This window comes from Oryctolagus cuniculus, chromosome 16 (assembly GCF_051225735.1).
Source record: "Oryctolagus cuniculus isolate XC-2025 breed Fujian yellow rabbit chromosome 16, ASM5122573v1, whole genome shotgun sequence".
Classification (NCBI taxonomy): Eukaryota; Metazoa; Chordata; class Mammalia; order Lagomorpha; family Leporidae; genus Oryctolagus; species Oryctolagus cuniculus.
The window spans coordinates 5,223,394-5,291,928 of record NC_142882.1 but is presented as its reverse complement, the minus strand read 5'-3'; the positions used below and the strand labels follow the sequence as shown (position 1 = coordinate 5,291,928).

Genomic DNA, 68,535 nt, shown 5'->3' with positions numbered 1-68,535 from the left:
TAGTATAAAAAAAAAAAAAAAACTCACAGTGAGGGAAGAGGAATTAACAATGTCAAGCAACAAACACAAAAATCGAGGGAACAAGATCAACGATGACACTATGACACCTCCAAATAAACAAAACACCCAAAGCCAAGATTATGAAGATGATGAGATAGAACAAATGCAAGATACGGATTTCAAAAAATTTATGATAAGAACATTTAGAAGTTTTCAAAAGCAAATCCTTGAACTACAGAAATCCTTATTGGACAGGATTGAAAATCTCTCTCGTGAAAATGAAATTTTAAGGAAGAATCAAAATGAAATGCAGAAACTAGTAGAACAGGGAAGTGTGATAGTGAAGAGAAATCAAAATGAAATGAAGAGCTCAATAGATCAAATGACAAACACATTAGAAAGTCTAAAAAACGGAGTCAGCGAAACAGAGGAGAGAATATCGGACTTAGAAGACAGAGCACAGGAAAACATACAGTCAAACCAAAGAAAAGAAGAGGAAAATAGAACTATAAAATATATTGTTGGGAATCTAAAGGATACTATTAAAAAAAAACAACATTTGGGTTCTAGGAGTTCCTGAAGGCATGGAGAGAGAGAAAGGATTAGAAGGCCTTTTTAGTGAGATACTAGCAGAGAGCTTTCCAGGTTTCGAGAAGGACAGAGACATCTTAGTACAGGAAACTCATAGAATCCCTAGTAAACATGACCAAAAGAGATCCTCAATATGACACGTTGTAATTAAACTCACCACAGTGAAACATAAAGAAAAGATCCTAAAATGTGCAAGAGAGAAACATCAGATTACTCTCAGAGGATCTCCAATCAGACTCACAGCAGACTTCTCATCAGAAACACTACAAGCCAGAAGAGAATGGCAAGACATGGCCCAGGTACTAAGAGAGAAAAACTGCCAGCCCAGAATATTATATGCTCCTGAGCTCTCATTTGTGAATGAAGGTGAAATAAAGACCTTTCATAGCAAACAGAAATTAAAAGAGTTTGCCGCCATTTGTCCAGCCCTGCAAAAGATATTTAAAGATGTGCTACACTCAGAAACACAGAAACACAGCCATCAATATGAAAGAAGGTAAAGGAAGAACACCTACCAGTAAAAGAGCATGGGAAGCTCAAAGCATATACTAGAAAATATCTCCAGGAAAATGGCAGGGCAAAGTCAATATGTATCAATAGTCACATTAAACATTAATGGTCTGAATTGTTCACTTAAAAGACACCGATTGGCTGATTGGCTCAAAGAACACAACCCAACTATTTGTTGCCTGCAAGAAATACATCTCTCTAACAAAGATGCATGCAGACTGAAAGTGAAAGGTTGGAAAACGATAATCCATGCCAACAGAAACCAAAAAAAATCAGGTGTAGCCATATTAATATCAGACAAAATAAACTTTAATACAAAAACTGTTAAGAGAGACAAAGAGGGGCACTATATAATGATTAAGGGTTCAATTCAACAGGAAAATGTAACTATTATAAATGTATATGCACCTAATTACAGGGCACCGGTCTATTTAAAAGATATGTTACGTAACTTAAAGAGAGATTTAGATTGCAATACAATAGTACTGGGAGACTTCAATACTCGACTCTCAGAAATAGACAGATCAACAGCACAGAAGATCAACAAGGAAAGAGCAGATTTAATTGACATTATTGCCCAAATGGATCCAACAGATATCTACAGAACTTTCAATCCTACATCTAAAGACTTTACATTCTTCTCAGCAGTACATGGAACCTTCTCTAGGATTGATCACATACTAGGCCATAAAGCAAGTCTCAGCAAATTTAAAGGAATTAGAATCATACCATGCAGCTTCTCAGACCACAGTGGAATGAAGCTGGAAATAGGCAACTCAGGAAACCCCAGAAAGTATGCAAAAACATGGAGACTGAACAACATGCTCCTGAATGAACAATGGGTCATCAAGAAACCAAAAGAGAAATCAAAAACTTTCTGGAAGTAAATGAAGATAACAACACAACATATCAAAACGTATGGGATACATCAAAAGCAGTATTGAGAGGCAAATTTATAGCAATAGGTGCCTATATCAAGAAATTGGAAAGGTACCAAATAAATGAGCTTTCAGAGCATCTCAAGGACCTAGAAAAACTGCAGCAAAACAAACCCAAATCTAGTAGGAGAAGAGAAATAATTAAAACCAGAGAAGAAATTAACAGGATTGAATCCAAAAAAAACTACAAAAAATCAGCCAAGCGAGAAGCTGTTTTTTTTGAAAAAAATAAACAAAATTGACACCCCATTGGCCCAACTAACTAAAAAAAAGAAGAGAAAAGAACCAAATCAATAAAATCAGATATGAAAAAGGAAATGTAACAACAGACACCACAAAAATAAAAAGAATCATCAGAATTTACTACAAGGACTTGTACGCCAGCAAACAGGGAAACCTATCAGAAATGGATAGATTCCTGGACACATGCAATCTACCTAAATTGAACCATGAAGACATAGAAAACCTAAATAGACCCATAACTGAAATAGAAATTTAAACAGTAATAAAGGCCCTCCCAACAAAGAAAAGCCCAGGACCAGATGGATTCACTGCTGAATTCTACCAGACATTTAAAGAAGAACTAATCCCATTTCTTCTCAAACTATTCAGAACAATCGAAAAAGAGAGAATCCTCCCAAATTCTTTCTATGAAGCCAGCATCACCTTAATCCCTAAGCCAGAGAAAGATGCAGCACTGAAAGAAAATTACAGACCAATATCCCTGATGAACATAGACGCAAAAATCCTCAATAAAATTCTGGCCAATAGAATACAACAACACATCAGGAAAATCATCCACCCAGACCAAGTGGGATTCATCCCTGGTATGCAGGGATGGTTCAACATTCACAAATCAATCAATGTGATTCACCACATTAACAGACTGCAAAAGAAAAAACATATGATTATCTCAATTGATGCAGAGAAAGCATTCAATAAAATTCAACATCCTTTCATGATGAAAACGCTAAGCAAATTGGGTATAGAAGGAACATTCCTCAATATAATCAAAGCAATTTATGAAAAACCCACGGCCAGCATCCTACTGAATGGGGAAAAGTTGGAAGCATTTCCACTGAGATCTGGCACCAGGCAGGGATGCCCACTCTCACCACTGCTATTTAACATAGTTCTGGAAGTTTTAGCCAGAGCCATCAGACAAGAAAAAGAAATCAAAGGAATACAAATCGAGAAGGAAGAAGTCAAACTATCCCTCTTTGCAGAAGATATGATTCTTTACTTAGAGGATCCAAAGAACTCTACTAAGAGACTATTGGAACTCATAGAGGAGTTTGGCAAAGTGGCAGGATATAAAATCAATGCACAAAAATCAACAGCCTTTGTATACACAAGCAATGCCATGACTGAGAAAGAACTGCTAAGATCAATCCCATTCACAATAGCTACAAAAACAATCAAATACCTTGGAATAAACTTAACCAAGGACGTTAAAGATCTCTACGATGAAAATTACAAAACCTTAAAGAAAGAAATAGAAGAGGATACCAAGAAATGGAAAAATCTTCCATGCTCATGGATTGGAAGAATCAACATCATCAAAATGTCCATTCTCCCAAAAGCAATTTATAGATTCAATGCAATCCCAATCAAGATACCAAAGACATTCTTCTGAGATCTAGAAAAAATGATGCTGAAATTCATATGGAGGCACAGGAGACCTCGAATAGCTAAAGCAATCTTGTACAACAAAAACAAAGCTGGAGGCATCACAATACCAGATTTCAGGACATACTACAGGGCAGTTGTAATCAAAACAGCATGGTACTGGTACGGAAACAGATGGATAGACCAATGGAACAGAATTGAAACACCAGAAATCAACCCAAACATCTACAGCCAACTTATATTTGACCAAGGATCTAAAACCAATTCCTGGAGCAAGGACAGTCTATTCAATAAATGGTGCTGGGAAAACTGGATTTCCACGTGCAGAAGCATAAAGCAAGACCCCTACCTTACACCTTACACAAAAATCCACTCAACGTGGATTAAAGTCCTAAATCTATGACCTGACACCATTAAGTTATTAGAGAACATTGGAGAAACCCTTCAAGATATTGGCACAGGCAAAGAATTTCTGTAAAAGACCCGGGAGGCACAGGCAGTCAAAGCCAAAATCAACTATTGGGATTGCATCAAATTGAGAAGTTTCTGTACTGCAAAAGAAACAGTCAGGAGAGTGAAGAGACAACCGACAGAATGGGAAAAAATATTTGCAAACTATGCAACAGATAAAGGGTCAATAACCAGAATCTACAAAGAGATCAAGAAACTCCACAAAAACAAAACCAACAACCCACTTAAGAGATGGGCCAAGGACCTCAATAGACATTTTTCAAAAGAGGAAATCCAAATGGCCAAAGGCACATGAAAAAATGTTCAAGGTCACTAGCAATCAGGGAAATGCAAATCAAAACCACAATAAGGTTTCACCTCAACCCGGTTAGAATGGCTCACATACAGAAATCTACCAACAACAGATGCTGGCGAGGATGTGGGGAAAAAGGGACACTAACCCACTGTTGGTGGGAATGCAACTGCTCAAGCCACTATGGAAGTCAGTCTGGAGTTTCCTCAGAAACCTGAAGATAACCCTACCGTTCGACCCAGCCATCCCACTCCTTGGAATTTACCCAAAGGAGTTTAAATTGACAAACAAAAAAGCGGTCTGTACCCTAATGTTTATTGCAGCACAATTCACAATAGCCAAGACCTGGAACCAACCTAAATGCCCATCAACGGTAGACTGGATAAAGAAATTATGGTATATGTATTCTTTAGAATACTATACCGCAGTAAGAAACAATGGAATCCAGTCATTTGCAACAAAATGGAGGAATCTGGAACACATCATGCTGAGTGAAGTAAGCCAGTCCCCAAGGGACAAATACCATATTTTCTCCCTGATCAGTGACAACTGACTGAACACCAAAAAGGAAACCTGTTGAAGTGAAATGGACACTATGAGAAATGGTGACTTGATCAGCATAGCCCTGACTGTTAATGAACAACTTAATACATTATCCCTCTTAGTAATTTTTGTCTTTTCTACTTAATATGACTGGTTTAATTCTGTAATTAATACACAGTTATTCTTAAGTGTTGAAAATTAACCAAAATGTGATCCCTGTTAAACATAAGAGTGGGAATAAGAGAGGGAAGAGATGTATAATTTGGAAAATGCTCAAGCAGACTTGCCCCAAATGGTAGAGTTAGAAACATACCAGGGGATTCCAATTCAATCCCATCAAGGTGGCATGTACCAATGCCATCTCACTATTCCAAGTGATCAATTTCAGTTCACAATTGATCATAATGAAAGGACTAAGAGGCAAAGGGAGCACATAAACAAGTCCAGTACCTGTCAATACTAACCGATGGAATAAATAAAGGGGAGAGTGATCCAACATGGGAAGTGAGATACTCAGCAGACTCATAGAATGGCAGATGTCCTAAATAGCACTCTGGCCTCAGAATCAGCCCTAAAGGCATTCGGATCTGGCTGAAAAGCCCATGAGAGTATTTCAGGCATGGGAAGCCAAGACACTCTGGCAAAAAAGATCTCTGTGAGTGAGATCCCAGTGGAAAGAACAGGTTTTCAAAGAAGGAGGTACCTTTCTCTGAAGGGAGGAGAGAACCTCCACTTTGACTATGACCTTGTCTAAACAAGATAAGAGTCGGAGAACTCAAGGGGCTTCCAAAGCCTTGGAAACTCATGACCGGTGCATAGGGATATTACTGATGCCATAAACAGGAGTGTCAATTTGTAAAGTCAACAACAGGAGTCACTGTTCACTTACTCCTCATGGAGGATCTCTGTCCTTAATGTGCTGTACATTGAGGCTTAATGCTATAACGAGTACTCAAACAGTATATTTCACTTTGTGTTTCTATGGGAGTGCAAACTGTTGAAATCTTTAGTTCATGTATACTAAACTGATCTTCTGTAAAAAAAGAAAGAAATTATCAATTCCCAACTTGACTCTCCCTGGGATTAAACAGGACAATAGGTCTGATCTGATTTCATCATCATTTAAAAAAAATCATCTATTATTTTTCACTTCATGTTTCTTTGTGGGAGCAAACTGTTGCAATCCTTACTTAATGTATACTAAGCTGATCTTCTGTATATTAAGATAATCAAAAATGAATCTTGATGTGAATGGAAGGGGAGAGGGAGTGGGAAAGGGGAGGGTTGTGGGTGGGAGGGACAGTATGGGGGGGAAGCCATTGTAATCCATAAGTCGTACTTTGGAAATTTATATTCATTAAATAAAAGTTAAAAAAAAGAAATTATGATAAGTCTCAAAGAAAAACATGAACTTTTAAGATAGTTTTGCTAAAATTCAATTTATACAGAAATGTATATCAGATTTTTATACAGTTATTCAATTGGAATGTATATTTCTGTATAAAAATACTGAAGTTCTACATTTGAGGCCTTCATTTCAAGCTATCAAAAACATCAAATTCAGCATGAAGAATGTAGAAGATAAAAAGTGATAAATATGAGAGTAACACTTAAACAAAATGATGAATATATCTGGCTGCTAAATTTTTGAAATTATTTCACAACACACATTTTCCATGAGTTTTCTGAAGCCTCCTCATTGCATGGAGTTATTTTTCTCCATTCCCAACCTTTGTTCAGTGAATCGTGTACATTCAGAGTGACTCTACTTTTATTTTCTGCACATTACAGAGAGCAAGAGATAATCGCTCTCTGATTTAGATTTACTGAATAGACAACAAGTTTCATCATTTTACAGGTAATAAGTCTAACTCATCAAGACATTATAATTTCATTTTTATACAAGCTACTGAATTCTGTTCTATATTTTGGGCCTTTACTGCGTCTTCATTTTCATGAGCCACTATTCAAAATCTCACTAATTGCATCAGAGCGTGGCTAGGCAATGGAAAATGTGTTTTGCTTAAACTCTTAGGCGTCTCATCAATAGCAGTTTCAGTTTAGAAAACTTTTGATTGAAACAATAGAGCTCTCTTATATGCTCTCTTGTCCCATCCTTATTAGATTTACTCAATTAGCAATACATCACACTGGTAAGGAAGCACAAATGATTAGCCAATGCTGATCATCATTATTGCTTACAGGACATGCTATCCATTGTGTATTGTGAGTCTGTGAATTTGGCAAAGTTTCAATGGTAAATAGCTCTCCTGATGGTGTCCATAATAATCTTGAGAGTCACTTGCAGTCAAGAAGTACAGGTGTCTGCAGGCTTTATCCATCAGAATTTCTTACATCACTCCATTTTTTGCAGTGTTCATTGTAGAGATGACCATCTGCCTTCATTAAATCTTCTCCTAGGTAGTTTTTCCCTAGCTTTTATAAATGAGATTGTCTTATTGATTTCTTTGTGAGAAAATTATTTTTGGTATATAATGCTAATGATTTTGTCTGTTTATTTTGTACCCTGCAACATTCTGAATTTGCTTGAGCTCTAACAAAGTTTTTGGAAAAGTCTTCAGATTTTTCTGTGTATGGAATCATATTATTTGCCAACAGAAATAATTTGATTTTTCTGTTTCCTGTCAGTATGCCTTTTGCTTCCTTCTCTTGCCAAATTGCTATGGTTAACACTAGTAGAATCAATTTTAATAAAAATAAAGTGGTATCTTGATTGGGATTGCATTGAATCCATAAATTGCTTTTGGGAGAATGGACATTTTGATGATGTTGATTCTTCCAATCCATGAGCATGGAAGATTTTTCCATTTTTGGTATCCTCTTCTATTTCTTTCTTTAAGGTTTTGTAATTTTCATCGTAGAGATCTTTAACATCCTTGGTTAAGTTTATTCCAAGGTATTTGATTGTTTTTGTAGCTATTGTGAATGGGATTGATCTTAGCAGTTCTTTCTCAGTCATGGCATTGCTTGTGTATACAAAGGCTGTTGATTTTTGTGCATTGATTTTATATCCTGCCACTTTGCCAAACTCCTCTATGAGTTCCAATAGTCTCTTAGTAGAGTTCTTTGGATCCTCTAAGTAAAGAATCATATCTTCTGCAAAGAGGGATAGTTTGACTTCTTCCTTCTTGATTTGTATTCCTTTGATTTCTTTTTCTTGTCTGATGGCTCTGGCTAAAATTTTTGGATGGGGTGTTCAAGCCTCTGGAGGCAACTGTTAGTTGCTTCCAAGATTGTGGCAGGCAAGGTCTCAAGATGGCACTGTGTCACAGAAACCTGGGTGTGGATGGAAGGGCACAGTAAGAACTTTGAAAGGCAGAGTTTCAGAGAGAGAAGGAAAGACCGAGAGTGATCTTCCATCCACTGGATCACTCCCCAGATGGCTGCACTGAATGGGGCTAGGCCAGGCTGAAGGTAGCTGTCAAGAGCTTCTCCCAGGTCTCCCATGTGAGTGCAGAGCCCCATGGCATTGGGCATCCTCCGCTGCTTTTCCAGGTTCATTAGCAGGGAGCTGGATTGGAAATAGTGAAGCTGGGACTCATACCAGTACCCATAAGTATTGTGCAACTGCAGGCCACCACTTAACTTGCTGTGCCACAGTGGGGCCCCAATTCTGATTTCTGAGGAATCTACATATTGTATTCTATAATGATTGTGCTAGTTTAACTCCCACCAGCAATGTACTAGGGTATCTTTTTCTCTACATTCTCACCAGTATTTACTATTTTTTTAGATAGCCATTCAAACTGGGGTGGGTGAAACTTCATTGTCGTTTTGATGTGCATTTCCCTGATGGCTAGTGATCCTGAGCATCTGTTCATATGTCTGTTGGCAAGTTTTACTTTCTCTTTAAATTTTGAAAAAACAGAATTTCAGTCCACTCTATAATCACAGGCTAACTGTACCAATAACCACTAGACAAATAAAAAGTAGAAAGAACACAGTTCCACAGGGCTATACATGAAAGCAGAAGGAATACACTCCAAAGTAATGATAAAATTTTAGTTATAGCATGCACACAAACCAGTAGCAAAATTGTTCATCATAATTGATTATTATGTAGAATACTGAATTGTATGTGCTACCTATATGACTGGTAATGCAGTAGGTTCGTTTATACCACATTACCTTAAACACACAGGAATGCATTAATGCATTGTGCCTGGATATTAAAAAGGCTGCAGGATCACCAGGTCATAGGAATTTTCCAGCTGCATCATAATCTTATGGGGCCACTGTTGTATTGTGATCAAAACACTGTAATGTGGCACGTGGCCGCACATTCTTCATGGTGGAGGTTGTGTTTTCATGTTGTTGGTTGTTTGCTTTGCAGAAGCTCTTTAGTTTGATGGAATGCTATTCATCTGTTTTTTACATTTGTTGTGCTGGCTTTGAGGTCATTTCCAAAAGTCATCATCCATATTTAGTAGCTTTATAGTTTCATGTCTATGTCCAAGTTCTTAATCCTTTTTCAAAGATTTATTTATTTGAAAGTCCAAGTTAGAGAGAGAAAGAGAGAAAGAGACAAAGAGAGAAAGAGAGGGTGAGAGAGAGAAAGTCTTCCATCTGTTGATTCTCTTCCTAGGATGGCAGCAACAGCTGAAGCTGGGCTGATCCGAAGCCAGAAGCCTGGTGCTTCCTCCAGGTCTCTCATGCAGGTACAGGGGTCAAGGACTTGAGCTGTCTTTCACTGCTTTTCCAGACAATAGCCGAGAGCTTGCTCAAAAGTGGAGCAGCAAGGACTTGAATTGCTGCCCATAGGGGATGCCAGCACTGCAGGCAGCAGCTGTACTGTTTCATCACAGCACCAGCCAACTTAACCCATTTTGAGTTACTGTTTGCATCTGGTGTGAGGTAAGGATGTGATCTCATTTGCTATATTTTGATATCCATGTTTCTCAGCACCATTTTTTAAAACAGAATGTCATATCCTCATTGTACATTATTGAAATCTTTGGTGAAAATCAACTTAGCTGTAGTTGAAGTGACACTAGCAAGATGGATGCAACTGGAAACCATTATACTCTGTGAAATAAGCCAGTCTCCAAAAGACAAATTTCGTATTTTTTCCCTGGTATGTGACAGTTAATATAGAATACAAAAAAACCTACAGGAATCAAATAGATATCCTATCTATTTAGCCCTTATTTACATTCCTGTGAACTGTGAACTTCCTACATTTTACTTGTTAAGTATCATGGTTAGTAGTGCATTAAGCCTGTGATCGTAGAGGGGATTGAAAGCATCTCTTTGAAAAAATAAGAAAAAAAAGGGAGGGAGGGAGGGAAATATGCGTATCAAATATTTCGGTCTCTGAGTGTAGTAGACACTTCACTGTCAGATTTGTGTAAAAACATGTCATGTTGTTTGCAGAGCAATGAAATTACTCAATTACGCATTTTTCAGAACATATTCCCATCATTAAAGAATGTTAAGATTATGGTTGAAAATAATACATACTGGGGCCGGTGCCGCGGCTCACTAGGCTAATCCTCCGCCTTGCGGCGCCGGCACACCGGGTTCTAGTCCCGGTTGGGGCGCCGGATTCTGTCCCGGTTGCCCCTCTTCCAGGCCAGCTCTCTGCTGTGGTCACGGAGTGCAGTGGAGGATGGCCCAGGTGCTTGGGCCCTGCACCCCATGGGAGACCAGGAAAAGCACCTGGCTCCTGGCTCCTGCCATCGGATCAGCACAGTGCACCGGCCGCAGCGGCCATTGGAGGGTGAACCAACGGCAAAAGGAAGACCTTTCTCTCTGTCTCTCTCTCTCTCACTGTCCACTCTGCCTGTCAAAAATAAAAAAAAAATACATACTGTAATCTCTTAATAACTAAACTATATAAGCAGTTCAAATAATTCAATAGTAATAAGGCAAATAGGATTACTTAAGCATGGCAAAGGGCCTGAATATGTATTTCTAAAAAGAAGATATATACATGACCAACAGTTACATTTAAAAAAACTCAATATCAATAATCAATAGAAAAATTATAAATATTATAATGAGATTGTGCCTGGGCTATCATCAAAATCATAAGATAAAATAAATTAGTTCTGATAAGAAAATGAGGAAATGCTTGTACACTGCTAGAGGGAATGTGAATTAGTACACCTATATGAAAACAGCATGAAGATGCCTCAAGAAATTCAAAATAGAATGACCAGGGCCAGCGCCATGGCATAGTGATTAATCCTCTGCCTGTGGCACCAGCATCCCCTATGGGTGCTGGTTCTAGTCCCGGTTTCTCCACATTCAATCCAGCTCTTTGCTATGGCCTGGGAAAGTAGTAGAAGTTGGCCCAAGTGCTTGGGCCCCTGCACTCACATGGGAGACCAGGAGGAAGCTCCTGGCTTGGATTGGCACAGTTCTGGCCACTGCAGCCATCTGGGGAGTGAACCAGCAGAAGGAAGGCCTTTCTCTCTCTCTCTCCCTCTCACTGTGTGTAACTCTACCTCTCAAATAAATAAATAATCTTAAAAAATAGAATGACCATATATTCCATCAATATATATGTACATATGATCTATCTGTATATACGTGTGTATGTGTGCATGTATGTATATTGCAAGGCATATATCCAAATGATAAGACATCAGTATACCTAAGCAATTTCTGCACTTTCATTTTCACTTCTGGATGATTCACAATAGCCAAGATATGGAATGAACCTAAATGTCTACAAAGAGATGGATGTATGAAGAAAGGGTGGTCTAGAGAGACAACAGGATATTATTCAAGACTCTGAAAAGGAAGGAATTCTTGCCATTTTTGGAAGCATGGATGAATATAGAAGACATTACATTTGCTGAGAAATCCAAGTACAGAAAGACAAATACTGTCTGATGTCATACACATGCAGATTGTTAAAAAGGCAAACTCGCCAAAACCAAGAGTAAAATATTGCTTACCAGAGGCTGGATGGTAAGGAAATGGGGAGATGTTGGTAAAGCAATGCAAAAGTTCAGTTAAACAGAAGAAATAACTTCAAGATAACTGGTGGACAACATTATCAGTACACTTAGTTACAATGTGTGTATGAGATGAACCACATGCTGCACTTTTTTCACACCACAAGGAGGAAGTCCTTGGTCTCAGACACCTTCTCAAAACAGTAAACCCCTCCCAATACCCATAAGACTTTTACTTCAGTTAATTGTGGATTCATATTTTTGGCTGCTCACTTGATGGGTTGCTATGTGGAAAAACTGGAGTCCCACCAAATGCTTCCCTAGAGATTTTTCCAGGAAACATTAACTTGCTGACCTTATCAGACTCCATCTCTTTCATCTACAATGTTATGTATGCAGTGGATCATGCTCTCCATGAAACACTTTGGGAGAAAAGTAGAAATGGGATCTCCATGAAATGTAGACTAGATTGTGCTTCTTCCCTGGCAGGTAAGTCTCCTCTAGAAGCAGGATATGAATTAAGCACCTGGTAGCATCTTCAGGTATTTTTATTGAGGTACAACACCATGACCCGGTTTTCATCTCAAGATCAGCAGGATCAGGCAAAATGAAAGATGGGTTCTTCCTCATCTTTCTGCACTTTTGTTTTCACTGCCAAATGATGCACAATAGCAAAGATATGGAATCAACCTGAATGTCTACAAAGAATGGATGTGTGAAGGATGGTCTAGACAGACAACAGGATACTATTCAAGCCTTTGAAAAGGAAGGAAAGATGGGTTCTTCCCATATTTAAAGATATGTCTTTAAACACTATCAGTATTGTGAGAATTTTGCCACTGGAGCACCCATTTTTGACTATTACAAACTGTGTAGCAGGACATTCATCAAGTAGGACAAAATTCTGTAAAAATGTCCAAAACTATTCAGAGCAAATAATGATAATTACAAGTTGGTCAAATCTGTATTTTCCCTTGAAATATTTTTAATGTCAGCAAATATGGACATAATGACTGTATCTTACAGCAAAATTTCCTCCATAATACTGCCTATGTTATGGCCTACATCCTGAAGACTTCAGGTAAAACAGAAATAGATTCAAGTAATGCCCAAAAATGGCTATGGGAAATGCAATGTTTAAAGACATGAGTATTGGGCTGGCACTCTGGCAAAGTAGGTTAATCCTCACCTGCAGAGCCAGCACCCCATATGGATGCCAGCTCCAGGCCTAGCTTCTCCTCCTTTGATCCAGCTCTCTCCTATGGCCTGGGAAAGCAGTGGAAGATGGCCCAAGTGCTTGGGCCCTTGCACCTACATGGGAGAGCTGGAAGAAGCTCCAGGCTTCTGGCTTCAGATCAGCCCAGCTCCAGTCATTGTGGCTATTTGGGGAGTGAACCTGCAGATGGAAGATCTTTCTCTCTGTCTCTCGCTCTCTCTGTCTGTAACTCTACCTCTCAAATAAATTAAATCTGAAAGACATCAGTATTCACCCAAAACCAGAATATATAATTGAAGCACGGACCACATCTCACCTTTATAAATGAGACCACTGATGATGTATATAAGCTCATGCACCCTCCATGGGTTTTGTGAATATATATAAATTTATCTGAATGTTAATTGAGTTTTCAGAATATATAAGCCATATACAGAATATATTTATGAACTCCTGTTCTCATTCAAGGAACACATTTAACGAAATTTGTTGAATAAATCATTAACATTTAATCATACAAAAGGCTACATGTGTTAATGCTACAAAGTATAATTCACCATCTAATTCCTATTTTTTCTCACAATAACAACATACACTACACTATTTCATGCTTGTTTAGAGTTGACACTTACCAAGTAGGTGATTTTCCCAGGATGGTTTCAATGATGTGATGATGTCTTATTTAGAATGCTTTCATTACCACAGTTAACTATATTCTAAGCTAAAGCTTCTTAGAGAATAGTAGATGGATTATTTCCCACAACTGACTGTCATGGCACCAAAATGTCAAAGGTGAGCACACTCTACTTAAAATCTCTTTAGATTCAACGGTCTTGAATTTTTAAGTTGAGCAGAGATTTCTCCCTACAATATCTACAAAAGAATCACACTGTTACCTGAAGAAAAGTTTGGGGGTGGGGAGTTCTGACCCTTTTGAAATTTATTAAGGCATGACTGATATACCAAACATTACACACTTTTGATGCATCTAGACATATTCACACATTCATGATATCATCACCAAAATCAAGAAATTAAGCAGGGGCCAGCACTGTGGCATAGGGGGTAAAGCCATTGCCTGTAGTGCCAGCATCCCATATGGGCACCAGTTCTAGTCTTAGCTGCTTCTCTTCCAATCCAGCTCTCTGATATGGCCTGGGAAATCAGTAGAAGATGGCCCAAGTTCTTGGGCTCCTGCACCAATGTGGGAAGACATGGAGGAAGCCCCTGGCTTTGGACTGGTGCAGCTCTGGCTACTGTGGCCAAATGGGGGGTGAACCAGCCAATAGAACACCTCTGTCTCTCTTTTTGACTCTCCTTCTCACTCTGTGTATCTCTGACTTTCAAATAAAAAATCTTTAAAAAAAAAGAAATTAAACATATGATCTATGTTAACTCTCTTTAGAAGTACACATGTAAGGTTCTAAGAAGACCCAAAGAGACCCAATTAGCCAGAATTGTAGCACAGCCAAGCCTCAGCCATTCTCTACAATAACCCAGAATATTTCTGGTTAGATTCAAGTATTCCTTCAGAGTTTTCATGAGAAGAGATCTTCTTATTTGAGGCCATGAGATGAGGACCATCCAAAATAAAGTAAGTCTCTGGCAAAAAGAAAACCTCGGAGTCAGGAGGAAAAAAAAATAGGATTATTACATATGAATTTTCAACCAGTTATTTGAATGTATTCCTCATTTCTAAATTATGCCTGCCTTCTAGCTCCATCCATTCATAAGGAAACTCCAATTTACAAACAGCACTGGGGACCACATCTCCTTAGATGAACAAGAAAACACATGTCACAATATGATATCCAGAATATTTTAAATTTCCCAGTTGGTCTTGGATTTCTGCTAAAGTTGGAGAGAATTCCCCTAAGAGTCCGTATAAGCAAGGCTTACTCATCAATGAAGGCATGATAGAATGGCCTATTGCATTCAAAGAGGTATACTTCCACTTCAATACTGGATATCAACAGAAAGATCTGAATAAACTCCTCAAATCAGATATAGTGTGAACCCTTTAATTTAGTAGTAAACCCACTTTTCACATGTTGTCTGTGTACTCTGTGGTATTTCTTATATATATTCTGATTAACTGCCTGTTAAAAGATCAAGTTTGTTTGGGGAAACTCTGAAAGACACTGGCACAGGCAAACATATCTTGGAAAAAAACCCAGAAGCAAGGCAATCAAAGCCAAAATTGACAAACGGGATTACATACATCAAGCTGAGAAGCCTCTGCTCTGCAAAAGAAACACTTGGCAAAGTGAACAGGCAACTGACAGAATTATAAAATTGATAAAAGATTAATATCCAGGATCTATAAAGAGCTCAAGAAACTCCACAACAACAAACAATTCAGTTAAGAAATAAGCAAAGGATTTCAACACACATTTTTACAAGGAGAAAATTCAAATGGCCAACAGTCACATGAAAAAATGCTCAGGATTACTAGCCACAGGGAAATGCAAATCAAAACCACAAAGAGGTATCACCTCACCCCAGTCAGAATGGCTTTCATACAGAAATCAACAAACAATAAATGCTGCCAAGGATGTGGAGGAAAATATACCATAATCTACCATTGGTGGGAATGTAAACTGCTGGTATATCCATTGTGAAAGACAGTATGGAAATAACTCAGAAAGCTGAAAACAGATATACCACACAACCCAGTATCCCACTCCTGGGAATTTACCCAAGGGAAATGGAATCAGCCTATGAAAGAATTATCTCTGCCCTATGTCCACTGCAACTCAATTCACAGTAGCTAAGATAGGAAATCAATCCAGATGTCCATCAACTGATGACTGGATAAAGAAATTATGGTACATATACACTGCAGAACACTACCCAGCCATAAAAAGGATGAAGTCCTGTCTTTTGCTAAGAAAATATATACACCGGGAAGCCATTATACTTAGTAAAATAAGCCCATTCCAAAAAGACAAATACCATGTTTTCCATGATTTGTGGTTAACTAATAGAGCCCCAAAAATGTAATGTATAGGAGTGAAATTGTCATTTTGAGATTTAATGATTGTTTAGAACACTTGTCACTACTGTTGAGGAACAGTGTTGTTTTTCTTCTTACTATTTGTTGAACTATTTTCTGAGTGTAGGGTTAATCTTATGAGTATAAAGTAAATGAAATTAGATCACTGTAAAAATTAAGAAGGAATAAGAGAGGAAGGAGGATGAAGGGTGGGAGCTTGGCCAGGAGGGAGTGTGGAAGAGGAAGCATCACTATGTTCCTAAGTCTGTATACATGAAATTTGTGTATCTTAAATAAGAATTTTTAAAAAGATCCAGTTTGAATAAGCCATTGTTTTTAAATCTGGTCTATTTAGTCTTGCAGCACTTGAGTGAATAAAATGAACAAAGTAATGAATACATAGAGTTCAAACACAGACATACCAATACCAAACATATCTCCCCATGTGTCTTGAAACTCTTAGCCATGCATGCTAAGAATCTTTCTTGTGTACTGACACACTATAAACACAAGTAGATTATGAACTGACACACCATGCACTTCTTTGTAGACACTATTTCCATTGTCCTGGAAGTTGTACACACCATTCAGTCCTCAACCTTTGTTCAACTAAGCATCTCTAAGCAATGATTTATGCCATCCTAGGCATAACTTGGACTATCCTAGGTAATTCTGTAGGCCATTTATATAACAAGTGTACTTGCAGCCCTAATGTGTTAATTTATGGAATAAAGTGCTCTACATGGCCTCTGAAGCCCAGAAATGGATTAAACACAATCCACAGTTCATAAAACACATTTCATTTCAGTATTGGCCTACATATTTTGTGCAGTCACATTTGGTGGTATGAAGACTTATCACAACCTTAGGTTCTTTTACCTACACTTAAATAAGTCTTATACCCAAGCAAGGATGAGGACATGGTAAAAAGATGAAGACAATTCAAAAAGTTAGGAGCAGTTTAATGGCATAATAGAGAGGCACCTTACTCCTCTAGTCTAGAGGAAGATAGTTTTAAAAAGAGGGAGAGAGCAATCTCAGAGAACCCTTAGTTTTTTAGGATGGATTAGATGGTTATTAACATCACTTACAAAACTGTCTTGAACTTAATGGAGCTTATGTTGAGAGAGCATATTTATATTTTTTATTGTTCTCTTATAGTTCCATTTTGCCATGAACATTGTGATGTCTCCAACTCTTGTAGAATTTGCTGATTTTTCACCTTCAATTATGGCTACATTTGCTTATTTCTAGGCAAGCTGGTTTACTGAGAATATTTCCATAGTTGTTCCTTCTGATAAACTGATACATTCATCAACATAAAATAACCTTTCTGGTTTCTTACAACCATTTTTGACTTAAAGTCTGTTTTATCTGAAATTAGAACAGCTGCCTCAGCTCTTCCAAGAACATTCAGGATAGTTTCTCGTTATTTTCTCAGTTCCTACCAGACACATAATGTAAGATGCAACTTAACACAAGATTCTAGTGTGATTTGATACTACATAAACTCCAAAAGCAGCAGCAGGGAGGGTGCACCAAGAGGTGGTTGCCGTGGCCAGGCCATGCTGAGAGGGGCACATGGCATGCTAACCTCAGTGCTGTGGGTGTCTAGGGTGCCTGCATGAGACAAGGTCACAGCCCCCAGCAGATCAGAGCAAAAGGGCAGGGCAGATGCCCAGCATTTTTCCACACAACCCTGCTGGAGTTTCTGGTGTGCCCTCTCTCCAAGAAGCTGCTCAGATATGAAGCATTAATCAATGACATGTGTAATGAATGCTGAGAAAACCTATCCAATCACTGACAGGATTCCTAACTTCATGCCACAGGCAGCAAGGACAACCCAAAAAATAAAGAAACAGAGCAGCAATAGATCATACTTTTTAAAAAACACACCTACATTTTCTCAATACCATATTCCTTTTAAAACAAGCTGACAGGTAATAAGTTCAAGAGAATGTTTCTGTCTCTTCTTATGCTGATAATCCTTATTCCACTGACTTCTCCAGCTGGACTTAGGGGGAAGAAAATGTCCCACAGGCTATCTCAGTACCACCAGCCTCTGCTTCTACAGTTTGTTCCTGTCAAATCCCATAGCAGTCCATGTGTTCTTGCACCTTTAGACTTGGATGGGCATTAAACTCTTCAGGCCTAGCTAAGGCAACCAGAGTCAAGGTGGTATACAAATTCATGACATGTCAGGCATTCATCTCTTAAAGTTCTACTTGGTAGAAATACTGGAGCTCACTAATTGAGAAAACCAATTATCATGTTCATCTTGATGCAATGACAAGAACACAATGCAATTTCTCTGACACTGTGGTTAAAAAATAAAAAAGAATAACCTGAATCCAATCTTCTATCTATCAAAGCAGTCTGAAGAACATTTTACAAAATTCTATGAAATAATGACTTCACCTTCAAAGCAGTCAAGGTCATGAAAAACAAAGGCTGAGAAACCATTCTGTTCAGTACTTAAATAACATGTTTTCTAGGAAAGCAAACAAAAGCAACTAAGTATACACAATGTCTGGGAGTAAACAGAACCCATAGCATTTCACGATAATTAAAATTTTAATAGCCCAAAGAAAGAACCAACCCATGGAGAGCTATGCCACTTTCAAAGAGGAAGAATTAACTTGAAAAACATGCCAATTTTCCCAAAATTGACTTCGGAAATCAGCGTAGTTTAAGTCAGCAGCCACGTACCTTCCTGGACCTCCATTCTTGCCACGTGTGCAAGGGAAGATGTCAAAGGCAGACCACAAGCAGGAGCTGGCCACTGGACAAGGAGCAGCCATTCACACCTGGAGCTGCTGTGCTTCCCGGAGCTCCACCCTAGAGCCTAGAAAAGCCCCACCTGTGGAAAGGGCCTCCCTCTCTAGTCTTGCTATCTGAGCCCCAGAGCTCAACCTCAGGCCCTACCCCCCACCACACAGATGTGGTCAGCCACACCCCCGGGCCAGGTGCTGCTCACACGCAGGCTCCCGCTCAGTGCCCAGGGAGTGAAATGGGTCTGGCATCATGGCCCAGGCCTAGCGTTCTCAGCTCACCACAGTATTGCCTGGAAGCCCCCCCCCCCACCTCCCAGTCCTCCACTGACCCAGGCCAAGCCCATTCCCTTACTCAGAAGCAAACCAGCAGACCTCTGCTGGGGGCTGTAGGAACTGGTAGAGACCACCTCAGGCCAGAACTCTGCCACAGAGGCTGCCATCTGGGACCTCCCACACCGACCAGAAACAGAAGCTCTGGGTGCCTACTCACTTTGGCCAGAAGCGGAAATGCAGGGCAGCCCTCCCAGGGCCAGAAATGCAACCGCCAGGCATGCATTTTACCTGCCACCAGGGGTCCAGTGTGTGAGCAGCAGATGGGAGGCAGGGCTGCTGCTTGATTGTGACCTACCCTCATGGGGCCCTTTCTTCCCCCAGACCCACACCACAGACATGTTTTGATTGTTACCAGCTGTGGGAAGCTGCGCAGGAGAGCTCCTGGCTGCCACAACGAAGAATTACCAGTAGACCCGTGGTTGGGAAAGACTGCAGAGGGGCCGTTAAGTCTCCGATATTCTGAATAAAATGGAAATGGTTCAGAATTCAACAAAAACAAGACTTGTTTATGGGGTCTAGGGTCACCCCAAAGTGAAATACGCACAGTGTTAAGTCACTTTTTCCTATTTTAGGGAGTAGATGACTGGACAAGAAACAGGTGAATCCAGTCACAGCCAATGAGCAGATTCCTACCACCCTTTAATAAATCCTCTTTAATAGGGAGTGGTGTGAGGGACCGGTACGGGGGCATAGTAGACTGAGCCTCCGCATGCAGTGCTGGCATCCCATATGGGTGCTGGTTTGAGTCCAGGCTGCTCTTCTTCTGATCTAGCTCCCCACTATGGCCTGGGAAAGCAGTGGAAGATGGCCCAAGTCCTTGGGCCCAGGCAGCCATGTGAGAGACCTGCGAGAAGATCATGGCTCCTGGCTTCGGATCAGGCCAGCTCTGGCCAAAGTTCGTCTGGCGAGTGTAACAGTGGATGGAAGACTCTCTCTCTTTCACAAGCACTCTCTCTCTCTGCCTCTCTGTAACTCTGCCTTTCAAATAAATAAATCTTTTTTAAAAATTTTTCATGGAATAATTGAATTATACGTTTAGGGGCAGATGTTGTGATGCAACAGGTTGCACCACTGATTACAACTGCATCCCATATGGAGAGTGCTAGTTATAGTCCCACAACCTTCACTCCCACTGCAGCCTTCTGCTAATGCATCCAGCGAGGCAGCAAATGATGGCCCTAGTGCTTGGCCCCTGCCGCCCACATGGGAGAACTGGAGGGAGTTCCTTGCTCCCAGCTCTGCCTCGCCCAGTTCTGGTTGTTGCAGGCATTTGAAGAGTAAATCAGAAGGTGAGAGTTATTCTCTCTCTCTCTCTCTCTCTCTCTCTCTCTCTCTGTGTGTGTGTGTGTGTGTGTTGCTCTCAGTCCCTTTCTCCTTAAAGTAGAGGAAAATAAACATTGTTAGAAAAGAGAAAAAAGAAAATAAACATTCTTTAAAATATAGTAATTTTAGGCTGGCACTGCTGCTCACTTGGCTGATTCTCCACCTGCGGCACCAGCACCCCGGGTTCTAGTCCCAGTTGGGGTACCAGATTCTGTCCTGATTGCTCCTCTTCCAGTCCAGCTCTCTGCTGTGGCACGGGAAGGCAGTGGAGGATGTCCCAAGTACTTGGGCCCTGCACCCACATGGGAGACCAGGAGGAAGCACCTGACTCTTGACTTTGGATTGCCGCAGCACGCCGGCCGTTGTGACCATTTGGGGGGTGAACCAATGGAAAGGAAGAACTTTCTCTCATCAGTCTCTCTCACTTTCTAGCTCTGCATGTTGAAAAAGTATAGTAATTTTAGATTATTTATATATAGTAATACTCCTGGATTCCTGCCTCTGCCAACCACCACCATTTACCATCTTCTTCCAACTACCATCCTCTCTCACTGAGATCATCCCAAATATCCCAATAGCCTCCAAACTACCCCCTTTGCCTTTCTTCAGACTGTTCTCAGCACAACACACCAAGGGGTTCTTTTAAGCAGATGAATCACATTTCTTTTTTTTTAAACTTTTATTTAATGAATATAAATTTCCAAAGTACAGCTTATGGATTACTATGGTTCCCCCACCATAACTTCCCTCCCACCCGCCACAATCCCCTTTCCCCCTCCCTCCCCTCTTCCATTCGCATCAACATTCATTTTCAATTCTCTTTATATGCAGAAGTTCAGTTTAGCATATATTAACTAAAGATTTCAACAGTTTGCACCCACATAGAAACACAAAGTGAAAAATAGTGTTTCAGTACTAGTTATAGCATTAAATCACAATGCCCAGCACATTAAGGACAGAGATCCTACATGAAGAGTAAGTGCACAGTGACCCCTGTTGTTGACTTAACAAATTGACACTCTTGTTTATGGCATCAGTAATCAACCTAGGCTCTTGTCATGAGTCGCCAAGGCTATGGAAGCCTTTAGAGTTCACCAGCTCTGATCATATTTAGACAAGGGCGTAGTCAAAGTGGAAGTTCTCTCCTCCCTTCAGAGAAAGGTACCTCCTTCTTTGGTGACCTGTTCTTTCCACTGGGATCTCACTCGCAGAGATCTTTCATGCTTTTTTTTTTTTTTTTTGCCAGAGTGTTTTGGCTTTCCATGCCTGTAATACTCTCATGGGCTTTTCCACCAGATATGGGTGCCTTAAGGGCTGATTCTGAGGCCAGAGTGCTGTTTAGGACATCTGCCATTCTATGGGTCTGCTGTGTATATGCTCCCCATGTTGGATCATTCTCTCCCTTTTTTATTCTATCAGCTAGTATTTGCAGAGACTAGTCTTGTTTATGTGCTCCCTTTGGCTCTTAGTCCTATCATTATGTTCAATTGTGAACAAAAATTGATCACCAGGACTAGTGAGATGGCATTGTTACATGCCACCTTGATGGGATTGTGGAATCCTCTGGTATGTTTCTAACTCTACTGTTTGAAGTAGGTCAGCTTGAGCATGTCCCGAATTGTACATCTCTTCCCTCTCTTATTCCCACTCTTATATTTCACAGCGATCACTTTTCAGCCAGAAATCTACCAACAATAGATGCTGGAGAGGATGTGGGGAAAAAGGGATACTAACCCACTGTTGGTGGGAATGCAAACTGGTCAAGTCACTATGGAAGTCAGCCTGGAGATTCCTCAGAAACCTGAATATAACCCTACCATTCAACCCAGCCATCCCACTCCTTGGAATTTACCCAAAGGAAATGAAATTGGCAAATAAAAAAGCTGTCTGCACCTTAATGTTTATTGCAGCTCAATTCACAATAGCTAAGACCTGGAACCAACACAAATGCCCATCAACAGTATACTGGATAAAGAAATTATGGGACATGTACTCTATAGAATACTACACAGCAGTCAAAAAGAACGAAACCCGGTCCTTTTCAACAAGATGGAGGAATTTGGAAAACATCATGCTGAGTGAATTAAGCCAGTCCCAAAGGGAAAAATATCATATGTTCTCCCTGATCAGTGACAACTAACTGAGCACCAAAGGGGAAACTTGTTGAAGTGAAATGGACACTGTGAGAAACAGTGACTTGATCAGCTCTTGTCCTGACTGTTGATGTACAATGTAATACTTTATCCATTTTAGTATTTTTTTTTGTTCTAGTACTATTGGTTGAACTCTGTAATTAACACACAATTATTCTTAGGTGTTTAAATTTTAACTGAAAATTGATCCCTGTTAGAAATCTGGAAAGCATTATGTTAATTGAAAGAAGCCAGTCCCAAAGGGACAAATATTATATGTTCTCCCTGATCGGTGACAACTAACTGAGCACCAAAAAGGAAACCTGTTAAAGTGAAATGAACACAATGAGAAACGGTGTCTTGATCAGCCCTTCCCTGACTGTTGATGAACAACTTAATACGTTATCCCTCTTAGTGTTTTTGTTTGTTTGTTTGTTCTACTTAATACTTTTGCTTGAATACTGTACTCAATATGCAGTTATTCTCAAGTGTAAATCACATTTTGTTCTATGTCAAAGCCATGTTAGGCTTGCCAGTGACACCTTCCATTTCCCAGCCTGGGATTCACACTCCCCACTGGTCTATGGCTTCTCACACTTCTCCCCATCTCTTTACCTCTCCTTGAACAAACCAAGAGACACACACATCCAGACTTCTGTTTGTACTTGAAATTCCTGTCTGGAATGCTCTTCTATCAGAAACATCCATGGAGGGCCAGCACTGTGGTATAGTAGGTAAAGCCGCTGCCTGTGACTCCAGCATCCCTTATGGGTACCAGTTCAAGTCCCAGCTGCTTTACTTGCAATCCAGCTCCCTTCTAATGTCCTGGGAAAGCAGTAGAAAATGACCCAAATGCTTGGGTCCCACCACCCACCTGGGAGACCTGGAAGAAGCTCCTGGCTTCTCACTTCAGCCTGGCTCAGCCATGGACATTGTGGCCATTTGGGAAGTGACCCAGTGGATGGAAGATCAATATCTCTATCTCTTCCTCTCTCTGTGTAACTTTGCCTTTCAAATAAATAAATCATTTACAAGGAAAGAAAAAACAAACAAACAAAAAAAACATCTATGGGCTCACTTCAACCCCTTCTTCCGACTGTTAGTGTTTCTGTGATTGAGCTCCCTCCACATTCCCTGTGGTGAATGCCGTGTGCCCCTCTAATTCGCATCTGGAAGTCCTAACCTCCAGGGTGCCTCTATGAGGGCACCCCAGGGCACGTGGAACATGTATGCCACCTTTTCATCCCATTATCCCTGTAGATTTTTTGCATTTGGAGATCCTCCCTGGGTGGATGTACTTAAAGTTAAACAAGATTGTGAAAACATGATGTATTAGCAAGAGTATCTTCATGAGGCATGGAATCAGCCAGCACCTGGTGCTTGCATTTCTGTCCTCCAGGGCTGCAAGAAAATGGATTTCTGCTGTTCGAAACACCCCATCAGTGGCAAATACCTGAGCTGACAAATACCTTCCTTATCTACTTGCTCCTTACTTTGCTCTACACCACACATCTCCTTCTAACATGCTATCTGTCTTATTTATTTTCCTTAGTCATACAGGAGTAGAACAGAATTGAAAAGAAAAAGATTGCGGCTGGTGCTGTGGCACAGTGGGTTAAAGTCCTGGCCTGAAGCACCAGTATCCCATAGGGCACTGGTCCTGGTCCCAGCTGCTCCTCTTCTGATCCAGCTCTCTGCTATGGCCTGGAAAAACAGTGGAAGATGGCCCAAGTCCTTGGGCCCCTGTATCCATGTGGGAGACCTGGAATAAGCTCCTGGCTCCTGGTTTCAGATTGGTGCAGCTCTGGCTGTTACGGCCATCTGAGGAGTGAACCAGCAGATGGAAGACCTCTCTCTGTGTCTCTACCTCTCTCTGTAAGTCTTTCAAATAAATAATATTAATCTTTAAAAAGAAAAGAAAAAGGCTAAAAGCAAACAATAACCAGCTTCAAAAAGTATAAACAGAAACCACACTACACCCCACTCCACTAGACTAGAGAAAATAGCCAAGAGCACAAAATGATGAAATTTATAACAAAGGCACAGCAGCTAAAGCTGCCGCTACAACACCTACATCCTGTGGCTGAGTGCCATTCCAGTTCTGGCTATTCTGTTTCTGGTCCAGCTCCCTGCTAATGCACCTGAGAAGGTGACAGAGGATGGCCCAAGTGCTTGAGGCCCTGCCACCCATGTGGGAGGTGGAGTTCCTGGCTCCTGGATTCAGCTTAGCTCATCTGGGGATGTGGCAGCCATCTGGAGGAGTGAACCTGTGGATGCAAGATACCTCTCTCTGTGTGTCTATCTCTCTTTCTCCATCTCTCCTGTCTCTGTGCGACTCTGCCTTTCAAATAATAACCCCTTTTTTAAAACCAAAGATAAAAAAAAGATCAACAAAGATGAAAGTTAGTTCTGAAAAACTTCTAGGATCGTGATTAGGGAAGAAAAACATGACCAAAAGTGAGAAACGAACATTTGAATGTAACTTCAAAGGCTAAAAAAGATGATGAGAGATTATTTTGAACTCCAGGATCCAAAATTGGAAAAACAAAATTTCTTAGAAAAACATAACTTACTGAAACCACGAGGAGGTGCTGCAACATCAGCTTCCAGATGCCTCATCTCTCCAGGAATTTTTTGTGTCTTCATCTGGAAGAGCTCAGGTAGGCATAAGGAGCATCCTGCACCTCTGGGTCACTCTTCAGGGAGAGGAAGAATACAGGTGGAGGTGCCTTCAACTAAGACAGCAGGGACAATGTCGATGTTATTGATGAACAGAAAGGATACAAGAGGTAACTCCTCACACCACAGTGCCACACATCAGGCCACTATGCTGTTTTCTATTGTTGATGCACGCAATTGATGGCTTAAAACAATGAACACAATTATCTTGCCATTTCTGAGAACTGGAAACCTGGGCACAACTTAGCTGGGTCTTGGGCTCTTACAAGCCTGGAACTGATACAAGCTGTGGTTTCATCTTAAGTCTCAACTGCTGAAGAACCCTCCCCCAAGCTTGATCAAGTTGTCACCAGAATTCTTTTCCTTGTTGTGATAAGAATGAGGAATATAGCTTCTCACCAGCTCTTGGCAGGGGTGGAGGTGGGAGTGGGTGGTGGTGGAGGGTGGGGTGGGAATGGGGATAGGCTGCCTCTGGCCTTGGGGACTATTGTAGTGCCCTGGTGTTTGCCTTTTCCATAGACAATCCACAGGATTGATTTGCAAGGCCACTGGGATAATGTTTCACCCCCATCTGCCAAGACCAAGTGTTATATGAGGGTACTTCAAAAAGTTTGTTGAAAATAAAATTAGATGATATGTTAGGGGTGAACATTTGGTTCAGCAGATAAGATACTGCTTAGAATGGCCATATGCCATGTCAGAGTGCCTGGTTCAAACCCTGGCTCCTCCATTTCCTATCCAGCTTCCTGCTAATGCGCTCTAGGAGGCAGCAGGTGATGGCCCCATGTGGAAGAACATCTGGGCTCCTGGCTTCAGCTTGCTGTTGTGGCATTTGATGAGTGAACTAGCAGATGGAAGCTCTCTTTGTCTGTCTCTCTCCCCACCCCCATCACTCTTTCAAAGAAATCAGTCTTTAAAAATGATGATGGTTATGTCAGTGACAGTGATGACATGATGATGATAATGATAATGATGATGGTGATGACAATGATGATGAAGGTGATGCTGCTACTGACAATGATCATGATGGCAATGGTAATGGTGAAAATAATATCAATGATGGTGATGATGATAATGCTGGTGGTGGTGGCAAATTAAATTCATTGAGTACTTACCATTTGCCTGGCATAGCTTTATTTCTTTCACTTGAAACTCTTTTAACTGAAGTATAATGTATATATAACAAAAGTCATGAATTTTAAGTACACAGGCATGCGGATGGAAGACCTTTCTCTCCCTCTCTCTCTCTCTTTGCCTCTCCTACTCTAATTTTTTCAAGTAAATAAATGAATTTGAAAAAAAAAAGTGTACCGAGTTCCTTTGGCCTTCATTTCCCATCTCTGATGTCAGCAAGGCACCAGGAGGACCCCTGCCAGGGGGTTCCATTTCCTGCTCTCAGAAAGAAGAGTGCCAACACCTGCTATTTTTAAAAGTATCTTTAACTCAAAGTAAGCCATATGCCAAAATGGCATATTGTGGAGTGACCAATGTCAACCCGCTTTACAGACAGAGACCAAATGGAAGCAGCCTTAAACTCCTATGCCCTGAACCAGTTGCAGTCACTGAGATCAAGGTAGATCATTAAAATGCAGGTTCCCACACTTCTTTTGTCTTATTACAGTTTCACATTGACTATATTTTATTGTACCTACTACATGAAGGTACCTCAATAGGTTCAGGAGAAAATGGAATTTAAAATTGTTTATTTTGATGCAAAATATTTTTTTAAATCTGCACATACATTTTTGTTCTCCATAATCCATGCCCCTTGGTTTGGACATTGTTTATCCCCCACAAGAGCTTGTGTCTTGGGACTTGGGTCCCCCGGGTGGTGCTGGGGCCTTAAAGAGGCTGTAGTCATGTCAATGGTGGCATCACTCACAGAAGAAACTAACACTCCTTTTGTGGACTGCGTTGGTTCCTGCAAGAATGAGTTGCTACAGAGACCAAGACTGCCCCTTCCCCAGCCCAGTCTCTGGCTTCCTGTATGGTCTTATGATCCTTCTCACACATTCCCACCATGATGTCATCCACTAGGATGTGATGCAGCCAAGGGACCTCACCAGAGGCAGAACCCACGGGGCCTCCCAGTCTTGCACTTTCAGCCTCCAAAACCATGAGCTAAATCACCCTCTTTCCTTTTCTGTCTAAACTACCCAGGTATTTTGTTATAACAACAGAAAATGGACTAATGCAAGTGCCTTCTGAGAGGGATAGACATTCCTACTGTGAGTGCTCTCAGCTGCACTGAGACTCAAGGCCCAGGAGGCAGATCCAGGAATTCAATGGCAGGCACCCCACCCTCCAGGCTGGGGCCCTAGGGACTCCGCTAAACTACAGTGTGGCCACTTGGAAGGTGGTTTGAGGAGCCCCAAGAGGTCCCTCCAGGAAAAAAGGCCACATCCCCACCTACTCACCCTGACACTGAAGCATGCCTTGAGACTCCTTCCTCTGAGAAAACACTTCATTTCCCAAGAGGTTCCTATTAAAAGCCATGAAATCAGGAGGCACCACTCCAGTGGCCACTCCTGCCAGTTAGCAGTGGCATCCATTTCCCCAAGAACTGGGGAGCTTGCAGGGATGGAGAGTGTGGGGAAAGCCATCTGGAAGGAGCATGGGGGACAGGGATTACCTCAGCAGATACTTGGAGCTTTGCAGCTTTGAGAACCAGCATGAAAGTTGAGCTGAGGCAAACAGGGCCATTGCCCTACCTGCCAAACCTTGCTGCTCTCACTGTCTTTTTTAAAGGCTCTGCTGGTGAAGACTTACCTTTCTCCACCTGCTCTGGAGAGAGATGGAACATGGGGCCCACCCTGTGCAAAGGGGAGCTCACCAATTCATTGACACTGCTGCAATGTAAGAGAGAGCGGCTGTCAGGTTGGGTCACCAACAGCACTGATCCTTATCCACAGATGCTTTCCCAGTAGTCAATGGAACCTTGTTGCTGCTGAAATACAAGTAAGGGGGCACATTTATATTCTAGACACTGAAACAACTGCATGATTTCTGGTGTTTTGAGAAAACATCCCAAGCTACTTTGAATGACCACCTGAAGAAGCTCTTAAGGGGATCAGTCAGGACTACATGCCATGCAATGGAAACCAAGTTATCTGCCAGGGAGAAAATGTCACTTTTGCCTCATTGTTCATTGGCTGCATTTCTAACTCTTGTAGAAGTATCTTATGTACACTGTGGGCTACAGCAAACACAGCATTGTATATGTGATAAATCCCATCACTCATGGTCATGTCAAAATCATGTGAAAGCAATGATTCCAAGGAGGTATTCAGTGGACAATACAGCAAGATTTTGCGGGATGCCCCAGAAACTAGGCATCCAAAAGCCAGTGACTAGAATCTAGAGAGGTAAATGTCTTCTGGGTATTTGGAAGGGTTAGCTGTCCAAAGAAAGTTTTTGAAACCAGAGATCTCACTACAGTGCTGTGAAAAAATAAGAGACCCATGGATGAATGGAACAGGAAGTTTCTAACTGGTGGCAAAATCCCATTCTGAGGTGGTGACCCAGACTTTCCGTGTCATTAAATGTTTCCATGTTTTAAAACTGATGACTATGAGGGATCAGTGTCACAGAAAAGAATCACCACATTTGCTGATGATTTTAGGATCTGGATATGAAACCTATTCTGGAGTGAAATACGTGACTCCTCAGGGACTGGAATCAATTCCACAAAGTCTACACAGATGCCATTCTTCTGCATCTCAACTTTTAAATCAGAATTAAACTGAATACCTTTTGGGCAGTCTGTTATGTCCAAAGACACCCAGATCCACCTGAAATGAAGCATCAAGGAGACCATGCCAAGGGCCAGAGAAGTGTCTTTGGGGGCCATCTGATAGACAGAAGGAAACTGAGCACTGTCACTCAGAAGAGGTTCAAAACACCCAAGAGTCAGATAAGGGAAAATGCGAGAAATCTCTGTAAGGTTATTGCTATATTGAACAAAATTATTCCTGAACAAATTAAGCAAATGATGGATTTATCAGAAGATTTTAGAATATTTCATTTTTCTCATCTCCCACTGTATATAAACTTCCTAGTTCATGAGTCATTAGACTCACACGTTCAGGAAACCATTTCTCATTTTCACTCACCCACACTACTTAAGGACAAATGTGGCTACTCCACCAAATCTCTGCACACCTTCTCTTTAAATCACACACTGTGGCAAATGTATAAGGTCACTGTAATGTAAATTTTTGTGTCTATTTAAGGCAGCTAAAGGTGATGTGCTTTTCTCCCTTTCCCTTGCACACTCACCTGTGGAACTTCATAGAGTTCCTGGAGTGTTCCCATGTGGATAGTAATGCTTGTTCCTGATATTACAGCTATAGACTTTCTCTGTTTCTGACACGTGTTATTGGGAACATGCTTTTCCAGTCCAGCAAGCAAGACGAAGAGAATCTCCATCACCACAACATCACTCTGCATGACATTATAGAGGTCGAATCCTAAGGTCACATTGGGTAAAAGATGGGGGTTTTTTGTGATCTCCTCAATAGTGAAAACCAAGGCCAGAACATAACTTTTTTTGGGACTGGAACCTGCATGAAAGGCACAAGGATCTTAAGGAAAAAGCCTCCAATCCAGATTATCCTCAATTTTACTGCAATAACTGTTACAAATGGATTGGTTGTGGCCAAAAATTCATATGATCTAATCCTTTTCTGTACATTAGCAGAGGACAGAGTGTGAAAACTGCTGTGTTCGCAGGACAGAATCCTCAAAAGAACAAAAGCTGATATGACCTTGATCCTGACCCCCCAGCCTATATAATTCTGAAAAACAAGATCTGCTTTTACACCACATGGTTGTCCATTCAGCCAAAGAACATGATCTCATTTATGGATGCACACCTCATCAATTTAAATCATCTCTGGCATTTAAATCATCTTCTAAGTTTTTATATTTGCCCTCTCGAATGTTCGTGAACACCTAGGAAGAACATTCCAGTTGTCCCAGAAAGCATGACAAGGAAAGTCACATCATCTTTAGCATGCCTCCATACATGTTTCCTCAATTCACAAACTACAATGATTCTTCTTCTGATCACATCAGTAAACGCTTCTTGAAATAGGAGTCATATGATCATAAGGCTGCAGGTTGTAATTGGAAGAAAGAACAATTCAACTGAAGGCTATGTGATCAGAAAGAGGGATGATGTCACAGCACTGAGAATGGTAGAGTGAAAGCCTGCCATTTACCCAGAAAAATCTCTTCCTCATCAAACTTACCCATCAACCAGCATCACAAGCCAGCATAATGAAATCAGATGCAGAGTTACAAGGAGGGAAACAGTGAAAAGGGGGAGCTCTTTAGAGAAGCCTAAACAATCACTGGGTGGACTTGAAACCTTGTGCTGTGAGACCTGTGATGCTTTACAATTAAGACAGTCATCCATTTTTAGAACACTAAGCATATCTTAAAGTAAATCATTAACAGTGGTATCAGTGTATTCCAAACAGGCCTTCTTCACTCAATTTTCCCTACAGAATTGATCATAAATAGTCTTCCATGCAAAGAACATGATGCAATTCTACTTTCTGGGTTGTGGCATTTCACAAAAATGTAAATGAGGAGTCCTTTGTATTTATTTCTGATGTCCGGTGTGTTGAGTCTTGATGAATGGACTAGATCATGCACAGTTTGTTAAGGGTTATTGTGTGCTCCAGAGAAAGTGACAGTTTTTCAGGTCTTGGTTCATGCTGCAACATAATATGTATGTATATATGTATATATGTGTGTATGTATATTATATACATATTCTCTCTATATATTTATATATAGGTATTCTATAACCATGTAAACGGTTGCTTTATATTGTTTTATATATAGTTTCTATAAATATTTGTTATCCAAATATGTCATTAATACTTTCTCTGCAGAATGAGGAAATTTGAAAATTCTTGCTAAATGAATCAAATAATATTCAGTTTTGTGTTTCATGTATCTCTGTTCCTCTCCTCATTCTTCTACACTTCTGTCAATTTCTCATCCTCTCATTTCTTTCTCCAATTCCTGTCCAGTACGAAAATGTCTAGAAGGCTCTTTAACACACTAGGTATTTGTGAGATTCGCCATTTCAAACTGTTTTATGCTGCCTTTATTATCTCTAAGAACAGTTTATCAGGAATTACTGTTTATTTGAGTTTTGGTGAATCCAGCATTAGACGGTATAGTGTCTAAATCTATTGATATTCAATATGGCTTGTTTTTCCAAGTATCATCAACACAGGTATTTTCTTTTGGGTTTGCTAAGATTAGATTATGATCTCCAATTTGCATGGCATACATCTCGGAGGAATCTTGCTTCTATTCATAGAATCTACTCTTGATGCTGGAAATTCACTATCTCCTTATCTGTGCCATTTAGGGTACACTTAAATGATGTGCTGCATGAATAACCATGGGGAATACTACTACTAAAATAAATAAATATTTCATAAGTTGGATGCCTTGTGCACATATCAAATTAGGCAAATTTTTAAAAATCAATGTGAGTAAAATCATAACACCAAGCCAATTTCCATTAGATATTTTCTGGAGAGATCTCTGGACAAATGCCTAAAATACTCAATCAGTTGCATCACCTTGGTGGCACCAAATATGCTTCTCAAATCCATTGGCGCTAATGATAGTGCAATAATCTATGTCCTAATATCTACCTTCTATCAAAGATCTATGCAGTGTCAACCTACTTCCGGGAGCATTATAGTAAAAACCACTTAGAAAATTAGCACCTTCATAAACAGGTGAGAAGAAAATTATGCTGTCCTACAAGATACTATAATTTGTAAGCATAAAATTTATAAATATATGTATATACATATGAAGCATTTATATTTAGCTACAAAAAGAAAGTATCCTAAAGAGGGGAAGAAGCAGAATAAACCCCCTTCTGAAATGTATTTTTACAGAATAAGATAGAATCAGGGACACATTGTGAATGTTGTAGATTTCATTGAAGTTCTTATGGTATATTCATCATTAAAATATAATTATTATTGTAGTTGTGCAAAGCTGTTGCCCTGAGATTACTTTAACCTAGTTAAAAACTTACTTTCTTGAATATCATTCTCCTTTAAAACTGTAGAAGAAATGAAATGTTGTCATAGCCCCAAATCAAGCACATAAAAGAAAAGTTTGAGAGCACATGTGGAAGAGCTCATGTAATTCAGGTTTTTTCATTTCAGTGTATGGGTTCTGTAAGAATCTGCTGCTGAGGTGCAATAGGCCCCTGAGCTGATGAACGGGGCCAGGGAAGGACAAGAAAATACCAACCAGACTCTGCTTCCTCCTATGATGAGATAACATTTCCTGAACCATTCAAGGTGCTAGGCAAGAAGAAATGTCTTCTTCATGTCCAGAATTAATTGTCAGTTTTTACAAGAGACAGATGATGGACAAGAAGAGACAAAGAACACATTTCTTTATTCATTTGCACACCCCCAAAAATTAGCTCTTATGTAAATTAATGGAAAATTATTTTAGCAAGAACTTACCATCTGTGTGTGAGAATATTCTGGAAATTATACATGGTTCTTGGAAAGAAGTATGTGCAAAGGGGGGAAAAGCAGCAATCTCAATACATCCATCCTTGTAAAAACTCCATTCCATCTGGAAAAATGTTGTTGCAATCATCATAACAAGAAACAAAGAGATACAGCTGCAGAAAGAGCAACAGAATAATCAAAGTGAAGATTCTCAAAATCTGTGAAAAACCCTAGGACAGGACAGCATTTCAACATGCAGTGTCATGCAGATGCATACATATAGTGTGTGTGTGTGTGTGTGAGAGAGAGAGAGAGAGAGAGATAGAGAGAGAGAGAGATTGCCTGAATCAAGCTACTTTAATACTGCTCCATCTGATGTCTTTCCACCAGCTGTCCACTCATCCATGGGGGAATCTGGAACCCTTTCTGCTCTGAGGATCTGTAGCTCAGGTCTTCTGACCTGGTGAAAAACACAAGAAACAAAGCATGTTTGTGAAGATCCTCTTCACCACAGGTGTCAGGATTTTCCCCAAGTCCATGTATGCAGACTCAAGGGAGAAACCCCTGTTAGTTACATTTGGTCCAAGGGCTTTGTCAAAAACCTTTCCATGGACTTTTTACAATTATGTACCTGGACTGCATCAGAGGACACGAACGGAGGCATCAGGTGTGGATCTCATTAAGGTTTCAGACCAGAAATCTCCAGTGTCACACACTTCAAAGACCCAGAGAGCAATGGGGCACCCAGTGTTCTGGGCAGGCCCACATTACCTAGATGCAACACAGACCCCAAACCAATCCTGTTTAAGTTCCCATTCGGTATGTCAAATCACCACATCTTCAGTTGTAAAACATGAAACTCTTCCATGTTGCTGTTAACCGTGGTAATATCGTGTTGATCTGTTTTTGCACCTTCAACCTTGGTTGATGCTCTCATGCGAACTAGGGACTCTTTGACTACTTACCACTTTTTACTACAAAGCAGACAATACCAGCCAGAAGTCACCTCTTTATTCCCACCACAACAAACACCAAAGGCAGAGTAATGCCTGCAGACTCTTGCATTGCTTGGATACAAGCAACTTTCAGGATGCTTATGTAGGTCACCATCAGGGCAGCTACATACCTTTAAACTCTGTTAAAACCCACAGACTGCACAACACAAGAATGAACACAATGGATAGCATGTGCTGCAGGCAATAATGATGATCAACACTGACTAATAATTTGTGCTTGCATGCCAGTGTGATATATTGCTAATAAAATAAATCTAAAAGGATGGGGTAAAGAGGGCATATAGGAAAATGCTATTATTCCACTCTGAAGTTTTCTGAACTCAAACTGCTGTCAATGAGATGCCTAATATTTTCAGCAAAACACATTTTCCATTGCCTAGCCACTGCTCTGATGCCATAAGGGAGATTTTGAATAGAGGCTCGTGCAAATTGAAAATGAGTATAGCCACAATGCACACAAAATTCACTGACTTGCATAAAAATGAGAACATAATGACTTGATGAGTTAGATTTATTACCAGTACAGTGATGAAACTTTCGCCTATTCATTTAAACAAGAAAAGTCAATCTAAATCAGAGAAAATATCTCTTATTTTGTCTCATGTGTAGAAACTAAAAGTAGAGTCATTCTGAATGCACACAGTTCACTGAACAAAGGTTGAGAACAGAGATGACGAAGTCCACGCAATGAGAAGGCTTAGAAATTGCATGGAAAATGTGTGTTATGAATATGTGTGTTTGTAATAAAATATGAAAATGTGTGTTTGCAATAAAACTGACTAATGAGAAGAGATTTCACATAGTGTTACATGCCTTACACCTTGGAATTGCAGAGCAAGGAAGAAGCAGGATTGGGAAGAGGCACCATATCACTGCCAGGGGCATGTGCTCATCCTCTGACCTCCACAAAGTCCTATGGGATATAAAGGCAGAGAGCGCATGTACAAGTGGTCCTACTGTTTCAATACACCTGCCTTGCTAATTCTGATGCCGGATAAGATTTGAAAGCTCTGAGGGCTCCTGTGCAAGGTGAAACTCTTGCTGAGGGCTGCTGTTGCCAATCTCACCTGAGTCTTTGGTGCACAAACACCTATTTGGATGAAGTCTCAATCTAGGGGCAAGTGGTGGTCTACACGAGGGCCTCCGTAAACTCCCAGAGTTGCATGATAAAGATCTCTGGAGGTGGTACTGTGGTGCAACAGCATAAGTCTGCACTTCTGGCACCGGCATCCTACATGAGTACTGATTCATGTCCAGCTGCTCCTCTTCTGATTCAGCTCCCTGCTCTATCACCTGGGGAAACAGTGCAGGATGGCCAAGTTCTTGGGCCCCTCCACTCAAGTGGGATACAGAAAAAGCCCCTGGCTTCTGGCTTCGGATCAGCTCAGCTCCAGTCTTATTGGCCATTTAGGTAGTGAACCAGTGGATGCAAGATCTCTTTCTCTCTCCCTCTGCTTTGCAAATAAGTAAATAAATATAAGCTAATAAAACATTAATGAAGAGACCCAATGGTCTCTCTAGGTGGCATTTAGCACAGTCCTGTGGAAAAATTCCAATCCATCATCAGCCATGGGTGTGCTCACAGGGTCTGAGGGTTACCTTGATCCCCTGAAGGAATCCAGACTTGTGCAGAAGAGCAAGAACAGACTCCCTAACACCCACCATTGTTGGACTGCAAAGACAACCTGAATGTTGTTCTGCAGCACCAATGTTCATCTGATTTCAATGTAAGGGGATCCATAAGATCCCAGAAGAACCAAGAAAAAACATATCTGTACACAACATTCTCTGAATAATATGATAATTATTGTTTCTGAGGAATATGGTTGTGCATGGTTTATCTATTTTTCTTTATATTTAATTTTGGATTTAATTTCCCATGTGTACATCTTGTATAATAAAAAGATAAATGATGCTTCCACATTGAAAATAAATGCCCATGCATTTATACCTAAACTATGAGCACTCCTATTTTAAACAAAAAAAGGAAACAAGCCAAGTCAGAATAGAATAGATTCTTCATATAATGAATACACATATGTGTGACTCAATTATTTCTAATAAATCCAAGTATCAATGAGACACTATTTGCACATACCAACTCAGGCCACCTGTTAAGATAACCAGTGTGAAGGGAATAATAGTGTTATAACTGTCTAGAATGCATCATTTTAATTCTTGAGGATTTCGGACATATGCCTGAAATACTGCATCACATGAATTGCTTGGTTAAACCAATTATATGGTCCATTATAGTGGATTCTCAGAATCCATTGGCTTAAACCATAATGCAGGGGCCAGTGCCATGGCTCACTTGGATAATCTTCTGCCTGTGGTGCCGGCACACCATATATGTGCCAGGTTCTATTCTTGGTTGCTCCTTTTCCAGTCCAGCTCTCTGCTGTGGCCTGGCAAGGCAGTGGAGGGTGGCCTAAGTGCTTGGGCCCCTGCACACACATGGGAGACCAGGGAAAAGCACCTGGCTCCTGGCTTCAGATCGGTTCAATGCCGACTGTAGCAGCCATTTGGGGAGTGAACCAATGGAAGGAAGACCTTTCTCTCTCTCTCTCTCTCTCTCTCTCTCTCTCACTGTCTGTAATTCTACCTGTCAAATAATAAAAAATCATAATGCAAAGAACGATGCCCTAATATCTATCTTCTATCAAAGATCTATGTACTGCCTTCTTACTAACTGGATTATTAAAGTAGAAGTCAGTTTGAAAGTCAGAAACCTTCAGAAATTGGTATGATAATAAAATTATGCTAGACCTCAAAGATATATTTAGGTCTAAATTAAATATAAAGGTAGTTACATGGAAGAAAAATATCATATTTTACTACGAATGCAAACCTAAGAGAGGAGGAGGCAGAATAACCACAAATTTCAAATATCTATATATTTTTGCAGTTGTCTAAACACAAAATTATTACTTATGAACTGAAACATTTTCTTTCTTTGCCTATCTTTTATTTTCAATGGGTATTTTTTAAAATGCATTCTTTTGGTCCCCAAATCAAGTGCCAGGTAGAAAAGTTGATCAGCACATGTAGAAGAACTCAAGTAAACACAAGGATGTTCATTTCAGTGCCTGGGCCGGGAGACAGTGTTTTTTCAAACTGATCAAATTGGAGAATGGAGGACAGGAGGTATAACAAATACCCTCTCTTTTCTTCTATGAGGAGATGCAGTGTCACACCAACATTCTAAGATTAGTCAAAAGAAATGTCTTGATGAGGCCACAAGCCTCTAGAGATTCACAAAAGAAGACAGTTCACTTAATCTAGAGTCATAGTATCGCAAGAAAAGCCACCAGAGCAAAAAACAAAAAAAAAGAAGAAAAATGCAAAGAATATCTCCACAATGCCAACAAGAAACAAGGAAAACATCATGACGCTCCCAAATGAACATGACACTCCAGTACATGATTATGATATGATGAAAGAGAAGATTGCAAAATATGCAATTGAAAATTTTATGATAAGAACATTTAGAAATTATCATAAGCAAATGCATGAACTACAGAAACCCAAGCAGGACATGACAGAAAATCTCTCTTATGAAAATGAAATATTAAGGAGGAATCAAAATGAAACGAGGAATTCAGTAGAACGTGAAATTGAAATACTGAAGAGAAATCAAAATGAAATGAAGAATTCAATAGAACAAACAAACACATTTGAGAGCCTTAAAAATAAAATCAGTGAGGCAGAATAGAGAATATCTGACTTAGAAGACAGAGCACAGGAAAGTATATAGTCAAACCAAAGGAAAGAAGAGGAAATAAGAAATCTAAAAAATATTGATACATGATACTATTAAAAACCCAACATTTGGGTCCAGGGAGTTCTTGAAGGTGTGGAGAGAGAAAGGATTAGAAGGCCTTTTTAATGTGATACTAGCAGAAAATTCCCCAGGTTTGCAGAAGGAAAGAGAAATCCAAGTACAGGAAGCACATAGACATCCCAATAAACAGACCAAAAGAGAGCTTCATCATAACACGTTGTTATCAAGCTCACCACAGTGAAATATAAAGAAAAGTTTCTAAAATGGGCAAGAGAGAAACATCAGATTACTCTTAGAAGATCTCGAATTAGACTAACAGCAGACTTCTCAGCAGACAGTACAGGCTAGGAGGGAATGCCATGATATAGCCCAAGTACTAAGAGAAAAAAATGCCACTACACAGTATTATATCCTGCAAAGCTCTCATTTGTTAATGAAGGTGAAATAAAGACCTTTCATAGCAAAAAAAAAAAAATTGAAAGAATTTGTCACCATTCATCCAGCCCTGCAAAAGATGCCTAAAGATTTGTTACACACAGAAACATAGATACATGGCCAGTGATACAAAAAAGGTAAAGGAAGAAAATCGATCAGTAAAAGATCACAGGAAGCTCAAAGAATTTATTAGAAATATCTTTGGAAAAAATGACAGGGCAAAGTCACTACTTATCAATAGTCACATTGAATGTAAATGGCCTCAACTCTCCAATTAAAAGACATAGACTGGCTGGCTGGATTAAAAAACAAAACCCATCAATTTTCTGCTTGCAAAAAGCACATCTTTCCAACAAAGGAGCATGCAGACTAAAAGTGAAAGGTTGGAAAAAGTGTTTCTATGCCAACAGAAACCAAAAAAGAGCTGGCATAGCCATCTTAATATCACACAAAATAAACTTTAACAAAAAACCTGTTAAGAGAGACAAAGAGGGGCAGTATATAATGCTTAAGTGTTCAATTCAACACTAATTGGAAGATGTAACTATTATAAAAGTACATGTACCTAATCACAGGACACTAGGTTATTTAAAAGATATGTTTAGGAACTTAAAAAGAAGACTTACACTCAATACAGTAGTATAGGGGGACTTCAATACTCCACTCTCAGAAATAGACAGGTCAACCAGATAGAAGATCAACAAGGAAACAGCAGATTTAATAAACACTATAGACCAACTGAATCCAACATATATCTACATAACTTTTCATCCTATACTTAAAGAATACACATTCTTCTCAGCTGTACAAGGAACCTACTCTAGGATTGACCACATACTAGGCCATAAAGCAAGTCTCAGAAAATTAAAAAGAATCGAAATCAAACCATGTATCTTTTCAGACCACAAAGGAATGAAGCTGGAAATTAGCAACTCAGGAATCCCTACATTACATGCAAACACATGGAGACTGAACAACATGCTCTGAAATGAACAGTGAGTCATAGAAGAAGCAAAACAGAAATCAACAACTTTATGGAAGTTAATGAGGATAACAACACAACATATAAAAATTACAGGATAAAGCAAAATGAGTGTTAAGAAGAAAGTTTATAGCAATAGGTGCCTACATCAAGAAATTGGAAAGGGTCCAAATAATGAGAGCCAATGCATCTCAAGGATCTAGAAAAACTAGAGAAACCAGATGCAAAACTATTAGGAGAAGAGAAATAATTAAAATTAGAAAAGAAATCAACAGAATTGAATCAAAAAAATACAAAAGATCAGCAAAATGAATGGATGGCTTTTTGAATAAAAACTCAATTGCCACACAATTGGACCAACTAACTAAAAAAAGAAGAGAAAGGACCCAAATCAATAAAATCAGAGACGAAAAAGGAAATGTAACAACAGACACCACAGAAATAAAGAGTCATCAGAAATTATTAGAAAGAGTTGTATACCAGTAAACAGGGAAATCTATCAGAAATGGATAGATTCCTGGACACATACCACCTGCATAAATTGAACCATGAAGACATAGAAAATCTAAACAGACCCATAACTGAGACAGAAATTGAATAAGCAATAAAGTCCCTCCTAACAAAGAAAAGCCCAGGGCCAGATGGATTCACTGCTAAATTCTACCAGACATTTAAAGAACTAACTCCAATTCTTCTCAAACTATTCAGAACAATCAAAAAGGAAGAATCCTCCCAAATCCTTCCTATGAAGCCAGCATCACCTTAATTCCTAAACTTGAAAAAGATGCAGCAGAGAAAGAGAATTACAGACCAATATCTCAGATGAACATAGACATAAAAATCCTCGATAAAATCTGTCCAATAGAATGCAATAACACATCAGAAAGATCATCCACCCAGACCAAGTAGGATTTATCTCTGGTATGCAGGGATGATGGTTCAATGTTTGCAGATAAATCAATGTGATACACCACAGTAGCAAACTGCAAAAACAACATATGATTATCTCAACAGATGCAGAGAAAGCATTCGATAAAATACAACACCCTTTCATGAAGAAAACTGTAAGCAAATTGGGTATAGAAGGAACATTCCTCAGTACAATCAAATCAATTTATGAAAACTCACGGCCAGCATCCTATTGAATGGGGAAAAGTTGGAAGCATTTCCACTGAGATCTGGTAGCAGATAGGGATGCCCACTTTCACCACTGCATTTCTATATAGTTCTGGAAGTTTTAGCCAGAATAATTAGGCAAGAAAAAGAAAATTTTTAACTTTTATTTAATGAATATAAATTTCCAGAGTACAGCTTATGGATTACAATGGCTCCCCCCCCATAACTTCCCTCCCACCCGCAACCCTCCCCTTTGCCTCTCCCCCCCCTTTCCATTCACATCAAGATTCATTTTCAATTCTCTTTATATACAGAAGATCAGTTTAGCATATATGAAGTAAAGATTTCAACAGTTTGCACCCACATAGAAACACAAAGTGAAAAAGACTGTTTGAGTACTAGTTATAGCATTAAATCCCAATGTACAGCACATTAAGGACAGAGATCCTGCATGAGGAGTAAGTGCACAGTGACTCCTGTTGTTGACTTAACAAATTGACATTCTTTTTTGTGGCATCAGTAATCACCCTAGGCTCTTGTCATGAGTCACCAAGGCTATTGAAGCCTTTTGAGTTCACCAACTCTGATCATATTTAGACAAGGTCATAGTCAAAGTGGAAGTTCTCTCCTCCCTTCAGAGAAAGGTACCTTCAAGAAAAAGAAATTAAAGGGATACAAATTGGGAAGAAAGAAGTCAAACTATCCCTCTTTGCAGATGATACGATTCTTTACTTAGAGGATCCAAAGAACTCTACTAAGAGACTATTGGAACTCATAGAAGAGTTTGGCAAAGTAGCAGGATATAAAATCAATGCCCAAAAATCAACAGCCTTTGTATACACAGGCAATGACATGGCTGAGAAAGAACTGTTAATATCAATCCCATTCACAATAGCCACAAAAATAATCAAACACCTTGGAATAAACTTAACCAAGGATGTTAAAGAACTCTATGATGAGAATTCCAAAATCTTAAAGAAAGAAATAGAAGATGATACCAAAAAATGGAGAAATCTTTCATGCTCATGGATCGGAAAAATCAGTATCATCAACATGTCCATTCTCCCAACAGCAATTTATAGATTCAATGCCATACCAATCGAAATACCAAAGACATTCTTCACAGATCTGTAAAAAATGATGCTGAAATTCATATGGAGACACAGGATATCTCAAATAGCTAAAGCAATCTTGTACAACAAAACACAGCCATAGGCTTCACAATACCACATTTCAAGACATACTACAGGGCTGTTATATTCAAAACAGCATGGTACTGGTACAGAAACAGATGGGTAGACCAATGGAACAGAATAGAAACACCAGAAATCAATCTAAACATCATCAGCCAACCTGTATTTGATCAAGGATCTAAAACCAATGCCTGGAGCAAGGATAGTCTATTCAACAAATGGTGCTGGGAAAACTGGATTTCCACGTGCAGAAGCATGAAGCAAGACCCCTATCTTACACCTTACACGAAGATCCACTCAACATGTATTAAAGATCTAAATCTATGACCCAACACCATCAAATAATTGGAGAACATTGGAGAAACCCTGTAAGATATAGGCACAGGCAAAGAATTCTTGGAAAAGAGCCCAGAGTCACAGGCATTCAAAGCGAAAATTAACAATTGGGATTACATCAAATAGAAACTTCTTATTTCTGGCACTGGCAAAAGAAAATCAAAGCAAAATTTATAATAAACAAAATGAACAGATGGAAAAGTTTGCAGAATCACTTCTACATATAATGAAATCTTGGTGTGTATCACATCATTTGAAATTCATATGAAATGATATATAATTAAGGAGTTTCTGGACAATGAATTATACATATTATAATTACAACATGTCTAATGATTGCACTGAAATATTCCAACTATATTACTAAGCTGATTTTAGTATAGACTCCAATGAATGATTAAAAGTAGCAACCAAATGTGTAATTCATTTTATCAAAATAGGAAGATAACAAGGTCAATGAGTTGACAATGAAAATACAGGATTGAAAAGAAATGAGATGGGTTTGTGCTTATGAACATAAAACTCAGGCTAAGAAATTAGTACACAGTATTATTTTGAAGGAGGAGGATTAGGACCACCATGAGGGTGTAGTGGATATAACCACCACCTGTAAACCTAACATCCCATGTTGGTGCGAGTTCATGGCCTGTCTGCTCCACTTGCAACTCAGCTCCTTGTTAAGATCTAGAAAAGGCTCTGGAAGATGGCCTAAGCCTTTCCGTCCCTGGTACTCACATGGACACCTGAATTAACCTCCTTGCTTTGGCATGAACCAGCACTGGCCCACTACAGATATCTTCACATTCCATCACAAGATGGAAGGTTTATCCCACTCTCTCTTCATTTTCTGTGGATTGGTCCTTCAGAACAAAAATGTTTTAAGAAAAGTATAAATTGTTCATAAGGAGGTCACATGCTGCAAGTTATTTTATAACATCACAATGCAAAATCAGTTTTATAAATTTTAGTTTCTAACCATTGAAAACTGAGAGAGCCTAAGAGCTATTCCTGAGAACATCTGTTTCCTTGGAAATTATTCTATCCCTGAATCCTTTCAAAGCATTCTTCTCAGGTCTGAAGAGAATAATGTAGCACTTGGGAACAAAGATGCAGCCCAGGAGCCCTGCACTGGAGCACAAGATGGAGAAGACCTCCACAGCCACCATGACCTTCCCCTTGGTGCTGTGGTAGACAGGCAAGAAGGTCACCCAGACACTGCAAAACACCAGCATGCTGAATGTCAGGAACTTGGCTTCATTGAATTTGTCAGGCAGATTCCTGGCTAGGAAAGCCACAGTAAAGCTGGCCAGGGCCAAGGAACCCAGGTAGCCCAGGACACAGTAGAAGGCAGTGACCGAGCCCTTGTTGCACACCAGGATGATGTGGCCATGGTCAGAGTGTGCATCTGTGTCAATAAAGGGAGGAGAAGTCCCAAGCCAGAAGCCACAGAGAGCCAGTTGGATCAGGCAGCAGATGGGAATAATGGAGTTAGGTAACCCTGATATCAGCCAGTGTCTCATTCTTCTCCCTGGGCCAGTGACCCTGAAGGCCAGAAGCACAGTGATAGTTTTGGCCAGGACAGTGGAAATAGCCACAGTGAATACCACTCCAAATGTGGTCTGCTGGAGGACACAGGTGGTTTTGTTGGGACGACCAATGAACACTAAGGAGCAGAGGAAGCAGAAGATGAGGGTGATGAGCAGGATGTAGCTGAGACAACGATTGTTGGCCTTGACTATGGGAGTGTCTCGGTGCTTCACAAAGACCCCAAGAACCAAAGCGGTGAGGACAGAGAAGCACAGAGCTGTGCAGACCAGGGTCATCCCCAGGGCATCTTCAAACGACAGAAAGGTCACTCTTTTGTGGAAGCACTGGTTTCGCTCTGTGTTGGCATACTGAAGATCTGGACACTTCACACACTGGTCCATATCTAGTGAGAAACATACAATCACATCATCCCAATTTCCTGATTCACAAGGACCCGACTTAGCCAGTTTAAGCAAGTAGTCCTTATTTGGTGTTGAAATAGCATATAAGATGACATCTACAAATTATTGGCCATTATTCATGCCCCTCTTCCTCATGTTAGCCAGAGTTATTACTCCATCTCCCTAAGTACCTTACATACTCATGAGTACATGCTCTTTTTGTCCTAACAAAGTACTAAGGGCTACTCTCTGAACCTATTCATGGTACTTTAAAAACCTACCTTTTTGACCTGTTTCATTTTAACACCACAAATTCATTCTTCACGGTTTCTTCAGATTGGGAAGTGATGATCAAGATGCCAGGGGTTTCTATGTGTGGTAAAGACTACTCTGACCTTTATACATTGCACATGCTTGCTGCATCCTCACTTTGAACAAGAGCAAGCAGCAGTCCTTGTTTTCTTAATGAATACATTCTTTCATAATTCAACGTTTTTTACTAATGCTTTTTTCATAGATAGAACTTTGGGAATATAGGGGTTCCTTCCCCTAAACCCACCTTCCCATCCCAACTCTCATCCCACCTCCCTCCCCCTCTCCCATCTCCTTCTTTATTATGGTTCATTTTTAGTTTGATTTTAAATATAGAAGACCAACTCCATATTAAGCATAGATTTGAACAGTTTGCATCCATGAAGACAAACTACATATAGAATAGAGTTTGGGGAAAAATTGCAGTCAATTCTCAAAGCACAACTCATTATGGATGGAGTTCCTACATGGGGAATAAATGCACGGTGACTCTGTTATTCCTTTAACAATTAACCCTCTTATGTATGACATCAGTGATCAGCCGAGGCTCTTGACATGGGCTGCCATCAATATTTGGACATTGCCATAAGCAGTTGGATGTTCTCTCCTCCCTTCTGAGAAGAGTATATTCTTCTTTGATGACCATTTCTTTCCATTTAGGTCTCACGGAGATCCTCCATGGAGGCTATTTTTTGCCAGAGTCTTGGCTTTTTATGCCTGCAGTAAGCCCTTGTTTTAATGGTGTTATTCCCTCTGGATTCTCATGGCCCTCTTAATGACCAAAGGATCCCAGTTTTATTTCTAAGGAGTGTTTATTTATTTATTTATTTATAATTTAATGAAAGGCAGAGTTTTGGAAGGAGGAGGAAAAGTAGGAGAGAGGGAGAGTGAGAGGGAGAGAGAGAAGGACAGGAGGACATGGAAAAAGAGAAGGGGAAAGAGAAAGAGGGAAAAAGAGAAAGGAAGAAATCTTCCACCAGTGATTCACACCCCAAATGATGGTAATAGCTGGAACTAGGCTGTCTTAAGGCAATAAATGGGAGCTTCTTCTGGGTCTCCTACATGGTGTGGACTCAGAAACTTGGGCTGTCTTCTGCTGCTTTCCTAAGCATCAGCAGAGAGCTGCATTGGAAGTGAAGCAGCTGAGACTGGAACTGCAGCCCAACTGGGATGCTGGCATTCCAGCCAGAGGCTTCGACTCCTAGTCACAGTACTGGCCCAGGTTCCCACTCTAAATTTCATGCACTGGGATATTTACTGTGTGAATTTGGGGTGCACAGAAAGTACCCTGTTATCTCACTAAACCACATCTCTCTAAGGTAGGATCTGGATAGCCATTCTATGGGCAAGTACTGATTGAGAGATCACCATTAGAAAGCAGATGGTCAAGTTCTAGAGAAACGCAGAAGAGTTGTACACTTGATACCTTCTGGATAAGATGCCACCCTTGAGCAAATTTCCATCAAGGAACACACTGGGATGCTGCCTGTAATCAAAGTCAGTCTGGAGATCACCTTGAACCCTACTGGCATAGTTCCACTTTGCTGCCTTTTTATCCTTGAACATGAATTTTCTTTCTCTGTCAGTATCCCCTTCTATACATTGCTCCATTGATGTCAGATATTGCAACTTGAAGTTGTCTTCCAAAATTTAGGTGGTCTTATCTTTGGATAGTTCCTACTTTTGAGATATTACATGTGCTCATTTTCAGAGCTTTGTTTTCCAGAATTGGTAAGCAAAAATAACTGGTTTTTTGTAATTAATCTAGTATTCCAGCACTACTTAACTCAGTTACTGATTTTTGATTGTATTACACCATCCCAAGATTAGTTGAAAATTATTCCACTTTTATATCTTCCTTTATAATAAGTTGCATGGCTTTCATTTCTATTATATGCACAAAGCAGAGCATCCTGGGTAATTTCCTGCATAAGTTGCACTCTTTCTTCAACTTTGTATCCAATCTTCAGCCATAACTTCCATGATTTTAGCATTCTAAAGCACACTTTAGGATTGAAAACTGATCCTTCTTTTTGGCATTTTTGAGTTGTCTTGTTCTTCTTGTATAATTCTCAGATCACTTAGATTTGTTAAATGTTTTTGTTCAGTTATGCTATTCTTATTACTATTATTGTATGCAAGGCATTGGGCATGATGTAACCTATTTAAAAATACTGTTGGATTTATGTTGTTTAAAATTTCAAATGTGTGAATTTATTTCAACAACAGTGTCTTACAATTTCATTTTACTGAAATATCTGGCAGTATTTGACCAAACAAGTTAAGATGTTTCTGTAGAAGAAACAGAATTTTTCCATTTTTCCTATTCTGTACAGGAGTTGAGAAAGAGTTCCTTTCCTATGTGAAAGTGTTTATCACAATAAAAGTATTAAGCATTATTTTAATAATCTTCAAGATACTTGAATTTTTTAAAAATTTCTCAATGTATTTCATCATTTTTATATCTGGAAATTTCTGAATTTCTTCTCTATTCAAACTATCACCATTAAATGATTAAAAAGTTCCAGTATTACTATTTTTATATCTGTGCAGAGATCTCTTCAGCTCTCTTTGTGTAACACACACAGACATTGTAATCTTGTTTTTAGTACTGTTCCAACTTTCTGAGGTTCATAAATTTTGCTTGTTTTATGAGCACCACCTATAAGCTCTTCCAATTTTTATTTACCTCAGTTTCCTTATAATGTCCACATCCTATCTTCAAGGGTTTGTGTTGAATTTGATGTCATTAACCTACCTTGCTATGCATTCTTTTTACCATGCATGTCAGCATGTATTATTTTGAAATAAATTTTACTCATGAGTGTATGTGTGTATGCATAGGAATGTTCCTGAAGATATATATTTTCATAAGCAATGATTTTTCTCAAAGGCTAAGCTTAGCTCATTTATGATATCTGATGAGTGTTATCCTTAGCATGATATACTATATAATTTCTAATACAGCTTTTCGTCTTACACACAGTTTGATGAGAGTTGTGCTTTCTCACTGCAAGCATGCTATATTTGAATTTGGTGAAAGCATTTTATCTAAACACGCACAAGGAATGCAGACATGAATTTACCTAAATGATTTTGCAAATACTACATGTGGTAAAGTATAGTGTGCAAAATTTTATCCTTTTAGGGATTATTACTGAATATAAGGTTTAACTTCCACCAGAAGATGAAAAGAATCTTCTCAGCAGTCATAATCCACATCCTTTTCTTTTCATGGAGAAGAGGAAATTCTAAGAAACAGGTGTTAATTTCTCCATGAAGCTGGCACTGACATACCTGTCTGATTGGAAATCTCATTCTCAGAACAAGGTGTGCAATCAAAACAACAGGTAGGCTTCCCCTCCAGAGGGGCTTTCCTGAATCCAGGGCTGCAACTCTCACTGCATACTGAACGTGGAGTCTGAGAAAAATCAAATGAATATTGGTCATATTGGGAATGTTACTTCTGTTCCAAGTAGAGGGTTTTCAAGTCCTGCACAACCTATTCACTGAAACTGTAAACACCTATTTCTGACACAATCATGACATGCAAGTTTATTTCCTAAATAAAAAGATTCAAAACATGTGGAGGAACAAGTGTGTGTACTGTCCATCCTCAGACACTAAAAACATAACAAAGTATTTAGATTGGGAGGGGTGTGGTTTAATGTCTCTAAGTATGTTATAATAAGCCAAGTTGCACAAATCCCCATATTAATTGGAGGGTAACAATGTATAGTGTGAATCTTATGATCAGACCAACTTACCTCTGTAATTCCTGTGGCCCACTCTATCAAATTCTCAGAGAGAGACAACTGTTGGCTCTGTGGAACATACGGGGAAAACTGTCCTACTTTAACCTTATGTCCAACACCATATGGAAAATTCAGAAAGTTGAGAATGTCATATTCAGCTTCCAAATTCCTCATGTGATTCAAATTCACTAGGTCACCCGCAGGATTGGTAAGTTGGAGGTTCTTGAGAAATGGGTGCAACTGAAAAAATGCATCATATTCTCATGAAGACTGCCCAAGCAATAACACATCAAACCCAGGTTAGAGAAAGCCTTTTGTCTGTAATCACAAATAAACAAAGGGAACTTTTTATAGCCACCCAATGAATTAAAACTAAAAACCTGATGAGGACTACATCAAAATAAGTGTGATTTCACTCACGTTCATCCAAAAACAAGGGCAATCAAAAATATCTAACTGTGAAATTATGACAGTTTCAAAATGTGGTCCACGTTACCAACACTCACTTATTTTCCCAGTGTCCCTAGGACAACCATCTGTAATGCAGTTACCAGAATAAAATAGTATGCAATTTAATGAGATGTCTTATGTACATTGTGGATGAGCATACTCAGCAACATTTGACACTAAAAAGTAATAATTTCTTTACTGCTGAGAATGAAAATGGAATGACACAGTCTAGGTATTCACAAGTCATAATTAAATTGTCAGGATGGGAGAGTAATTTTTAAGACACAGCACTGATGCTTATCCAAGTTACCTTCCCACTTGAAAATGGAACCAGTTTCTAATCACAAATTACAAAAAAAGGCTCATTTATATCTTGTGATTGAAGGAAGGATCCCAAGTTATTGGTTTGAAAACCCGCAGAAGCTTTTAAGGGGATCATTCCAATAATACAAGTCATGCAAAGGAAACCAAATTACCTGCCAAGGAGAAAATTCCACCTTTGCCCCATTGCTCACTGGCTGCATTTCTAACTCTTGTAGAAGCATCTCATGTACACTGTGGGCCACAGCATACACAGCATTGTATATGTTGTAACTCCCATCACTCATGCTCATATCAAAATGATGAAAAGGCAAGGATTCCAAGGAGGCATTCAGTGGACAGTTTCTCAAGGTTTTGCATGATGCCCCAGTAACTGAGCAATGAAAATGTAGTGACCAGAATGTAGAGAGGTAAAAGTCTTCTGGGTATTTGGAAGGGTTAACTGTTTGAAGAAAGTTTTTGAAACCAGAGATCTCACTATGGTGGTGTGAAAAAATGAGAGTCCCATGGAATGAGTGGAGCAGGATATGATGCTCATCGCTGGCAAAATCCCATTGTGAGGTGGTGACCCAGACTTTCCATGTCATTACACGTTCCCATGTTGGAAAGCTGACGCCTATGAGTGAATCAGTGTCACAGAAAAGAATCACCACATTTGCTGATGATTTTAGGATCTGGATATGATACAGCCTCTGGAATGAATTATGTGACTCCTCAGTGACTGGGATGAATTCCACAAAGTCTACACAGATGCCATTCTTCTGCATCTCGACTTTCAAATCAGACATAAACTGAATACCTTTTGGGAGGTCTGAGATGGCCAAACCCACCCAGGTCCAGCTGAAATGAAGCATCAAGGAGACCATGCCACGGGCCAGAGAAGTGTCTTTGGGGGCCATCTGATAGACAGAAGGAAACTGAGCACTGTCACTCAGAAGAGGTTCAAAAGATCCAAGAGTCAGCTAAGGGAAAAGGCAAGAAATCTGTGTAAGGTTATTGCTATAGTGAATAATCTTATTTCTGAAGAAATTAAACAAATGATGGATGGATCAGAAGATTTTAGAATATTTCATTTTTCTCATCTCCCATTACATATAAACTTCCTAGTTCATGAGTCATTAGACTCACAGGTTGAGGAAAACATTTCTCATTATCACTCACCCACATCACTTTAGAACAAATGTGGCTACTTCACCAAATCTCTGCACACCTTCTCCTTAGAATATGCACTGTGTGAAATATATAAGGTCTCTGTCACTTAAACTTTTGGGTCTAAGTAAGGTGCCTAAGGTGATGTGCTTTTTCCCTCTCCCTTACACACTCACCTGTGGAATTTTGTAGAGTTCCAGGAGTGTCCCCATTTGGGCAGCAATGCTTGTTCCTGATATTACGGCTACAGACTTGCTCTGTTTCCTACACGTGTAATTGGGAACATACTTTTCCATTCCCGCAAGCCAGATGAAGGGATTCTCCATCACCATCATGTCACTGTGCATGACATTATAGAGATCAAATCCCAATGTCATGTTGGGTAAAAGATGGGTGTTCTTGTTGATCTCCTCAATAGCAAAAACCAAGGCCAGAACATATTGGTAGTTTTTGGATTGAAACCTGCATGAAAGGCACAAGGATCTTTAAGGGAAAAGCCTCCAATCCAGATTATCATCAATTCTACTGTAATTACTCTGACAGATGGATTGGTCATGGTCAAAAATTCAAGTGTTCTAATCTTTATATGTGCATTTGCTTAGGACAGAGTGTCAAGAGCATCATATTTGCAGGACAGTTGTCCTCACCAGAACCAAAGCTGCTAGTATCTTTATCCGGGTCACCCAGCCTAAAAGATTCTATAAAATAAGATCTGCTTTTACACCATAATGTCACATCACAAATACTTCTTGAAATAAGAGTCATATGATCACAAGGCTGCAGGATGCAATGGGAAAAGAGAATAACTCAGCTGAAGGCTATGTGATCAGAAATTTGGATGACATCAAAGCATGGAGAATGGTAGATGGAATCTTGGAGTTTATCGAGAAAAATCTCTTCCCCATCAAATGTACCGATCAAGGACCATCCCAAGCCAGAAAAATGAAATCAGATTCAGAGCTTGAAAGAAGGGAAACAGTGAAAAGGGAGGAGCACTTTGGAGAAGCTGGAAACACTCCCTGGGTGGACTGGAGTCGCTTTATATATATATATATTATATATAAATATATATAAATAAATAAATATATTTATTTATATAAAATATATTTTATTTATATAAAATATATTTATTTATATAAAATAAATATAAATAAATAATTATATATATTTATATATCAATATATATTATTGATATATAAATATTATTTATATATGAATATAAATGTTTTATATATGTATATTATGTATATATATATAAAACATTTATATTTAGCTCTAAAAATGTATCTTAAAGAGGGGTGGAAGCAGAATAATCCCCCTTCTGAAATGTATTTTTCCCAGAAAAGGAAAGAATCAGGGACACATCATGAGGGTTGTAGATTAAAAACATTAAATTTCTTATGTTCATCATTAAAATATAATTATTATATTTGTGCAAAGGTGTTGAGCCAAGATTTCTTTTAACTAGTGAAAACTTACTCTCTTGAATATCTTTTCTTCTTTACAATGTAGAAGACATGAAGTGTTCTCATGGCCCCAAATCTAGTACATAGCAGAAAAGATTGTGTGCACATGTGGAAGAGCTCATGTAACTCAGTTCATTCATTACAGTGCATGGGTTCCGTAAGAATCTAATACTGAGGCACAACAGGCACCTGAGTAGGTGAACATGGACAGGGAAGCACAGGAAGATCCCAACCTGACTCTCCTCCTTCCTACGATTAGAAAACCTTTCCCTGAACCATGCATGAACACAAGAAAGAAAATGTCACCTCATGCTCCAAATTAATTATCAGCACTTTTTAGGAGAGACAGAGAATGCAAAGAGTAGGAAACCACATATGTCTATTGGGTCTGCAGACCCAATAACAAGTAGCTATTATGTAAATCAAGGGAAAATGATTATGGCAAAGGGAACTTACCGGATGAATGTGAGATCGCTTTGGAAAATATTCATGATTCTGTTAATGAGGTGTATGTAAATGGGGAAAAAGGAAGCAATCTCAATGTCTCCATCCTTGTAAAAACTCCGTTCAATCTTGGAATAGCACTTGGGACCATCCTGACAAATCACAAGGAGATATAGCTGCAGAAAAAGCAACAGAAAAATCCAAGGAAACATTTTCAGAGTCTGGGAAAAACCCTAGGACACAACCACAGTGGAACGTGCAGGGTTATGCAGGTGCATACATATAGCGTGTGTGTGTGTGTGTGTGTGTGTGTGTGATTCCTTGAATCAAGCCACTTTAATACTGCTCCATCTGACTTTTTCCACCAGCTGTCCATTTGTCTATGGGGGAATCGTAAACCCTTTCTGCCCTCAGGCTTTGCAGCTCAGGTCTTCTGCCAGGTGCAAAATACAGGAAAGAAAACATGTTTGTGATTCATCCTCTTCACCCCAGGTGCCAGGATTTCCTCCAAGTTCATGGATAAAAAGACAAAAGGGAGAAACTCCTCTCAGTTACATTTGGTCAATGGGCTTTGTCAATAAACCTCACCATGAACTTTTGGCAATTATGTACCTGGATTACATCAGATGGCATGAAGGGCAGCATCAGGCAAGGTTCTCATAAAGGTTTCAGACCAGAAAACTCCTGTGTCACACACTTTAAAGATAAAGAGCCACAGGGCAGCCTCCCACACTGCATTTTTGGGCAGGCACATATGGTCTTGATGCCACATAGACCCCAAACAAATCATGTGTAGAGAGATACCCACTAGGACATGTGGTTTTCAATCACTGTGGAACCAGTAATCACCCTGAATTCAGAAGTTCCTATTCTGTATGTCAAATCACCACATCTTCAGGTGTAAAACAAGAAACCCTTCCACTAGTGTTAACCACGGTCATCTCATGTGGATCTGTTTTTGCACCTTCAACCTTGGTTGATGCTCTCATGAGAACTAGTAACTATTTGAGTACTCTTTGCTTTTTACCATAAGACAGACAACAGCAGCCAGAAGTCACCTCTTTATTCCCACCACCACAAACACCAAGGGCAGGGTGATGGCTGTAGACAACTGTACTGCTTGAATGCAAGTGACTTTTAGAACTATTATGATGGACAGGGCAGCTACATACCTTTAATCTTTTGCAAAACCCACATACTACACAACACGAGAGTGAACACAATGGATAGTATGTCCTGTAGGTAATAGTGATGATCAACACTGACTAATCATTTGTGCTTGCATATCAGTGTGATGTATTGCTAATGAAGTAAATCTAATAAGGATGGGACAAGAGGGCAATAAGAGAACTCTAGTATTCCACTCAGAAGTTTTCTAAACTCATACTGCTATAAATGAGATGCCTAGTATTTTAAGCAAAACACATTTTCCATTGGGTACTCACTGCTCTGATGCTACTAGTGAGGTTTTTAATAGAGGCTCATACAAATTGAGATGAAGTATAGCCACAACACACACAGAATTCACTGACTTACATAAAAATGAAAGTTCATTGTCTTGATGAGTTTGATTTATTACCAGTACAATGATGAAACTTGTAGTCTGTTCAGTTAACAAGAAAAGTAAATCTAAATCAGAGAGCAAATATCTCCTGTTCTCTCTAATGTGTAGAAACTAAAAGTAGAGTCAATCTGAATGCAAATGATTCACTAAAAAAGATTAGGAATGGAAAGGATGCACTACATGCAATGAGAAGTCTTCAAAAATTCATGGAAAATGTATGTTATGAAACAATTGTGCATTTTTTTTAACTTTTATTTAATGAATACAAATTTCCAAAGTATGGCTTATGGATTACAATGGCTCCCCCCCATAACTTCCCTCCCACCCACAACCCTCCCCTTTGCCTCTCCCTCCCCCCTTCCATTCACATCAAGATTCATTTTCAATTCTCTTTATATACAGAAGATCAGTTTAGCATATATGAAGTAAAGATTTCAACAGTTTGCACCCATATAGAAACACAAGGTGAAAAATACTGTTTGAGTACTAGTTACAGCATTAAATCCCAATGTACAGCACATTAAGGACAGAGATCCTACATGAGGAGTAAGTGCACAGTGACTCCTGTTGTTGACTTAACAAATTGACACTCTTGATTATGGCATCAGTAATCACCCTAGGCTCTTGTCATGAGTCGGCAAGGCTATGGAAGCCTTTTGAGTTCACTGACTCTTATCTTATTTAGACAAGGTTGTAGTCAAAGTAGAAGTTCTCTCCTCCCTTCAGAGAAAGGTACCTCCTTCATTGATGACCCGTTCTGTTCACTGGGATCTCACTCATGGAGATCTTTCATTTAGGTCCCTATTTTTTTTTGCCAGAGTGTTTTGGCTTTCCAAGCCTATAATACTCTCATGGGCTTTTCATCCAGATCTGTGTGCCTTAAGGGCTGATTCTGAGGCCAGAGTGCTGTTAGGACATCTGCCATTCTATGGGTCTGCTGTGTATCTCACTTCCCATGTTGGATCATTCTTTCCTTTTTTATTCGATCAGCTAGTATTTGCAGACACCAGTGTTCTTTGTGTGCTCCCTTTGGCTCTTAGTCCTATCATTCTGATCAATTGTGAACAGAAATTGATCAGAGGGACTAGTGAGATGTCATTGGTACATGCCACCTTGATGGGATTGAATTGGAATCCCCTGGTATGTTTCTAACTCTACCGTTTCAGGTAAGTCAGCTTGAGCATGTCCCGAATTGCACATCTCTTCCCTCTCTTATTCCCACTCATATTTAACAGCGATCACTTTTCAGTTAAGTTTCAACACTTAAGAATAACTGTGTATTGATTACATTATTCAACAAAAAGTATTAAGTAGAACAAACAAAAAATACTAAGAGGGATAACATATTAATTTGTTCATCAACAGTCAGGGCAAGGGCTGATCAAGCCATCATTTTTCATTGTGTTCATTTCACTTTAACAGGTTTCCTTTTTGGTGCTCAGTTAGTTGTCTCGGATCAGGGAGAACCTATGGTATTTGTCCCTTTGGGACTTGCTTATTTCACTCAGCATAATGCTTTCCAGATTCCTAACATGGATCACTTTTCACTTAAAATTTAAACACCTAAGAATAATTGTGTTAATTACAGAGTTCAACCAATAGTACTAGAACAAAAAAAAAATACTAAAATGGATAAAGTATTACATTCTTCATCCCATAACCACCCACCCTCCCACAAACCATCCCATCTCTTACTCCCTCTCTCATCCTATTCATCATTAAGATTCATTTGTAATTATGTTTCTATACAGAAGATCAACTCTATACTAAGTAAAATTTCAACAGTTTGCACCCACACAGACACACAAACTATAAAGTAAAGTGTTTTTTTTTTTTGTAAAGTAAATTTTGAAGATTCGTTTTAGCGATAATTCTCAAAGTATAACACATTGAAAACAGAGGTCCTACAAGGGGTGCAAGTTCACAGTGACTCCTGTTGTGGATTTAGCAATTGACACACTTATTTATGACATCAGTAATCATCTGAGGCTCTTGTCATGAGCTTCCATGGCTATGGAAGCCTCTTGAGTTCACAAACTCTCACCTAACCTATTTAGACAAGGTCATAATCGAAGTGGAAGTTCTCTCCTCCCTTCAGAAAAAGGTACTTCCTTCTTTGTTGGCTGCTTCTTTCAATGGATCTCACTCTCAGAGATCCTTCATTTAGGCCTTTTTTTACCACAGTATCTTGGATTTCCATGCCTCTGTTGCAATCATGGAATTTTCAGCCAAATCCAAATGCCTTAAGGGCTGATTCTGAGGCCAAAGTACTGTTAAGGGCATATGAGTCTGCTGTGTATCCTGTTCCCATGTTGGGATCGTTCTCTCCTTTTTAATTCTATCAGTTATTATTACCAGACACTGGACTTGTTTATGTGATTCATTTGACACTTAATCCTACCTTTATGATCAGTTATGAACTTAAACTGATCAATTTACCTAGTAAGATGGCATTGGTATCTGCCAACTTAATGGATTTGGAGCCCCATGGCACCTTTTTAGATTTACCATTAGGGGTAAATCCAAGGGTGCATATGGCAATATGTACATCTCCTATCTCTCTTACTCCACCCCTATTTTTAACAGGGATATCACTACAGTTGGATTTATACCCCTAAGAAAATTTCTGTGTTAATTAAAGAGTTCAAAGAATGCATTGAATAGAAAAAAAATACTAAGAGGAATAAAATAGTAAGCTGTTCCTTGAAAGTCAGAACAAGTGTAGATCAAGTCATTGCTTATCATAGTGTCAGTTTCACTTCTACAGGTTTCCATTTAGGTGATCAGTTAGTTGTCACAGATCAGGGAGAGCATATGATATTTGTCCCTTTGGGACTGGTTTATTTTACTCAGCATGATTTTTCCAGATTCCTCTGTTTTGTTGCAAATGACTGCATTTCATTTGTTTTACTATTGTGTACAATTCTATAGAATACATATCCATAGTTTCTTTATCCAGTCTTCCATCGATTGGCATTTAGGCACATTCCATGTCTTAGCTATTGTGAATTGAGCTGCAATAAACATTGAGGTCCAGATAGCTCTTTTATTTGCCAATTTAATTTCACTTGTGTTAATGTTGAGGAGTGTGATGGCTGGGTCATGTGGTATGGCTATATTCTGGTTTCTGAGAAGACTCCAAACTGTCTTCTATAGTGACTCTACCAATTTGAATTCACAGCAAGAGTGGATTAGTGTGCCTTTTCCCACAAATCCTCACCAGCATCTGTTGTTAGTTGATTTCTGTATGTAAGCCATTCTAACAGGGTGAGGTAAATCCTCATTGTGGTTTGGATTTGCATTTCCGTGATGGCTAATGATCTTGAACATTTTTCATGCTGGCCGTGAGTTCTTCATAAATTGCTTTGATTGTGTTGAGGAATGTTCCTTCTATACACAATTTGTTTAGAATTTTCATCATAAAAGAGTGTTGTATTTTATCAAATGCTTTCTCTGCATCTATTGGGATAATAATATGGTTTTCCTCTGCAGTTTGTTAATGTGGATATCACATTGATTGGTTTTTGAACATTGAACCATCCCTGCATACCAAGAATAAATCCCACTGGGTATGGGTGGATAATCTTTCTGATATGTTGTTGAATTCTACTGGCCAGAGTTTAATGAGGATTTTTGTATCTATGCTCTTGAGGGAAATTGGTTTGTAATTCTCTTTCTCTGTTGAATCTTTTTCAGGTTTAGAAAATAATGTGTACTGGCTTCAAAGACAGAATATGGGAGGATTCCCTCTTTTGATTGTTTTAAATAGCTTGAGAAGAATTGTAGATAGTTCTTCTTTAAATGTCTGGTAGAATTCAATAGTGATTCCATCCGGTCCTGGGCTGTTCTTTGTTGGGAGGGCTTTTATTACTGATTCAATTTCTGTGTTGGTTATGGGTCTGTTTAGGTTTCCTATGTCTTCATAGTTCAATTTAGGTAGGGTGTATGTGTCGAGGAATCTATCCATTTCTGTTAGATTTCCCAGTCTGTTGGCATACAACTCTTTGTAGTAATTTCTGATGACTTTTCTTTCTATTTCTGAGGTTTCTGTGTTAAACTCTTTTTCTTCTCTAATTTTATTGGTTTGGGTCTTCTCTCACCTTTTCATGGTTAGTTGGGCCAAGGGTGTGTCAATTTTGATTATTTTTTCAAAAAAGCTTTTAATTTTTCTGATCTTTCGTTTATTATTTGGATTCAATTTTGTTGATTTCTTCTCTAATTTTAATTATTTCTCTTCTCCTACTAGTTTTGTGTTTGCATTGCTGTGTTTTATACAAGATCCTAGAGATGCATTGATAGCTCATTTATTTGGTGCCTTTCCAATTTCTTAATGTAGGCACCTATTGCTATAAGCATTCCTCTTAACACTGCTTTTGCTGTATCCCATAAGTTTTGATATGTTGTGTTGTTTATTTGCTTCCAGAAAGTTTTCAATTTCTCTTTTGATTTTTTCTATGAGTCTGTTCATTTTGGAGCATGTTGTTCAGTCTCCATGTGTTTGCATATGTGCTAGGGATTCCTGAGTTGCTAATTTCCAGCTTAATTCCATTGTAATCTGACAAGATGCATTGTAAGATTTTGATTCTTTTGAATTTGCTGAGACTTGCTTAATGGCCTAGCATATGGTCATCTTGGAGAAAGTTCCATGCACTGCTGAGAAGAATGTGTATTCTGCAACCGAAAGATGAAAAGTTCCATAGGTATTCATTAGATCCATTTGTCTGTAGTGTCAATTAAATCTGCTGTTTCCTTGTTGATTTTCTGTCTGGTTGATCTGTCCATTGCTGAAAGTGGATTATTCGAGTCCCCCAATACTACTGTATTGTAGTCTAAATCTCCCTTTAAATCACTTAACATATCTTTTAAATAGTCCAGTGCCCTGTAATTATGTGCATAAATGTTTATAATGGTTACCTCTTCCTGTTGAATTGATCCCTTACTCATTATATAGTGCCCCTCTTTCTCTCTTTTAACACTTTTCATGTTAAAGTCTATTTTGTCTGATATTAAGATGGCTACACCAGCTCTTTTTTGGTTTCTGTTGGCATGGAATAACTTTTTCTAACCTTTCACTTTGAGTCTGCATCCTCCTTTGTTGGAAAGATGTCTTTCTGGTAAGTAGCAAATAGATGTGTTTTGTTTTTTAATTCATTCAGACAGTCTCTGGCATTTAACTGGAGAGTTGAGGCCATTTGTATACAATGTAACTATTCGTAAGTAATGACTTTGCCCTGTCCTTTTTCCAAAGAGATTTATAATATATAATTTGAACTTCCCATGATTATTTACTGAGAGATTTTCTTCTTTGACCTTCTTTTGTATTGAGGACTGTGTTTCGGTGTGTTACATATCTGTAAGCATCTTTTGCAGAGCTGGAAGCCTGGTGACAAATTCTTTCAATTTCTGTTTGCAATTGAAGGTCTTTATTTCACCTTAATTTACAAATGAGAGCTTTTCAGGTTATAATATTCTGGGATGACAGTTTTCTCTTTAGTACTTGGGCTATATCTTGGCATTACCTCCTAGCCTGTAGGGTTTCTGATGAGAAGTCTGCTGTGAGTGTAATTGGAGATCCTCTGAAAGTAATCTGGTGTTTCTCCCCTGCACATTTTAGAATCTTTTCTTTATGTTTCACTGTGGTGAGTTTGATTATAATGTATTGTGGCGAGGATCTTTTCTGGTCATGTCTACTGGGAGTTCTGTATGCTTCCTATACTTGGACGTTTCTTTCTTTCTCCAAACCCGGGAAGTTTTCTGCTAGTATCTCACTAAAAAGGCCTTCTAATACTTTCTCTCTCACCATGCCCTCATGAACTCCTAAAACCTGAATGTTGAGTTTCATAATAAATACTGTCGATTCCCAACATTTTTTATATTTCTAATTTCCTCTTCTTGTCATTGGTTTGACTGTATACTTTCTTGTGCTCTGTCTTCTAAGACCAATATTCTCTCTTCTGCCTCACTGATTCTGTTTTTAATGCCCTCAATGGCATTTTTTTCCTCGTTCTCTTGAATTCTTCATTTCATTTTGATTTCTCTTCAGTATCTCAATTTCATGTTCTACTAAATTCCTCATTTCATTTTGATTCCTCCTTAGGATTTCATTTTCATGAGATAGATTTTCTTTCATTTCCTGCGTGGATTTCAGCAGTTTGTGTATTTGCTTTTGATTCCTTCTATGTAATCTTATCATCAGTATTTTAAGTTCCATTGCTTGCATTTCTTCTACCTAATCTTGTATTGAAGTGTCATTTTATTTTGGGAGTGTCATATTTTCATCCTTCTTCTTATTTCCTGGATTGTTGCATTTGTTGTTTTGCATTTTATGAAATAGTGGTTGGTTTCTTCTTTTTTGTCCACTGTGTCAGCTTTTATCATTGAGCTATGACTCTGTAGATAAGTGGACTGTTTTCAGTGAATCTCTAGAGGCTTGTGGTGGGTGTGGCCAGAGAGCTCTGTTTAGTTCTCCAGGATCAAGAGTGTGCATAAAGTGAAAAACCCACTTTGGGTGCGGTCAATCTCCTCTCATTTTAATCAGAAGGAAAGTAATACCTCGCAGCTGAGCTATTCTCCTCGATGGAGACCAATGCAAGAGCACGAGCCCCAGTGGGTATAATATTTATCTACTCTGTCCCAAGGACCACACAAAGGATCTGTGCAGTCCTCAGTGTATTTCCCCAGAAATGCCTCTCACAGAGTTACGAGGACCACCCATGCTCGTGGCATCTCCCATTGAGACTGCTTAAAGTCTCAGCCACACATTGAGTTCTCCCACACAACCTTTTTTTTTTTTTTTCACAGTCCCAGTACAGAAGCCTCACACAATCACAAGTTCTTATTCGCCTGTTATTTCTCCCAACCAGAATCAGGAGTCTCCACTCAGCTGATTGCTTGGTGCAGACACGAGCAAGTGCAGCTGTTACTTATGTCGAAAATGGCAACTGCTCTATTGGCTTGTATGTCTTTGTAGGGTGATCAGTGAGAGCGAAACTTGTCTGCACCATCGTCTTTTTTCTCTCTTTTCTAGTTAGGCTGGTGAAATTTCACCCATGGGGCTTCAAGCCTCATTACCTCTAGGTTCTTCCTGCCACTTTTTCACCAGTGTCTTGGGCTACTGTGGTCTCATCTCACCTCACTTTCCAGCACACATGTGTAGCTCTCAGCTATTGGAGTCCCAAGCTGTGGGCATTCACATCCTCCCCATGGGTCCACTGTCTCTCTCTAATTTTGGAAGAGATTCCTCTGCCTTTTTTTCTCAACTCTTCTCTGAGAATACACTATCTCCACTTTTTTACAACTATTTTATCCTGAGATGGATCAGTAAGCTCCCTCACTATTCCACCATCTTGTAACTCCATCTTCTACATTCTTAATGCTGAACATTATGGTTTTTATAGCCCAGGCCACTGCAGTCTGATCTCCTCTCCTTACCCAAGATGTTATTTTCCATGGTTCTTTGCCCCTAAAGTTCAATTTAGACAGAAATGTATGATCAGATTCTATACTTTTTTACAATTAGAATGTATATTTTCCTTAAATAAGTTTGAAGTGCTACATTTGAAGCATTCATTACAAGCTATAAAATCCATAACTTTCAGCAGAGAGCTGGAACACAAGTGAAAGTGCCAGAACTGGAACCAGTGCCAATATGAGATGCCAGCACTGCAGGGAGTGGATGTACCTACTATGACAATTTGCCAGCACCAGTTTGAGAGCATTATAGATCACAACTCTTTTTTTTTTTTTTTTTTTTTTTTTTTTTTTTTTTTTTTTTTTTTTTTTTTTTGCTGTTTCGTTTATTTTTTTTTTTTTAATTTTTTATTTATTTTTTATTTTTTTTAACTTTTATATAATGAATATAAATTTCCAAAGTACGATTTATGGATTACAATGGCTTCCCCCCCATACCGTCCCTCCCACCCACAACCCTCCCCTTTCCCACTCCCTCTCCCCTTCCATTCACATCAAGATTCATTTTCGATTATCTTAATATACAGAAGATCAGCTTAGTATACATTAAGTAAGGCTTTCAACAGTTTGCTCCCACACAGAAACATAAAGTGAAAAATAATAGATGATTTTTTTTAATGATGATGAAATCAGATCAGACCTATTGTCATGTTTAATCCCAGTGAGAGTCAAGTTGGGAGTTGATAGTTTCTTTTCTTTTCTTTTCTTTTTTTTTTTTTTTTTTTTTTTTTTTTTTTTTTTTTTTTTTTTTTTACAGAGGATCAGTTTAGTATGCATTAAGTAAAGATTTCAACAGTTTGCACCCCCATAGAAACACAAAGTGAAATATATTATTTGAGTACTCATTATAGCATTAAATCTCAATGCACAGCACATTAAGGACAGAGATCCTACATGAGGAGTAAGTGCACAGTGACTCCTGTTGTTGACTTTACCAATTGACACTCCTGTCTATGGCATCAGTAATCTCCCTATGCTCCAGTCATGAGTTTCCAAGGCTATGGAAGCCCCTTGAGTTCTCCGACTCTTATCTTGTTTAGACAAGGTCATAGTCAAAGTGGAGGTTCTCTCCTCCCTTCAGAGAAAGGTACCTCCTTCTTTGAAGACCTGTTCTTTCCACTGGGTTCTCACTCACAGAGATCTTTTGCCAGAGTGTCTTGGCTTTCCATGCCTGAAATACTCTCATGGGCTTTTCAGCCAGATCCGAGTGCCTTTAGGGCTGATTCTGAGGCCAGAGTGCTATTTAGGGCATCTGCCATTCTATGAGTCTGCTGAGTATCTCACTTCCCATGTTGGATCACTCTCCCCTTTATTTATTCTATCGGTTAGTGTTAGCAGGTACTAGACTTGCTTATGTGCTCCCTTTGACTCTTAGTCCTTTCATTATGATCAATTGCGAACTGATATTGATCACTTGGACTAGTGAGATGGCATTGGTACATGCCACCTTGATGGGATTAAATTGGAATCCCCTGGTATGTTTCTAACTCTACCATTTGGGGCAAGTCAGCTTGAGCATGTCCCAAATTATATATCTCTTCCCTCTCTTATTCCTACTCTTATGTTTAACAGGGATCACAATTCAGTTAAATTTCAACACTTAAGAATAACTGTGTATTAATTACAGAATTAAATCAGTCATATTAAGTAGAACAGACAAAAAAACTACTAAGAGGGATAATGTATTAAGTTGTTCATTAACAGTCAGGGCTATGCTGATCAAGTCACCGTTTCCCATAGTGTCCCTTTCACTTCAACAAGTTTCCTTTTTGGTGTTCAGTCAGTTGTCACCGATCAGGGAGAACATATGGTATTTGTCCCTTTGGGACTGGCTTATTTCACTCAGCATGATGTGTTCCAGATTCCTCCATTTTGTTGCAAATGACTGGAGATCGTTGTTTCTTACTGCAGTATAGTATTCTAAAGAGTACATATCCCATAATTTCTTTATCCAGTCTACCGTTGATGGGCATTTAGGTTGGTTCCAGGTCTTAGCTATTGTGAATTGTGCTGCAATAAACATTAGGCTGCAGACCGCTTTTTTGTTTGCCAATTTAAATTCCTTTGGGTAAATTCCAAGGAGTGGGATGGCTGGGTCGAACGGTAGGGTTATCTTCAGGTTTCTGAGGAATCTCCAGACTGATTTCCATAGTGGCTTGACCAGTTTGCATTCCCACCAACAGTGGGTTATTGTCCCTTTTTCCCCACATCCTCGCCAGCATCTGTTGTTGGTAGATTTCTGAATGTGAGCCATTCTAACCGGGGTGAGGTGGAACCTCATTGTGGTTTTGATTTGCATTTCCCTGATTGCTAATGACCTTGAACATTTTTTCATGTGTCTGTTGGCCATTTGGATTTCCTCTTTTGAAAAATGTCTATTGAGGTCCTTGGCCCATCTCTTCACTGGGTTGTTGGTTTTGTTTTTGTGGAGTTTCTTGATCTCTTTGTAGATTCTGGTTATTAACCCTTTATCTGTTGCATAGTTTGCAAATATTTTTTCCCATTCTGACGGTTGTCTCTTCACTCTCCTGACTGTTTCTTTTGCAGTACAGAAACTTCTCAATTTGATGCAATCCCAATAGTTAATTTTGGCTTTGACTGCCTGTGCCTCCCGGGTCTTTTCCAGAAACTCTTTGCCTGTGCCAATATCTTGAAGGGTTTCTCCAATGTTCTCTAGTAACTTGATGGTGTCAGGTCGTAGATTTAGGTCTTTAATCCATGTTGAGTGGATTTTTGTGTAAGGTGTAAGGTAGGGGTCTTGCTTCATGCTTCTGCACGTGGAAATCCAATTTTCCCAGCACCATTTATTGAATAGACTGTCCTTGCTCAAGGAATTAGTTTTAGATCCTTGATCAAATATAAGTTGGCTGTAGATGTTTGGGTTGATTTCTGGTATTTCAATTCTGTTCCATTGGTCTATCCTTCTGTTTCTGTACCAGTACCATGCTGTTTTGATTACAACTGCCCTGTAGTATGTCCTGAAATCTGGTATTGTGATGCCTCCGGCTTTGTTTTTGTTGTACAAGATTGCTTTAGCTATTCGAGGTCTCTTGTGCCTCCATATAAATTTCAGCACCAATTTTTCCAGATCTGAGAAGAAGGTCTTCGGTATCTTGATTGGTATTGCATTGAATCTATAAATTGCTTTTGGGAGAATGGACATTTTGATGATATTGATTCTTCCAATCCATGAGCATGGAAGATTTTTCCATTTCTTGGTATCCTCTTCTATTTCTTTCTTTAAGGTTTTGTAATTTTCATCGTAGAGATCTTTAACGTCCTTGGTTAAGTTTATTCCAAGGTATTTGATTGTTTTTGTAGCTATTGTGAATGGGATTGATCTTAGAATTTCTTCCTCAGCCATGGCATTGTCTGTGTATACAAAGGCTGTTGATTTTTGTGCATTGATTTTATACCCTGCTACTTTGCCAAACTCTTCTATGAGTTCCAATAGTCTCTTGGTAGAGTTCTTTGGGTCCCCTAAATAAAGAATCATGTCATCTGCAAAGAGGGATAGTTTGAGTTCTTCCTTCCCAATTTGTATCCCTTTAATTTCTTTTTCTTGCCTAATAGCTCTGGCTAGAACCTCCAGAACTATATTGAATAGCAGTGGTGAGAGTGGACATCCCTGTCTGGTCCCAGATCTCAGTGGGAATGCTTCCAACTTTTCCCCATTCAATAGGATGTTGGCTGTGGGTTTTTCATAGATTGCTTTGATTGTATTGAGGAATGTTCCTTCCAAACCCAGTTTGCTTAGAGTTTTCATCATGAACGGGTGTTGTATTTTATCAAATGCTTTCTCGGCATCTATTGAGAGAATCATATGGTTTTTCTTCTGCAGTCTGTTAATGTGGTGTATCACATTGATTGTCTTGCGCACATTAAACCATCCCTGCATACCAGGGATAAATCCCACTTGGTCTGGGTGGATGATCTTTCTGATGTGTTGTTGCATTCTATTGGCGAGAATTTTATTGAGGATTTTTGCATCTATGTTCATCAGGGATATTGGTCTGTAATTCTCTTTCAGTGCTGCATCTTTTCCCGGCTTAGGAATTAAGGTGATGCTGGCTTCATAGAAAGAATTTGGGAGGATTCCCTCTTCTTCAATTGTTCTGAATAGTTTGAGAAGAATTGGAGTTAGTTCTTCTTTAAATGTCTGGTAGAATTCAGCAGTGAATCCATCTGGTCCTGGGCTTTTCTTTGTTGGGAGGGCCTTTATTACTGTTTCAATTTCTGTCTCAGTTATGGGTCTGTTTAGGTTTTCGATGTCTTCCTGGTTCAATTTAGGTAGGTTGCATGTGTCCAGGAATCTTAGATCACAACTCTTATAAAACATGTCTAGGAAAGTCCTTTTCTCCTTTACCATTTTCTTCTCTCTATGTAAAATAGAGAAAATATCACTACTCCTATCTCTGAGTGCTTCCTCTTTATATTCTACCTTTGGACAAAGAAAATTTTCATTTTACATCTTTTTGTACACTTGAGAAGGTCACCCAGATGAATGTGGGTTTTCTGTCTCCCCTTCTTACCAATCTGTGGGAATTTGTAGAGTTCCAGGAGTGGCCCAATCTGAGTATAAATTCTTGTCCTGGAGAGTACTGCTACAGTAGAGGTCTCACTCTTCTTTAGCTGCAATGTGGGAAGTCTTTGTCCAGCCCTGAAGCCAGATGAGGAGACTCTCCCTTGTCCTTAGGTCACTGTGCATGACACAATACAGATCAAATCCCAGAGTCATGTTGGGCAAAAGAGAGGGGTTCCAGCTTCTGTCCTCATTGGTAAATACCAGAGCCAGAACATACTGGTGGTTCTAGGATGCAAACCAACATGGAGGACACAGAGATGCTTATGGAAAAGATTCCAACCATGATTATTACCAACTACAATCCTATCACTGCTATAGAATGAATGTGTTGTTCAAATATACAGAGGCTGAAATACTGCTCTGTTGTGTGATCATAGCTGATGAGGTCTTTGGGAGGTAATTACAATTTTTTATGACTTACCTACCCACTTTCTTGGATATTTCCAATATGAGAATGTGGAGAGAGATTGTACATCTCTACCTGGTGAAGACAGTGTGAAGAGGAAAAGAAAAATGCCTTTCATTGAGGCAGGAAATGTGTCTTTAACAATCACCAATCTCATGTATCTTGACCCTTGTCTTCCCTCTGTAATTCTAAAAATAAATTTCTGTAGTTAAGTCACAACGTCATGGTATGTTGTTATACGGAAAATCTAGGTGACCAACACAACAATCAAGTTTGGATGAACATTAGTTGATTTCATTTGTGTCAACAGCTGGCTCTCCCATCTCCTTGGATTTGTAGCAAATGCCAGAACAGGCTCTGGAATGTTCTGTCTACATGCCATACACCATGACGAGGATAAACTAATTTTCAAAGGAAGGGATAATGAATTAAATGCAAATCACTCTTGGTGAATTCCTGCACATGTTCCATTCATGGGCCAAAATGGTTATTTAAGTTAGCACATCATTATATGATTCCCTGAACAGTGTCAACATGAACACAACTTTGCACAAGGTCATAGGATTGAAGAATAACTCACCTGAAGGCTATGTGGTCAGCAGAGGCAGGATATCTAAGTTTGGAGAATACTGGAGTACAAGGCTTGACATTTATAATGGTTAATCTTTGCCTTATAAAACCTAGGCATCAGCTCCCATTCCAAATCAGGAAACAAACTCAAATTCAAAGCCTGAAAGAAGGAGGATCATAAAAATACAGAACTTTAGAAGATGTCAGAATCACTGTGTGGGTTCAAGTACTGTAGATCAAAATGCACTGCACCTAGTGAATTTGAAGGCCTGCCATCTATTTTATATGGAAATCTGAAAAGTATTTTCATATAAAAATTACTATTGGTAGCAGTTCTAACTCCAAAAAGGTCTTATTCTCTGAAGCATTTTCCAGACTTGCCTGCAGATAGAATTGCATGCAAAAACAAACAAACAAACAAACAAAAAACAACACACTTCTACAGGCAATGGCACAAAACTTCCTCAAGGAGAGTACACAGGTGCCCCTTGTATTTCAAATGCCCTGTGTATTCAGTTGTGATGAACTGTCTACTTCATGTTGAAGACTTGTTCGTGCTCACTGTGTTCCTGACAGGAGAGCCATCTTTGAATTGTTGGGCACAGAATTTTATATGTTTCCAACAAATGAAATTGTAAACTTGGCTTTTGAGTTTTCTTTTTATTATCTATATTGCTTTCTCTGAGTTAAGTTGAAAATTCTCCTTCTACGTGAAAATATATTTCCTTTTACATATTGTTCTTTTTCTCTTCCTTGTCATTCTTGCAGTTTTCCTCTAATTCCTCTGTCCTCTTCATCTCCTCCTCCTACTTTCTTCTACTCACAATACCCAGGAGAAACCCAGGGGAACCCCCTACTCACACATCTCCACTCCTCCCCAGGTCTCACAACTTGGGATAGAGTCTGGGAGGGCCCATTGAGATGCAGAGCAGTGAGGAGCTTACAGGGGCCAGTGGCAGGAACACACTTTGCTCCTCTGCAGCTCGGTCCTTGGGGACCACATACATAAAGCCCCACATCCTCAGATTTTGCACCAAAGAAGCAAGGCAAGGTGGGGCATCTTCGCATTCCCCATGCCTCATGACCCATATTCCTGTACAGGACATGGTTCCTACTCTGTCCTCACAGAATGTACTATTTAGTTAATACAGAAACATATGATCTAGTTATAAATGATAGAAATTATAATCAGAAATATCATTGGCACATTAACTCAGGACTTAGTTTTTGCATGCAAAGAATATGGAATTTCAGTTCCAGTGATCTTGCCTTTGTAATGAATGAATAATGAGAAGAGAATCCATATGGTGCTACATGCCTTATACCTTGGAACTGCAGAGCAAGGAAGAAGGATTGGGTTGAGTTTTCACAGAGTTCCTCCATGTAGTCTATTTTTGCTAGAAAGTCTTGACTTTCCATGCCTGCAATGAGGACTTGTTTTAATGGTGCTATTCACTCTGTACTTTCATGGTGTATTCAACCACCCAAGGGTTGCAGTTTTTGTTTTAATGAGTATTTATTTATTTATTTACAATTTACATGAAAGTCAGCTTCAGAAAGAGGAGGAGAAGAAGGAAGGAGGAAGAGGGAGAGAAAGGAGGACAGGAGGACAGGGAAAAAGGGACGGGGAAAAATGGAGAGAGGAAAAAGAGAAAGGGAGACATCTTTCGACCCAGTGATTCACACGCCAAATGATGCTAATAGCTGGAACTGGGCCATTTTGAAGCCAGTAATTAGGAGCTTCTTCTGGGTCTTCTGCATGGTGTGGGCTCAGAAACCTGCGCCATCTTCTGCTGCTTTCCCAAGCATCATCAGAGAGCTGCATTGGAAGTGAAGCAGCTGGGACTGGAACTGCTACCCAACTGGGATGCTGGCATCCCAGCCAGAGGCTTAACCTACTATGTTACAGCACTGGCCCCCAGTTTCCACTCTAAGTATCATGGAGTGGGAGGTTTACTTTGTGAATTTTGAATGCGCAGGAAGCACCCAGTGATCTCACAAAAGCACATCACTCTAAGGTAGAATCTGGATCATGTCATTCTAGGGGTAAGCACTGCTGGACAGACCACCATTAGAAGGCAAATGGTCAAGTTCTAGAAAAACATAGAAGAGCTGTCTACTTGATACCAAGTGGAGAAGTTGCCACCCTTGAGCAGGCTTCCATCAAGGAACACACTAGGATGCTGCCTGTAATCCAAGTCAGTATGTAGAACACCTTGTACCCTACTGACATATTTCCACTTTTCTGGCTTTTTATCATGAACATGAAATTTTCTCTCCAGCTCTTTCTGCATCCTCTTTTTTTCTATACATTGCTCCATCATTGTCCAATGTCTGAACATGCAGATGTCTTCCAACATGTATTTTATTTTGGGATATTTCATACGTTG

The 68,535-nt window shown here is 39.3% G+C and overlaps 1 protein-coding gene and 1 pseudogene across 1 annotated transcript; one reads left to right on the top strand and one right to left on the bottom strand.

Moving 5' to 3' along the window:
• Positions 1 to 18,068: 18,068 nt before the first annotated feature.
• Positions 18,069 to 18,270, top strand: LOC149121417 (phosphatidylinositol N-acetylglucosaminyltransferase subunit Y-like; annotated as a pseudogene).
• Positions 18,271 to 42,720: 24,450 nt separating this feature from the next.
• On the bottom strand, positions 42,721 to 67,251 carry LOC127486800 (vomeronasal type-2 receptor 116). The gene is made up of 7 exons (XM_089316316.1): positions 67,090 to 67,251; positions 51,563 to 51,726; positions 49,817 to 50,102; positions 48,647 to 49,453; positions 47,733 to 47,960; positions 47,263 to 47,386; positions 42,721 to 43,655 (listed from the first exon to the last, which is right to left on the bottom strand). Exons 1-7 carry the CDS (start codon positions 67,249 to 67,251, stop codon positions 42,721 to 42,723), a joined length of 2,706 nt encoding a protein of 901 aa, XP_089172442.1.
• Between the last annotated feature and the right edge of the window lie 1,284 nt (positions 67,252 to 68,535).

Coding starts and splice junctions, on each gene's coding strand:
- LOC127486800 (XM_089316316.1), bottom strand. CDS start 67,251: ATGTCCTGTACAGGAATATGGGTCATGAGGCATGGGGAATGCGAAGAT. Junction 49,454..49,816: donor AACTCTACAAAATTCCACAG/GTGAGTGTGTAA, acceptor CTTTTCCCTTAG/CTGACTCTTGGATCTTTTGA. Junction 47,961..48,646: donor TGGAATTTTCTCCTTGGCAG/GTAATTTGGTTT, acceptor GCATTTTTTCAG/TTGCACCCATTTCTCAAGAA.